Source organism: Bos taurus, chromosome 7, assembly GCF_002263795.3.
Source record: "Bos taurus isolate L1 Dominette 01449 registration number 42190680 breed Hereford chromosome 7, ARS-UCD2.0, whole genome shotgun sequence".
NCBI lineage: Eukaryota > Metazoa > Chordata > Mammalia > Artiodactyla > Bovidae > Bos > Bos taurus.
Genome location: NC_037334.1, coordinates 20,862,551 through 20,932,438, shown reverse-complemented (window position 1 = coordinate 20,932,438; position 69,888 = coordinate 20,862,551). Strand labels below are relative to the sequence as shown.

General features: G+C 50.4%; 3 protein-coding genes across 10 annotated transcripts; 2 read left to right on the top strand and 1 right to left on the bottom strand.

Annotated features, from left to right (window-relative positions):
- Window positions 1-14,845: 14,845 nt before the first annotated feature.
- Window positions 14,846-29,346, bottom strand: SGTA (small glutamine rich tetratricopeptide repeat co-chaperone alpha). Of its 6 annotated transcripts, none has more exons than XM_024993921.2 (13): window positions 29,162-29,346; window positions 28,191-28,362; window positions 22,388-22,525; window positions 21,696-21,802; window positions 21,460-21,544; window positions 20,454-20,553; window positions 20,037-20,141; window positions 19,126-19,264; window positions 18,397-18,459; window positions 17,230-17,267; window positions 16,379-16,468; window positions 16,068-16,189; window positions 14,846-15,987 (listed from the first exon to the last, which is right to left on the bottom strand). In XM_024993921.2, the coding sequence occupies exons 3-12, from the start codon at window positions 22,485-22,487 to the stop codon at window positions 16,075-16,077; spliced, it is 942 nt and encodes a 313-aa protein (XP_024849689.1). In that variant the 5' UTR covers window positions 22,488-22,525; window positions 28,191-28,362; window positions 29,162-29,346; the 3' UTR covers window positions 14,846-15,987; window positions 16,068-16,074.
- Window positions 29,347-31,373: 2,027 nt separating this feature from the next.
- THOP1 (thimet oligopeptidase 1) lies at window positions 31,374-45,243 on the top strand. The gene is given in 13 exon segments (NM_001033991.3): window positions 31,374-31,519; window positions 33,646-33,858; window positions 36,208-36,356; window positions 37,237-37,344; window positions 37,751-37,853; window positions 39,879-40,039; window positions 40,628-40,763; window positions 40,952-41,318; window positions 41,418-41,619; window positions 43,400-43,586; window positions 43,717-43,845; window positions 44,477-44,613; window positions 44,765-45,243. Coding segments are annotated over 13 exon segments (2,064 nt in total). The 5' UTR covers window positions 31,374-31,503; the 3' UTR covers window positions 44,921-45,243.
- Window positions 45,244-51,295: 6,052 nt separating this feature from the next.
- ZNF554 (zinc finger protein 554) lies at window positions 51,296-63,303 on the top strand. 3 transcript variants are annotated; one of them, XM_010807009.4, is made up of 6 exons: window positions 51,296-51,522; window positions 51,852-51,969; window positions 58,686-58,763; window positions 59,218-59,344; window positions 59,802-59,990; window positions 61,799-63,303. In XM_010807009.4, the coding sequence occupies exons 1-6, from the start codon at window positions 51,311-51,313 to the stop codon at window positions 62,980-62,982; spliced, it is 1,908 nt and encodes a 635-aa protein (XP_010805311.3). In that variant the 5' UTR covers window positions 51,296-51,310; the 3' UTR covers window positions 62,983-63,303. The 3 variants fall into 3 exon arrangements, with proteins under 3 accessions (XP_010805311.3, XP_010805312.2, NP_001098507.1); XM_010807010.3 differs by having other exon boundaries at window positions 59,799-59,990; NM_001105037.1 differs by lacking the exon at window positions 51,852-51,969 and having other exon boundaries at window positions 51,498-51,522; window positions 59,799-59,990; window positions 61,799-63,265.
- The last annotated feature ends 6,585 nt before the right edge of the window (window positions 63,304-69,888 follow it).

Genomic DNA, 69,888 nt, shown 5'->3' with positions numbered 1-69,888 from the left:
CTTCTTCATATTCTTTTCCATTATGGTTTATCACATGATATTGAATATAGTTCCCTGTGCTATACAGTAGGACCTTGTAGTTTATCCATTCTGTGTGTAATAGTTTGCATCTGCTAATCCCCAGCCCCCAGTCAGCCTCTCCTTGCCACCCTCCCCCATGGCAACCACAAGTCTATTCTATATGTCTGTGAGTCTGTTTTTCCTTAATAGGTAAGTTTATTTCTGTCATATTTTAGATTCCAGGTCTAAGTGATGTTATACAGTATTTGTCTTTCTCTTTCTGACTGACTTAGTATGTTGATCTCCATCCATGTTGCTGCAAATGGCATTATTTTGCATTTTTTAATGGCTGAATAGTATTCATTGTATATCTGTGGGGTGTGCGTGCGTGCTCAGTCGCTCAGTTGTGTCTGACTCTTTGTGACCCTATGGACTACAGCCCACCAGGCTCATCTGTCCATGGTGGGTTATCATTTCCTACTCTTGGGGGTCTTTCCCACCCAGGGATCAAATCTGACTCTCTTGCATCTCCTGCATCGGCAGGAGGATTCTTACCACTGTGCCACCTGGGAAGCCAATATACGTGTCGTAGCTATTTTTACCATTGGACACACAGTGACTTGACTCTTTTTCTGTTTTTCCATAATTCACAACAACAAGAAAGATCATTCATAACTACAGCACACTAGGTAACTGCCCACAGGACCCCCTCCTATACGAGAATTCATAAAGGGCAATGTGTGTGTTATTCACTCAGTCGTGTCTGACTCTTGGCGACCCCGTGGACTGTAGCCCACCAGGCTCCTCCATGGGATTCTCCACGCAAGAATACTGGAGTGGGTTGCCATTTCCTCCTCCAATAATGTGAAATATTTTTTCATAAATGTTTAGAGGAGGAGGCTGCTCAGAGAAGGAACTGCATAGCTTCAAGCTTTTATTAGTTCCAGACATATTTTTGAAAGCTTCCTAGACTCCAGGACCTATATAAATAGAGCAGGTATCTTCAGACTACAATAGAAAAAAATATTGACAAATTTGACTGCATTGAGTACTTGAAAAATCTCCCATCATGAAAGATTCTGAATGAGCTCAAAAGATAAGTGACAGGCCAGGAAGAAATGTTGAAAATAGATGAAATAGAGCTCTTGATAGCAAGCAAACGTCCCAAAATAAAAATGGGAAGGGAAATGAACAGACAATTCTTAGGAGAACAAACACAAGAGGAGAATAAATACAGGAAAAGATACTCAAGCTGTGCAGATAATCATGGAAATAGGAAATAAAACCAGCTGAACAGGAATTCCCTATAGGTCCAGAGGGTAGGGCTCCTTGCTTCCACTGTAGGGGGGCAGTCCCCCTGGTTGGGGAACTAAGATCCCACATGTTACGTGGCATGGCCCCTCCAAAAATACCCACCAAAAATACCCATCTGAAAAGCTTTACTGAGGTGTAAATGATGTACAATAAACTACACATATTCTAAGTATACAGTTTGATAAGTGTTGACATATGTACACACCTGAGAAACCATCCTCACAATCAACATAGTGAACATAAACTGCACCCACTGAAAAAAATGACCTCCTGCCCCTCCCCACCACTGATCCCCAAACAGCTGCCATTCTGTCATGGTTGTTCAACTATGGTTGAACATGGGTAGTTTTCAGTATTGGCTTTGCTAAAGGCACTGCCCCCATTATTCCTCTGCATGACACTGGGTGGCAATTCATGAAGGTTGCTGTTGGGCATACATTCCCAGGGCGGTGGGGGGGGGTGGTGGTGAGGGGGAGCATGGCTTGGGTGAAATTGTATATCCAGAGGTTTTAGGGTATCTAGATGCTTAGCTCTAGAATGTCGATGTCAGGACTGGTGGTCAGCCACTGGACCTGGTGGTCCAGTGGCTAACACTCCACCTTCCAATGGACGTTGTGGGTTCAACCCCTGGTCAGGGAACTAGATCCCACATGCAGCAATAAGAGCTCGAATGTTGCAGCTAATAGATACTGCATGCAAAAAATAAGACCTGGAGCAGTCAAATAAATAATAAATAAATAAATTTTTTTTTAATTCATTGAGCTGTTTGCTTATAATGTATGCACGTATGCTACACTCAGATAAAAAGTTTAAGAAGCACAGTGATGAGAAGGAGAAAGAGATTTCCGACCTCCTCCCCAGGTCCGCGAGAGCTTACAAAGACGGTGGGAACAGCCCTAAGCTGAGATAATTCGTGGTCTGCACCCTCCAACCTCACCACGGCAGGGACCCACATTCTGTGACCGAGAATCACATCAGGCAATCAAGGTGGTGTTTGTTCCCACCACAGCACAGAGCTTCACAGAACGTCCCTGTTGAGGATGACTTAAAATTCTGAAACGAGAATTGGCTGTAAACGTGCAACTCCCAAACTCTAGGACGCAGGCCGTTTCTAGGCTCAAGTCCGGATGGTTTCAGGGTCAGACGCGACGGTGTTCTTTGTGGTCCTGATGCTCACGGATGCAGGCGGCGCCTGCGCGCCCTCTGGTGGCCTCAGCTTCTAACATACGGGGGCCAAGTCCAGAGGGTTCAATGTGTGTTCTGATCATTGATTCAAATAATTCATTTTGAAAGGCTGGGGTCGATTTTGGGGAGGGGTCAGATCGGGCGTGGAAGCCAACTCAGTTTGGGGTTTTCAGGTTACCTAGGTTGGGATGAAATCTTTACTGCAAAGATAACAGGAGCATTCTAGAGCCAGTGAACAAGTTAATTAAAAAACATTTTTTTTTTTTTTGGCCCTGCTAAGCTGTTTGACTGTATAGAGCTTCTCCATCTTTGGCTGCAAAGAATATAATCAATCTGATTTCGGTGTTGACCATCTGGTGATGTTCATGTGTAGAGTCTTCTCTTGTGTTGTTGGAAGAGGGTGTTTGCTATGACCAGTGCGTTCTCTTGGCAAAACTCTATTAGCCTTTGCCCTGCTTCATTCTGTACTCCAAGGCCAAATTTGCCTGTTACTCCAGGTGTTTCTTGACTTCCTACTTTTGCATTCCAGTCCCCTATAATGAAAAGGACATCTTTTTGGGGTGTTAGTTCTAAAAGGTCTTGTAGGTCTTCATAGAACCGTTCAACTTCAGCTTCTTCACCGTTACTGGTTGGGCTTGGATTGCCGTGATATTGAATGGTTTGCCTTGGAAACGAACAGAGATCATTCTGTCGTTTTTGAGACTGCATCCGTTTTTGAGATTGCATCCAAGTACTGCATTTCTGACTCTTTTGTTGACCATGATGGCTAAGGGATTCCTGCCCACAATAGTAGATATAATGGTCATCTGAGTTAAATTCACCCATTCCAGTCCATTTTAGTTCACTGATTCCTAGAATGTCGACATCTCTTGCCATCTCCTGTTTGACCACTTCCAATTTGCCTTGATTCATGGATCTGACATTGCAGGTTCCTATGCAATATTGCTCTTTACAGCATCGGACCTTGCTTCTATCACCAGTCACATCCACAAGTGGGTATTGTTTTTGCTTTGGCTCCATCCCTTCATTCTTTCTGGAGTTATTTCTCCACTGATCTCCAGTAGCATATTGAGCACTTACCGACCTGGGGAGCTCCTCTTTCAATATCCTATCATTTTGCCTTTTCATACTGTTCATGGGGTTCTCAAGGCAAGAATACTGAAGTGCTTTGCCATTCCCTTCTCCAGTGGACCACATTCCGTCAGACCTCTCCACCATGACCTGTCTGTCTTGGGTGGCCCCACATGGCATGGCTTAGTTTCATTGAGTTAGACAAGGCTGTGGTTACTCCTTGGAAGGAAAGTTATGACCAACCTAGATGGCATATTCAAAAGCAGAGACATTACTTTGCCAACAAAGGTCCGTCTAGTCAAGGCTATGGTTTTTCCAGTGGTCATGTATGGATGTGAGAGTTGGACTGTGAAGAAAGCTGAGCGCTGAAGAATTGATGCTTTTGAACTGTGGTGCTGGAGAAGACTCTTGAGAGTCCCTTGCACTTCAAGGAGATCCAACCAGTCCATCCTAAAGGAGATCAGTCCTGGGTGTTCATTGGAAGGACTGATGCTGAAGCTGAAACTCCAATACTTTGGCCACCTCATGCGAAGAGTTGACTCATTGGAAAAGACCCTGATACTGGGAGGGATTGGGGGCAGAAGGAGAAGGGGACAACAGAGGATGAGATGGCTGGATGGCATCACTGACTCGATGGACGTGAGTATCAGTGAACTCCAGGAGATGGTGATGGACAGGGAGGCCTGGTGTGCTGCGATTCATGGGGTCGCAAGGAGTCGGACATGACTGAGTGACTGAATTGAACTGAACTGAACTAAAGCTTCTTGAGGGATCTTGGATCCCCCACCAGGGACTGAACCTGGGCCCTTGGCAGTGAAAGCATGGAGTCTCAACCACTGAATCACCAGGGAATTCTCCTGAACAAATTATGTTTTGCTGCTGGCAAAATGGTTTGGTATATTTGTTTCTCTGACATGTTTATCAAGGGTCTACTGTGTGCTGTAGGGCAGGGCTTCTCAGCCTTGGCCCTGCTGATATTCAAGACAGGATGAGCGACTGAACTGAACTGAACTAAACTGAGCACTGGGGGGTGTGGAGCAGCATCCCTGGTCCCCAGGGTGATAAGCACAGATGTCTGTCTCCCAGACATCACCTGGTGTCTCTAGGAGCCAGAACTGCTCCCAGGTGAGTCCTCTTGCTTATGCAAAAGAGAGACACATCTTGTTTCCACCTCATTGCTCCACTGGACTTAATCCGGGTGGGATTTGCCATCTAGCTCCTAGGATTTATGCACCAAGGGTGTGGGGATGCAGAACAGTTTTCCTCACCCCATGGACTGTAGCAGCAGCTGCCTTAAGTCTCAAGACTCAACCCACTCCTGGAAGCTTTCTCCAAGGCACAACTTATGCTAAATCTATGTTTAATTGCCTTTTTTTTTTTTTCCTTTACTCAATACACTTCTGACAGTAATATTCAGAAATATCCTATGGGCGACAGACGATTCGATGGTTGGTTGGCATCACTGACTCAATGGACATGAATGTGGACAAACTCTGGGAGATAGTGAAGGACAGGGAAGTCTGGTGTGCTGCAGTCCATGGGGGTCACAGAGAGTAAGAACCACTTAGGGACTGAACAACAGCACTCGTGTGGGATCAAGCAGCGAGTCTCCAGGATACACATCTCATCGGGTTACCTAGAAAAGCCACTGGATTCTGGGATGAGATGCTGACAGTGACCCCATTTTTTTTTTTTAATCCATTTCCCTCTTCCCCACGCTTCCAGTGGTTCCAAAACAGAATGTTTCTGGATCTTTCCTGTACACTTAGACTGGGTGTGGGGTCAGTTCGGAAGAGGCTGTGCAGGGCCTCCCTGAGATGGGCACATGGGATGGGAGGAAAGGAACCCAGACCATCTAAGAAGACCTATGGGCCATGTTAGATGCTCCTGGAAAACACAACTCCTATTCCTGTGCCAACGCTGATGCTCAGCATGAGCTTCTCCAAACAGGTCTGTCCCAATCCCCTGAGATGCTTGCTTAACACACAGAACCTGGTGGACTTTCCTGGTGGTCCTGTAGCTAAGACTCTGTGTTTCTAAGGCAGGGGGGCTGGGTTCAATCCCCGGGCAGGGAACTAGATTCTGCATGCTGAAGCTTAGAGTCTGTATGCTGCAACAATAGCAAGAACAAAAAAAGACTGCATTTGCCACAGCTGAGACCCAGCATAGCCAAATAAATAAGTAAAAATAAAATGCAGAACTGGTAGCACATGCATGCTCAGTTGCTCGGTTGTGTCCTACTCTTTGGGACCCCACGTACTGTAGCCCACCAGACTCCTCTGTCCACGGGATTCTCCAGGTAAGAATACTGGAGTGGGTTACCATTTCCTCCTCCAGAAGATCTCCCCAACCCAGGGATTGAACCTGCATCTCTTCTGTCTCCTGCATTGGCAGGTGAGTTCTTAACCACTGATCCATCTGAGAAGCCCTCAGAACCAGTAGAGGGCTCACTAAATAAATTCAGGAGAATGCCTGGACTTGACCAATATTTCTCAAATCCTTTGGTGTGTGGAGCAGCAACCCTGGTCCCTACCCACTCGATGCCAGGAGCATCCTTCAGTGCCAACATCCAAAAATATCTCCAGATATCACCTATCGCCCCCTGATGGGGGCAAGGTTTCCTCTATTGACAACTACCAACCCAGGTGAATTTTCAGAGTTTATGGGGGGGTGGGAGGAAGGTATCAGGGATAAAGACCCTCAGATGACTTCAACAGCAGCCCAGATGGGGAGCACTTCATCCTCCTCGCTGAGCTGAGGGCCACCAGCCCATCCTTGCTCATCGCAGACAAGGAGGGAACAGGTTTAACCGGCACCATGGAGCATTAAGACTTTGCTAAGGGACTTCCCTGGTGGTCCGGTGGTTAACACTCCGTGCTTTCACTGTAGGGGGCGCGAGTTCCGTCCCTGGTCAGGGGACTAAGATCCTGCATGCTATGCAGCCAAAAAAATAATTTTGCCAAAAGCACATTCCAGAAGGTTGGTAAGTCTTAAATTTTTCTCTCTGAAGAATTCTTGCTCAAATGGATTGGCATAAACTGAGACCTATGTAGAGGTGAGCTGGGGGAAGAGTGGAGGTGGCAGGAGGGTCCGTAAAGACCCGAGATGCTAAGACTCCTGCCAGACCTGGAATCTGATGATTCATTTTTGAACATGCCTGCACTTCACAGAGGCTGCACAATCAGAGCCCTCTGGTTGGCTGGGAGACTTCACTGAACTCAAGCCTGTGGTGGACAGATCCTAAGGCACTCCAAAATCCCACATCCTAGAGGTCACGCCCTGTGTAATCCCCTCCTGTCGGTGTGTGGCTAGATCAGAGACTCCTAACCAATAGAATAGATGGTGACCATCATTCCTGAGACTCAGCCACGTTGCCTAAGTTTCCAACCTGGGAGCTGAAGCCAGCCAGACTTCCTCTCTCCTGCTGCTTGGGTGAAGCAAGTGCTGACAGCAATATCTGGGGAATTGTGGAACGCTAGCTATTGACCCCCAGAGGTGTCCACGTCCGAATCCCCAGAACCCATGAGTATGGTTCCTTACATGGCAAAAGGGACTTTGCAGGTGGGATTATGAAGGACCTTGAGACAAGAGATGATCCTGGATCACCCAAGGAGGAGGATGTCCTGTGTTGTCATGAGGAGGCAGAGCGCGCTTTGACACAGACAGCAGGGGTGAGGCTTCTGTGTGAAGAGAGAGGCAGAGACTACGGTGATGTGGTCACAAGCCAAGGACACCGAGGCTCGGAAGCTGGAAGAGGCAGGAAGGACTCTACCCTGGAACCCCTGAAGCGGCAGGGCCCTGGCAGACACCTTGCTTTTGGACGGACCAACTGATTCCATGCTCCTGCTTCTAGAACTAAGAGGCTCAATGTGTGTTGGTTTAAGCCCCTGAGTCTGTGGTATTGAGAGAGTTATTTCCTAGGCAGGTTGATAGGGAGTCTAGGGTTCCCCAAGGAGAGAAGGGTCTGGAATTCCCAAGGAGGAAGAAAGGACAAACTTTTCTTTCTCCACATTCCTTAGGATTATATACCAATAATGTATCCTGCCTAAGGACAGTCTTTGGATTCAACCTTCTGTTATCTTAAAATGTTAATTATGGGAGTAGACCTGGTCTTTACAAGGACGTATCTTGCCTGAGGACAGTGTTATCTTAAAATGTAAATTATGGGAGTGGGTCTGATGAGGTCTTTACAACCTCCAGACATTCTTTGGATTATATAACCTCATTGTTAACACTAGCAAGGGGGTACTCTTTCTGCCCCCTTCTGATGCCTATGTCAGAAGCTTTCTCTATCTCCTTTATACTTTAATAAAACTTTATTACACAAAAGCTCTGAGCGATCAAGCCTCGTCTCTGGCCCCGGATTGAATTCTTCTCCTCCGGGGGCCAAGAATCCTGGTGTATTCGCGTGATTCAACAACAACCTTTCATCTTGGGGGCTCGTCCGGGATCCTTCAGGACAAGGTAAGGATGCTTGGAGCTTTAGTTCTTTGTTCTCTTAGCGAACACGTTTTCTGCTGTGCTTTACTAACTCTACCGTGTGCTTGTGTGAATGAATGGCATGCCCTGCGTGAAACAAGTAAGGAGCTCTGCTCTGCGGTTCCAGGGTGATCTCATAGGGCTTATGGCAGAAACCTGTTGGGGCGTTATACCGACCTGCCAATGCCAAGAGGCACCCAATGTCTCCTTCGGGAACCGACCAGAAATGGGCAAAGCGTGTGGACCGAACTCTCCTTTCTTGGTCAAACTTTTTGGTCTCTTCGACCATTTCATAACTCCTTGGGAATTAGAAGTACTAACCTAATCTATCGGATCATAGACTTTCAAGGGACTTGTGATCTATACTGTTATTGTATACTGTGGCTTAGGTCCCAAACTTGGATTCGTAGTCAAGAAAGTGTCTAAAAAAAAAAAAAAGAAAGAAAGAAAGTGTCTAGCCTCGCTAGGAATCGAAAGTTCGGAAGCTAGATGGAGCTCTAGCTCCCAGAACATCTCTGAGGTTAAAGGTTACTCAGATTGGGACTGCGATGGGTTTTTTTCCTTTGGTAATGCCAGCTCTTAGTGGATCAGAGGAGGCTGTTATACTGGTGTGGTGATGCTTGGAAAGAACATCTCAGTTTTATGTTCGCGTCGGTCTTATTGTGGTCAGGAAATACTCAGGGTCGTGCACAGGCACTCAGGTGACGAATGTTTCCTACAGCGGTCTTAGCTTGGGAGGCATTCCGGAAGGTTACTCTGGTTCACCCCGGGTGACATCAGAGGCAAGCAAGGTTAAGGGTGAAGAGCTGGACGTCAAGTAGGGATGCTGTCAAGTCTACCCCTGGTACATCCCCACCCCATCTCGGTGGTAGAACCGGGAGGGACGAGTACGGCGCCTGCGTCGGTAAGGGACAGACTAAGTCCGACCAGGAAGGAAAAGCTTTTGGTGTAACGTCTGTCTACACCCCCATCTAGAGCAGGGAGGGACGCCTCCGGTAGAAAAATGGCCTTGGTCGCTTTTTTCTCTCTTACAGATGGGAGCTAACAATTCCAGCCTCACTCCTTTGAACTGTATCCTGAAAAACTGGGATAGATTTGATCCCCAGGGCTTAAAGAAGACACACCTGGTCTTCCTATGTGATACTGCATGGCCACGGTATCCATTGGAGGACGGCGAACGGTGGCCAGTTGGAGGGTCTCTTAAGTATAATACTGTTCTACAATTAGACCGGTTCTGTAAGGAACAAGGGAAATGGGTAGAAGTAGCATATGTGTTGCCCTTTTTCTCTCTGCAAAATATGCCAGACTTATGTCCTAAGGGTATAGATTTGGGTGTGAAACCTTCAGCTCCCTCCTGTCCTCTTACTTTGCCCCCGTACCTGGGACTCCAAACTGGGATTCAAACTGCCCACATGGAGGTCCAAACAACTCCTGTCTCAGTACGACCTCAGACTACTCTGGTTTCAGTAGAAACTCAGACCATCGAAGTAAGAGATGAGATGGAGGACAGGAGACAAAGAGAAGAGGAGAAACAGGTTTCTCCAATCTATCCCTGGGATCATATGCGCAGAGCAGCCAGAGAGACTGAGGAACAGCCACACAAGCTGTTGCCTCTTTATGAAACACCCACCGGGAGAAATAATCAGTCTGTGAGAGTTAATAAGCCTTTTTCTTATCAAGAAATACAAAGAATCAAGGAGGATCTGGGAGACTATTTAGAGGACCCAGAAAAATATATCAGAGCTTTTAAAGGTGTTACTCTGCTTTATGACCTCACTTGGAAGGATGTGATGTATATCTTGGGACAAACGCTGACTCCTGAGTCAAAGACTCGAGTTTTGGGAAAAGCGGTTGCTTATGGAGATGAGTGGCTTGGTAATGAATCAGTAGGGAAGAGGGAGAACGAGATAGCGGCCCTCCCCACTGGGACTCAGGCGGTCCCAACTATAGAACCAGACTGGGACTACAACACAGCTAAAGGAAGATGGGATCAGAGTCATTTTGTTAGATGTATTCTTGAAGGACTTAGGCAGGCGCGTTCTAAGCCTTTAAACTATGGCAAATTGGCAGATATAGAACAGGAGGAGAAAGAAGCTCCTGGTAAATTCCTAGATAGACTGAGAGAAGGCCTTCGCAGATTCACTGAGATTGATCCCGAAAGTGAAGAGGGAAAAGTGATCTTAAAAGATAGATTTCTCACTCAGTCGGCTCCAGATATCCGCCGTAAGCTATTAAAACAGGCGTATGGACCAAATCAGTCTTTAGATACTCTGTTACAACTGGCTCAGACAGTCTATTATGGTAGGGAATATGAGGAAAAGAAAGAAAGGCAAAAAAAGACAAAGGAAAAGGCGGAAGCCTTCGCCAGGGCTATGAAAAACGTTCTTAAACAGCCTGAGAAAAATGCCCAGAGGGGCCCAGGTGAAAAGGGATGGGCTTGCTACTGCTGTGGAAAGGAGGGGCACCTCAAGCGGGATTGCCCTCAGGCATCTAAGCCGCCCCCGGCTCCACGTCCGGTCTGCAAAGGACCACACTGGAAGAGAGACTGCCCCCAGAGGCGTAGGTCTCCGGGGTCGGACTCTCAAGACAATCAGGCCTGAAGGTGCCCGGGGGTCCCCACACAAGCTCCCGTCCTAATTACACCTGAGGAACCCCGGGTATTAATAGTTGTGGGGGGCCAATCCGTCGATTTCCTTTTAGATACTGGGGCAACTTATTCTGTGCTTACTGAAGCCCCTGGCCCACTTTCTTCCCGATCCGCTTCCGTAATGGGACTGTCTGGACGAGCCAAAAGGTATTATTTCAGTTATTCTTTATCTTGCAACTGGGATTCTGTGCTGTTTTCACACGAGTTTCTGATTGTGCCAGAATCTCCCTCATCCCTTTTGGGAAGGGATATACTGAGCAAGGTCCATGCCTCTGTTTTCATGAATAGGGAGCCCTCCCTTTCTCTCCCTTTAGTTGAACAAAATGTAAATCCTAGAGTATGGGCTGATGGAAAATCTGTGGGTCGAGCACAAAATGCTATTCCTGTAGTTGTTAAGCTCAAAGACCCACACATATTTCCACATAAGAAGCAGTATCCACTGAAACCTGAAGTTAAGGAAGGGTTAAAAACCCATCATCGAAAATTTAAAAGAGCAGGGACTATTAATTCCCTGTAACAGTCCTTGCAACACTCCTATTTTGGGTATAAAGAAATCCAATGGTAAATGGAGACTAGTTCAAGACTTACAAATAATAAATGAGGCTGTAGTTCCTTTACACCCCGTGGTGCCTAATCCTTATACTCTATTGTCTGAAATTCCTGAATGGGCCAAATATTTCTCAGTAATTGATTTAAAGGATGCCTTCTATTCAGTGCCTTTGGCAGAAGAAAGTCAATTCCTATTTGCCTTTGAAGACCCTACGCAGCCAGCTTCTCAGTTAACCTGGACAGTTTTGCCCCAGGGATTTTGTGACAGTCCTCACTTATTCGGACAAAGTTTGTCACGGGATCTACAAAACTTTAATAGCTCTGAAGCAGTGGTGTTACAATATGTAGATGATATTTTGCTCTGTGCTGAGACAGAGGAAGCTTGTTCGCGAGCCTCAGAAGATTTCTTAAACTTTCTGGCAGACTGTGGTTACAAGGCATCAAGAGAAAAGGCTCAGCTTTGTCAACAATCAGTTAGATATCTGGGCCTAATCATATCAGAAGGGACTAGGGCCATAGGCCCTGAGAGAATTAAACCTATACTAAATCACCCCCTACCTATGACTTTAAGACAATTGAGAGGATTTTTGGGAATCACAGGTTACTGTCGCATTTGGATTCCGGGTTATGGGGAACTTGCCCGGCCTTTATATAAACTTATAGCTGAAACTCAGCAGGCCCAAACCGACAAACTGGTTTGGTCTCCAGAAACTCAAAAGGCTTTTAAGGTTCTTCAGACTGCTCTCCTGCAAGCTCCAGCTGTGAGCTTGCCCACAGGGTCAGAATTTAATTTGTCACTGAAAGAAAAGGTGTGGCATTGGGAGTTTTGACACAACCCCGAGGGCCTCACCAGCAACCTATTGCTTATCTAAGCAGAGAATTAGATGTAGTTTTATGTGGGTGGCCCCACTGCCTAAAAGTAATTGGGGCAGCGGCTTTATTAGCACCTGAAGCTTTAAAAATAATTAATGGATGAAACCTTACTGTACTGACTTCTCATGATGTGAGTGGAATCTTAAATTCTAAGGTTAATATTTGGATGACAGACAGTAGGCTTCTTAAGCATCAGTCATTGTTGTTAGAGGGACCAGTAACTAAGCTTAAAGTTTGTGGAAATTTAAATCCTGCCACTTTCCTTCCTGAGAAGGAAAATGAAACACCTGATCATGATTGTTCTCAATTCCTAACTTTAAACTATGCAGCTCGGGAGGATCTAAAGGATATCCCATTAGACAATCCTGACACGGAAATATTTACAGATGGCATTTCTTTTGTTCAGGATGGAAACCGTAAAGCAGGTTACGCCGTGGTGACTGCTGAACAGGTTTTGGAAGCAAAATCTCTCCCCCAGGAAACCAGTGCTCAGTTAGCAGAGCTTGTGGCCCTGACCCGAGCTCTAGAATTAAGCAAAGGGCAGCGGATGGGCCTGATAATCTATGTGAGTCTACTTTTGCTGACTCCAAATATCCTCAGTCTGCCATTGGATCTTCAAGACAATGTCTTCTTGTCCTGGGCTCACTCCTATGCTACATTCCACAATCGGTCTAACTGCTGGGTCTGCGGAGCACTCCCCTCTTCGTCAGTGGAAGGCTTCCCGTGGTGGACATGCCCACTTCAAGGAAAAGACTTTCTCCAAGTCTGTGAATACCTTCGACAACAATCACATGCGATGCCTCTTCTTCATCTGATGACATCTACCAACCCTAAAATGGACTGGTGCAACACTTTGCACTTTAACTATGGACATAATGTGACTTTTAATTTTGATTCTAAATGTTTTGTTTTTACTGTTTGCTCCCTACATCTGTAATTATATAACTGGATTTGTTTCTAGCCGCATGAAGCTTTTAAGTTACAAATGGTTGCTCAAACTCCTGCTACTGCTGTAGCTTCCTCCAGCTACTATTTGGGGCCCCTGGATCAGATAGCCTCAATATGAGGATTAGGAGAATATGTTGCCTCACCAATTTAGGGACAACGCCCCTTGTCAGCTCGGAAGTAGTTATGGAATGAGAACGACGCCCCCTTTCCCTAGGCAACATAATTCTCCTAAAAGAAAAGGGGGGGATGAGAGAGTTATTTCCTAGGCAGGTTGATAGGGAGTCTAGGGTCCCCAAGGAGAGAAGGGTCTGGAATTCCCAAGGAGGAAGAAAGGACAAACTTTTCTTTCTCCACATTCCTTAGGATTATATAACAATAATGTATCCTGCCTAAGGACAGTCTTTGGATTCAACCTTCTGATATCTTAAAATGTTAATTATGGGAGTAGACCTGGTCTTTACAAGGATGTATCTTGCCTGAGGACAGTGTTATCTTAAAATGTAAATTATGGGAGTGGGTCTGATGAGGTCTTTACAACCTCCAGACATTCTTTGGATTATATAACCTCATTGTTAACACTAGCAAGGGGGTACTCTTTCTGCCCCCTTCTGATGCCTATGTCAGAAGCTTTCTCTATCTCCTTTATACTTTAATAAAACTTTATTACACAAAAGCTCTGAGCGATCAAGCCTCGTCTCTGGCCCCGGATTGAATTCTTCTCCGGGGGCCAAGAATCCTGGTGTATTCGCGTGATTCAACAACAACCTTTCAGTATGAGGACAACCCCAGGAAATGAATACAGGAAGCCCTGGGGGCACAGAGCTAAGGGAGGTTAGGCCTTGACTTACCACACCATAAAGACTAAACTGCAGACGGTCTATGGGCAGATAAGAATGAGGCCTTGGCTGAGACCCTGAACAGAGGCCCCAGCTGAGCCTCACTGGTTTCTGACCCACAGACACTGGGAAGGAACCAGTTCTGAACCACTGAGTTTGTGCCAACTTCTGCTTTTGGTGGCACTTCATGGCTTGCTGGATCTTAGTTCCCAGAGCAGGGATCGAACCCAGGCCCTCAGCAGTGAGTGGGTAGTCTTAAGCACTGGACCACTAGGGAAGTCTATTATCTCAGTTTTTAAAGAGGGACCACTTCCTCAGGCAGGTAGCTGGAGCGACGTAAATGCCAGTCCACCCTTCCGTGGGACACGGCCAGGACTTGCCTCTCCTTTGCTCTGATAGAGCTCTCATGCCCACAGTAGCATGGGGGATGGACTCCTCTTCTCCCTGAACTTCGTGACTTACCAGCCACCATCCAAGTGGCAGGGAACATGGGGAGGTCACCTCAGCAGGACACAGCAGCTCAAGGTCACTAGAGGCTATGAGGACACCCACTGGAAGCCAGAGGTCACAGCCAAAGAAAGTGGCATGGCCCAAAAGCATTTCCACAGCCCAGCGACCCGGGGGAGTCGAGTGCAGGCCTGACACCCCCTGCACCTACACACGTGTCAGCCGCTGGACAGGGAGTGAGCCAGACCCATCAACACATGGATTTAGCCCAAGGGGGTTCCCAGTCTGACTTCTGGCCTCCAGGATGGAAATACTGTGTGTGGTTAAAGGCCACTAAATTTGTGAGATTGTCTCCAAGGTGACAGGGAAGGCACACACAACCTGGGTCAATGGTTCAGGGTGACCCATGCAGGGTCCACGCTGGGGGTTCCCGGAAGCTCTGGGAGGTGAGGGGGTGGGGGCAGAGCGGCACTGAGAGGTCCACACAGAGGCCAGCAGAGGTCACGATGTCTATTTATTCCCCACACGTTACCTTGTCACCATGGTAGCACTCATGAGTTAGGATGCCTTGCGGGATGTGTGTGGGGCTGTCTCTCTCTGAGTTACCTACACACACAGTACTGGTACGGTGTCGCCTCCCACACGACCTGACACCACCAGGGAGCCTCCAGCAATCCCATCGCAACATTGTGGCATGAGCCACAGTGCCAGGGACCCTCTCCACCCTGCCCTGGGCTGCAGGGACATCCACGGTGGCTGCCTGGTGATCTCAGGCCCAGGCAGGTGGCCATCAGGGACCCCCGTAGCCCCGACCCCCAAGTGGGAGGAGAGCCCGCTGAGGATGCAGGCAAGCCAGGCCAGCAGGACCACCTGTGGACAGAGGACAGTGGCTGGGATACACAGCCAGGCTGGGACAGGCTCAGGAGCCAGCTCAAAGGTCGAGAGGGCCCCTCGAAGTCTGTCGGTTTTAAGTACTGAGAAAAGCATGGCGATCAGACCCGAGTCCATCCGAGCACTGGACTGGAATTCAAGTCCCAGAAATGGGTCGTGTGCATCCAAGACGTCTGCTTCAGCCCCCGCTGGACGCAGAAACTGCCTCCGGGGCACTTGCAACTGGAGTTCCTTGTGTGAAAACACGGGTCTGCTGGGCCAGGCTGGCTGGCAGTGAGCTCGTTCGAGCAGGGGTGGCCAGGGAGGCCATAGTCAACTCAGAAAGCGGCTTCTTGGGGGCTGGGAGGCCCTGCAGACAGACTGGGGGGGCAGGCAGGGGCTGAAGAAGGGGCTTCGGGGCCACGGCACCCCATGGGCCACTTCTTGGAGAGCGGTGAGAAGACCACCCCCACCTCAGAATGTTCTAGAAAATACTTTAGTGACCAGGTCTTCAGGGCAGGGGGCCAGGAGGGAGACGGGTGCTGGTCTGCACTCACAGCTTGCTGGCTCTGTTTCAAGAAGGATCTGGGGGCCGTGAGAGAGTACAAAAAGGGAGGGAGGGGAGGAGGTAAAAGTAAACATCATAAAAATCTGGCTTAACATGCAGGTCCAAGTTCTTTTTCTCTCGTGGGCGATCCAATGGGAAGAGACGGAAAAGGTCAAGAAGGCTTCCTGTTGGCCGGGAAGGACCCGATGGCGCTGGGCAGGCTGGAGGGAGAAACATCTGAGTGGGACCACCTGGCAAGAGACCTGAGGGCCCAAGGTGCCCCCCAGCCCCGGGGACTCACGGGGCGGCTACTCCTGCTGGTCGTCGTTGCTGGCACTGGGAGTCCGACTCCTGATCTGACTGCGGAGCTGCTCTATCAACTCTGGGTTCTGTTGCTGCATTTGCTGAGCAAACTGCTGGCCCCTGCAGGTGGGGGCAGGGGAGGCATGCCTGGGCTCAGCCAGGTCCAAGGCACCTACCCAGCCACCTCTCCCCACCTGACATGCCCCTGGAGGGCAGGGGGACCACTCCCTGGAGAATGAGGCCCCACAGAGCACCCGGGGACCCTGGACCCTACCCCACCCGGGAACCCTGCCTGGCAGGTCCACTCACGCCTGGATGAGACTGGCCAGGTCATTCTGCGAGGGGCTGGTGCCGGGAGTCCCCAGGGGGTTGTGGCCGCCCGAAATCATGCCAGACATGCTGCAAAGAGAGTCCTGGACTTGAAAACGGCTCAGTCCCCTTTTCCCCCTGCGGCCCTGCTCAACCCTTCCCCTCTGCTGGCAAGAGATGTCCCCTGGGACCCAACTCCCCCTGAGCCCACCCTTCTGACTGCAACCTGTCAGTTTCACCAACTTTCCCAGGAACATCCATTTTTTACTCAAAAACAGTGATTCTCAGTGGGGCAGTGCTGCCCTCCAGGGACACTAGGCCATGCCAGTGACACAAAAGACCATAGAATGTCTGAGTCCACTGATGTGAAACACTGTCAGGCCGATCAACAGACGGGTGACTGGTAGTCAGGAGCTGGGAGACCACACTCATGGGGTGGGGCTTCATTTTGGGGTGATGGACGTTCTGGAATTAGATTGTAGTGACCAGCTACAGGACATTATAAGCGTACTTAATGCCATGGAACTATAGACCTTAAGATGGCTAAAATAGGAAACTGTATGCATCTTTTACCACAATAATTTTTAACCACAAGGTCCAAAGAAGAAAGGACTTCCCTAGTGGTCCAGGAGCTAAGAATTTGCCTTGCAATCCAGGAGATGCAGGTTCAATCCCTGCTGAGGAAGTAAGATCCCACATGCCAGGGAGCAACTGAGCTCACGTGCTGCAACTACTGAGCTCGCGTGGAACTGAGAGTCCACACACTGTGATGCAGATCCCGAGTGCTGCAACTAAAACCACAGCCAAAGAAATATTTCAGAAAGACCCAAAGGAGAACAGTGGTCACTTACAGCTGCTGAACCTGGGGATTGTTCATCAGGTTTGATGCCTGAAGAAGAGAACAGACCTGTCAGATGGGGCAGGCTCCCCAACACATCCTGCCACTGACAAGGTTACCCTGTGAGCACCATGGGCCTCCAGTCTAGCACCCGAAGCGCCTGCCTGCCTCTTCCCCAGGCCTCACCACCCATAATGCGCTGCAACCCTCCCCCGCTTCCCTACTTTCATCCTGTCTGGACTCTCATCTTAGGAGATTCCAGGCACCTCGTCACCACCCCAGATGGGGACGCCCCAGAAGAGTTGGTCCCAGTTCTCCTCTGTGGATAAACGATGACACCTGTTATCTCCCCTGCACTGATCCCCTCCCCTGCCAAGTTGGGACGATCTCCTCTGGGCCAATTTTAAGACAAACATGAGCAGAGGTCAGGGAGGTGACTTCCAGGTTGTGGCTCTTTCCAAAAAGGGCAAGATAGCGCTACCACCTGGCCGTGGACCGTCCACCGCCCTTTGTGGCTGTCTCAGGTCACAGTCGTGCGAGCACCAGGCATGGCTGGGTACTAACAGCACTGCACAAAGCCTCGGGGGGCTGTGACCATTGACCCCAATGGACGAGGCCAAAGGAGTGGCCACTGCTAGCTGCGTTCCCTGGCTGGGTGTCCTCCTGCCTTGTGGCCATCTGTCCCTGGATGAGAGCAGAGGCCCAGCTACAACATGGGAGGCCAGACATGTCTCATCAGGACAGACATTTCTCTGGCAGCTGGGGCTCCTCTTCCTGATGGTCTGAGACCCTGGGGCCCCTGGAGCCAGCAGTGAGCCCTGAGGACCAGCAAGACCACCTGGAACTGCACAGGCGTGTGGACACGCCAGGCGCCTGCTCCCGGGGAACACCCTGTGCAGAACACGCACCTCTGCACAGAAGGTGGCCTTTCTCTGGGGCCCCCACGCCCTGCCGAGTCTCATCTGCACCTCAGGGAGCAGGTGTAGCCATCTGTAATAATCGTGTTCACACTGAGAAGGGGCTCAGCATGGGGTGCAGGGCTGGGAGAGGTGGGCTCAGTCTGCTCCCTGTGCTTGACATTGAGGAGTCTGACAGAGGGTGCTGCAGGTACCCCCTCCCTGGGACGTCTGTGGCTGTTCTGACAGTAGGCAGGGGCAGCGGGGGCAAGTGAGGCCATTACCATGCTCATGAAGCTCGGGTTGTTCAGGAGGCCTGCGATGTCAAAGCTGCCAACACCTCCCGTCTGCGGATGAGAAAAACCCTGCTCAGTGGTGCCGGGACACAGGACCTCGAAGGCTAGTCCCCAGGAAGTGAGGGGTAAAGTTTCCCATGGGGGGCGTGCTGGAATCCTGGGCATCCCTGCAGCTCAGGCGGTCCAGGCCTGCAGCCAGAGGGAGCTTTGTAGAAGGAAGCACCACGTGTGGGTCACCCAGGAGGAGCTCAGCATGTTAACCTCAGCTTTTACTTTGAAGCTGCCTGAGAAAGGACAGTGTCCTCCGAGAGTGGCAAGTCCTTAGAGACAGTAACCAACTCGTCCATGACTGCACCTTTCACTTGCACACCTCCCAGCACAGGCCAACATGACCCCTCCTTCACAGGGCCCCCACAGGTGGAGCCACAGTCCCCACCCTGGTCACCTCAGATCACTCACACTAGGTACCCCGAGCCTGCTGGCCCTGAGGGCTGACTCCTGCCCAGGGAACCACTGATAGGCTCTGGTCCCCACCCCGAGGGGTGGCTTCCCTGGGTGACACGCCCCCTTCTGTTTCCGGGATCAGCCCCTTCTCTCAGGACAGGACCCCGCTGAACAGAGGACCAGCCCCCAGCACCAGAGGGTCTCCACACCCAGCTCTGGCCTTGCCCTCCAACCCAGCTGCCCCACCCCCAATCGCTGTCCCACGGGACTCACGGGACTGGGTGCCTCTCTCAGCCGCAGCTCAGCCACCTTGAGGTTGGACTTGTAGGTCTCATTGTCTGGATCCAGCTCCAGGGCCTTTCTGTAGTAGGCCACGGCCTCCGTGTGCTTGTTCAGGCTGGATAGTGCCAGGCTGCAGATGGAGGGACGGAGGGCATGGGGGAGGGTCCAGGAGGCAGCCCCAGTTCTCGTGGTGGGGGGTCAGAACCCTACCTCCCTGCTTGGCAGAGCTGGTCTCAGGTGCATCCCGGGACTACCCGGGAGTTCATGCCAAGGAGGCGCCTCAGGATGGGCTGCAGGCCAGGACACCAGCCAGCCACCCCCAACATCCACAGAGGGAAGTGCTAGAGACAGTTATAAAACCCACCTCCACTGATGACCCCCCCGAGTGCCAGGTGGGGTGCACCCTGAACCCCATGGGGAGAGATGCTCTGCCTGGGACCCTCCCCAGCCTCGCCCTCCATGTCTCTGCATCTGCTGTCCATCTGTTTCTTCACAAAAAGCTGATTAAGCTAAATGACACAGGAATTTCCTGATAGTCTAGTGGCTGAGATGGTGAACTCTCAATGCAAAGGACCTGGGTTTGATCCCTAGTCCAGGAACTAGATCCCACATGCCCCAACTGAGAATTCACAACTAAAAGACCCTATGTGCCACAACTAAGACCCATTACAGCCAAAGAGATATTAAAAAAAGAAAAATCACCTAAATGACATGTCCTCCTGACTTTTGTGAGCCTCATGGGGAATCGCTGAGCCCAGGGAGGGGTCATAAGAACTGTGACTTACGCCAGGGGGTCAGAAGCTCAGGTGTCAGCCTGGACTTGGGATGGTGTGGGGCTCTGTCCCTAACACAAGCACCCCGGGCAGACGGTGTCCGCCGGGTGGATGGGCAGGCACACTCACCCCATTCTGCCATAGGCCTTGCTGTAGGACGGGTCTATGCAGATGGCCCGCTCGCAGTCCTGCACTGCCCCTGCATAGTTCCCCAGTTTGCTGTAGGCTGCGGCTCTGGGGGAGGACAAGCAGAAAGGTCGGGGAGCCAGCTCCTCCTCGCAGCCCCTCGCCCGGTCTCCCTGGCTACCTGGTGGGGCAGAGGCAGGGTCGCCGAGAGTGGGAGGCCCTGGCAAGCTGAGTGCCCATGCTTGGTACCTGTTCATGCTCACTCACGCCTGGCTACCCACCCAGCCAGGTGTGTCATTTAGGATGGCAGCTGAGGCATCGTCATCCCAGCCTTGGGTGTGACCACTCTCCCCATTCTCTCCCACAGCCTGCCCAGGCCCCTGCCAGCAACTCCCTCCTCCCCTATACTCCAGGTTGCACCTGTTACAGAAGTAGACGGCATTGGCAGGGTTCAGCTCGATGGCTTTCCCATAGAAGTGCACAGCGGCCTCGAAGTTCTCTACTTTCATCTGCTCATTTCCTAAAGAAAAAGGAAAGGATACATCCATCCTGGGGTCGGAGGCAGCCTTCTTGGCTCTCTTGGCTTCCCTGTGAGGGGATGGGGTTTTAGGGCCCAGGACGTGACACTCAAACACAGGTCAGGCTGGTGCCAACTGTCGTGGCCCTGGCTGTGCCATTTGGGAAGCTAAGCCTCAAATGCCATCACTCTTGCTCGTTCCTTCAGAAACAGCCCAGTTTTAATGAGATGGAATTCATATACCACAATCCTACCCTTTAAAACTATATAATTCTGCAGTTTTTAGTATGTGCAGAGTGGCCCAATCATCACCACTAACTCCAGTACATTCCATCGGCTGAACATAAGCACCAATAGCTGTTACCACTCCCCAGTCCCTGACAACCAGGAACCTACTCTCTGTGTCTGCGGATCGGCCTGCTCTGCACATTTCCCATCAGTGGAAACACACCCTTTGTGTCCTTCCGTGTCTGCTTCTCTCACTGAGCATCGTGTCCTCAGGGTCTGTCCACATGGTAGCGAGTGTCAGTGCTTCACCGCTTTCTGGGACTAAGTGACATTCCCGAGTGTGGAGAGACCACATGTGTGCATCCACTCATTGGCTGATAGGCAATGGTTTCCGCTATGAGCACAAGTGCACAAGCACCTTTGTGGATGTGTTTGCACACCTTCTGGGCATACCCCTGGGAGGACCCACTGGGTCATGTGGTCACTCTAACCACTTGGGAAGGTCCACAGTGGCCTTGCCATTTACATCCCTCCCACTGAGGGTCTGACTTCTCTATGTCTCCACATCCATGCAGAAGCCCCTGACCCCGACTCCAAGGCTGGCTTGCCATCTACTCTGACGGACCGGCTGGCTTCTACTTCCTGCAGCATCTGGAGACCAGGTTGTGGGGCGCTCCTCACCTTCAGTTTTGAGGCGTTCTGCCTCGGCCGAGTCCTCCTCCGAAGGCGGGGTTTCCTGGGGGCTCCTCAGATCTGGCGGCAGCTCCTGTCCCCAAAGCGAAATTGAGTTGCTGGAGAGGCAGTAGGAAACCACCGTCCCCCTGCCCCACCCAGCTCAGCACCCTTCATGCCTCTGGGGGTGACTCAGGCCCTTGTTCTGCGACCGACCCATGGTCCCGTGGGACCTGAAGGCTCACCTTGCCCGCGGCAGCTGCTTCAAATATTTCCGGAAGAGTCTGGGGGAGCGCGAGGTCACTGTCCTCCACCGTCACCCCAAAAGCGGTCTCCAGGCACTGGATGGCAACTGCCAGGGGAATGGAGGTACACTCTGCTGACCCCAGCCCCGAGACTGCAATCTTGGCAGGCAAGATTCGAGCTTCCCTTCTAGGGCCAGCTTGCCAAGGCCTCGGAATGCATCGGTTGTGGTTCTGATTCCTCGGGGAAGTGGAAGACGGACCTACCCCTCGAGCCATGAGGCTGGGAGGAGAGGGGACAGTGCTATCCCTGCCTAGCAGGGAGCAGATGGTGACCTCAGGGCTGTCTGTGGGGTCACAATGCTGGGGCCGCCCAGGTGGTCTGACTGCTGGGTCTGGCCTGGGGTCCTCAGCCTCATTTCCATCTTTGGTGGATAGGGACACACATTCAGGGGGAGGGATTCAGAACCCTAGGGGGCTGTGCCTGACTGTAAGAGCAAGTGACAGAAAACCAGCAGGGGGCCCAGCGTCCCTCCCTGTGAAAGAGGACGGGGACCGGCCCATCACACTCACCCCACAAAGCTCCTGGGCACTGATGGGGGAAGGAAGGAGGAGGATGGGGGAAAGTAGCTGGCAGCAGGGGGCAGAGGACCCAAGCTCCAAGGAGGAAGGGAGACCAGTGACCCCCCACATACCTTCCAGGCTTTCCTGGGCATCAGACGAGAGCTCCCCATGCCGGAGCTGGTCGTGCAGGAAGCGGATGATGGCGTAGGCCAGACGCTTCTTGTTGTCCATCGTGAGGTGGGAGGACACACGCCTGGGAGCTTCAGGACCTGCAGACATAGAAGGAGACAGGCCTGGGGGCTTCAGGATCTGCGGACATGGTTCAGGGCATGAGGACAGGGTGGCAGGGACAGCCAGGCCTTTCCCCCTCTGCCCCCACATTCACCATCATGCACCTCTTGCCCCAGACCATCCAGGCCCCAACACACCCCACCCTGCAGGAGCCACTTGAACTCACTGGCTAGCTGTATCTGCTCAATGAGAGAGGCAGGAAAGTTAATTCTCCTCATTTCACATAGGGGACACTGAGGCCACCCAGAGCCCCTGGCAGTCCTGCCTGATTCCTGCCTCAGGGTGACATGGCCCTGGGCCCAGTGGTCGTCACTCCTCACCAGCTGGATGGGATACACAGGGCTCCCCAGGGACACAGAGGGTGGGCCACAACCCTACCTGCTGCTTCTCTACACTCAGGACAAGAAAACATTCTGACATTCCAAGTCCCAAACATTGGGGGAACAAGCACTGTCCATGAGGGTCAGACAGGACCAACTGGTGGGCCTGAGCAGACCAAAGGCCCAGAGGGCACTGACTGCCTCCCTTCCAGGCCGCCCAAGGGCCTCCTCTGGGTTCCAGCACACCCTGCTGTATTCCTAGGCTTTGTGTGACCATTCCCGGGACACCCTGGTGACACTTATGGTTGTCATGGCTGGGAAGGCAGGCCCCCACAGTGCCATGATGTGCCAGGTACTTCACATCCCTGCAGCTTTGCCCCCTGCAGGGGACCACCTCCCAGTCAGAGAGTAAACAGGCTCAGAGAGGGCAGCCCATGTTTGCCAGGGCTGCAGAGGGCTGACCTGGCAGCTGGGATGTGCAGTGTGAAATATCCTGGTTCCCCTAACATGCTCCCATGGGGTGAAGAGCCTGCGTGGCCTAGAAATCGAGGGGCAGCCTCCCGGCCGACTTATCACTAACCCATCACTGGTCAGTGACAGGTAAATCAAACTAGAGCAAGTCCTAAGCCCCAGGGTTTGCACACTGGCTGAGAGCAGGCGGGTGCTATCCACCCTCGGCCCTCAGGTTCAAGACATGTGACCCTGGAGGCACTTAGGGCCCTGTTTCCGGTTTGCAGAAAACTACATCACTGACAGTTTAAAGAAAGGAGAGAAGGCAGACACAAAAGGCCACACAATGTACGATTCCACTGATGGGAAATGTCCAGAACAGGCAAATCCACAGACACAGAGAGTGGGTCCCCGGTTGTCAGCGACTGGGGCTTCTTTCGGAATGTTCTGGAAGTAGAGGTGACAGCTGCACAGCACTGTGAATGTACTGAAGTCTACTCAATTTTATAGGATGTGAATATCTCAATTTCTAAAAAGTGAACTTGAAGAAGCGGTGTTTTATGCAGCTGGACAGGGCATCTTGGCCACCATCCCACTCCCCAAAGCTCTTCAGGGTGGGGGAAGTGGAATGACTTTCCTCCCCCATTTCTGGACACAATGAGCCTTTACCAAGCAAGTGCCTTTGGCTCAAGCGTATCCCTGGAACCAGGAGGTCTAAGGTCAGGATGGGCCAGGGCACAGAGGGCAGATGGCCAGCACTGCAGCCACAGGATCTTAGGAACAACACAGAGGGGCCATGGAGACCAACCCACACAGCTCACGTGCTCAGAGGACAGTGAAGCCCCCAACACTGAGTCATATTCCCCAGCTGAACCAGCAAGCTGCCACCCAAAATGTCAACTACGTTCTGGTTTTTCAGTTCAGTTGCTCAGTCGTGTCCTACTCTTTGCGACTCCATGGATTGCAGCACACCAGGCTTCCCTGTCTTCCCAATCTTCACCACCTGGTTTTCACAGGTATTTGTTTTGCAAACAGCAGCTTCATTCACCACAGCCAAAAGGCGGACACAACCCAATGTCAGTGGATGGACGATGGGTCAATAAATGTGGTCCATCCACATAGTGGAAGATTACTCAGCCTTAAAAAGAAAGGAGGTTCTGACACCTGCTACAACCTGGACAGACCTTGAAGATATGATGCTCAGTGAGAGAAGCAGACACAGAAGAACAAATACTGTTTTGCTCTACTCATAGGAGGTCCCTGGAGGAGTCAGATCCATAGAGACAGGAAGTAGATAGTGGGGCCAGGGGCTAGGGGAGTGGAGTCAGTGTTTAATGAGGTCAGAGGTTCAGTTCAGGAAGATGAGAAAGTTCTGGAGATAAGGGTGGGGATGGTTGCATGACAATGTTGAATGTGCTTAATGCCACTGAACTGTGCACTTTGAAATAGTTAGGATGGTGAATTTTACATTATGTGTATTCTACTGTAATTAGAAAAAAACTTGTTTTCAAAGCTCAAAGTGGTCCTCTTAGGATGCAGACCTCTGAGACCCCAGGACCCTAGTCCTTTTGTATATTCTGCTCTAAATCAAGGGTCAAGGGCCACACCTGGCAGCCATCCATTTAGCTGAAAATGTCTTTTGCATTCATATGCTACAGAAGTGCCTCCATAATATGCTTGGTTTTCCTCACTGCCCCCAAACCCCAGAGAATTTACCACCTGGCCTTCATGTTTACCAGCTCACCCCCGACCCCTCTGATGACTTCTCACTGAACTGGATGGAAGGGTGTCAGGGTCTCCCAGAGGGGGATCACATGTCAAGGTGACACGGTAATGTCACAGGACTGGGTAGCTGGGGCTCCCCCATGTGTTCCAGGCAGCACTTTGGGGCATGGTCCCCCGTCATACCCATGGGAGGCAGCACTAGGTCACTGAGATTCATGCTGGGCTGGGAGGGTACGGGGCAGGGGGTCTGCTTTCCCTCCCAGGGAATAAATGTGGCCTCTGTGACAACAGGCATTTACTTAAGAAAATAAAGGGCAACCTGATGTCTATGTGAGCAAGCTGTAAGGATGGAGGGAGTGACTCTGAGGGGTTGCTGGGGGTCCAGGGAATTCAGAGACAAAGTCACATGTGTTCCCTGCACACTCTCAGTTCTTCCAGCCCCACCCCCCACCATACCCCAGGACCTTCACATGTGCTGCTAACAGCCCTCTCCCCTGACAGATGCCTCCCTTGAGGCCACTGATGCCTGGTTTCCCACTTCCAGGGCTTCTTCTGGTCTATGACAGGACCTTCTCCCAAGGTTTGGCCCCCAATCTGACGTACTGAGCGCCAAGACCAGGGCCCTGGAGCCCACCCAGGGATGATGCTAGGCCCTACAATCTTAATGCCTCAGGCCCAGCAGTCTCCATCTGAGGCCAGCTCCTCGTCACCCGCTGCCTCAGGGCTGAGATGCTCTGCGCTCCATCTGAAGGGCGCCCAGTGGATGTTCTCACTCTCTCCTATAAAACAGGGTAATGGAGGCTGCAGGGAGATTCCAGCACCTCATGCAGGTGTCTCCCCCAGGCTCTACAGACATGGGGGGCTGGGGAGAATGTGCACTGAAGGGTGTTTAATAGCACCCTCTGCATCCATCTTCTGGGAGAGGGGGTGGGGTGGGATGGGATGCGACAAGACTGGGTTCCATCACCATGTGACCTTTGAGGTCCTGGGACCCTGATAATACTTAAATACACACCTGAGTGGAAGGGCGGGGAGGTGACCCACTGTGGGGAGGTGACACTGGGGCCCTCCTGTTCATACTGTCTGACCGTCGGGAATTTATTGTGGTGTCCAGTGTGAGCAGGCATCAAACTCAGTATTTTTCTCAAATGTGAGTGCAGGGGCCTTCCCCTGCGGCATAGCTGACAAGGGGTCAGGTCACTGTGCAGGGGGCATCCTGGGAGCTGGGATGGGGCAGCATCCCTCTCCCTCACACCCTCGATCCCAGGAAAATCCCCCCACCCTACCCAGGGTGTTGCCAATCACAAAAGTCTCTAGATGTCACCAAACCCCCAGCTGAAAGTCAATGATACACACCAAGTGGGAAAAATAAAGGGCAGATTTTCTGGCCAAATGACTCGGCTGTGAACTTTCAGCAAACCCTGCATTCGCCAAGTATTTTGGGTTACACGGGGCTTCCCAGGTGGCTCAAATGGTAAAGAACACACCTGCCAATGCAGGAGACAGAAGAGATGCAGGTTCAATCCCTGGGTCGGGAAGATCCCCTGGAGGAGGGCACAGCAACCCATGCCAGTATTCTTGCCTGGAGAGCCCCATGGACAGAGAAGCCTAGAGAGCTACAGTCCACAGGGTTGCAAAGAATCAGACACGACTGAAGCAACTCAGCACACATGCACGCTGGGTTTCAGGACTGCAGACAAGAGACTGCGAGTCTGCAGTGGGACTGGCACCTGTTGGACACAGGCAGTCCATGCGAGTGGCCACTCTCCTCCCTCTGGATGGCCCACATCACCTTCCTGCTCCCAGCAAAGTGAGTACAGAAACGCTGGCACATGCTCTTCCTCAGCTGCTACTGGGCACCAGGGGCTCGGGAACAATTCCGGCTTGTCAGGCTTTGGCTGGGGAACAGAATCCTCAGCAGGACCGTTCTCTCTCACAAGAACAGCAAGGGCTTTGTGAGGCCCAGAAGGCTGCAGGGGCACTGGCTGCAGGCATGGGGTGCAAGCAGGAGACTGGCCGGGAATGGACAATGGCCCTGGGGTGTGGCTGAGGCCAGGGACCCAGTGCCAGTTCCTCCCAGTGCCTTCAGAAGCCCTGCTGGCTCTCCATCCACCTTTCCATTTTCTCACTAAAAACACCCCAGTCTCAGGAATGCCCTGGGTGTCCAGTGGTTAAGAATCTACCTGCCAATGCAGGGGACATGGGTTCGATCCCTGGTCGGGGAAGATACCACATGTGGCTGGGCAGCTAAGCCCAAGCACCGTAACAACTGCGCCTGTGAACGGCAACTACTGAAGCCCAGGTGCCCTAGAGCCCTGGCTCTGCAACAAGGGAAGCCACCACAATGAGAAGCCCACACACCACAACTAGAGAGAACTCCCGCTATCTGCAACTAGAGAAAGTGCATGCATAGCAACAAAGACTCAGTGCAGCCAAAAATAAACACACAATAACAAAAATGTATAGAAAAGACTATAGCTCTCAATACAGGGCAGTGCTTAACCCGATTTAGGGCCACTTACCCTTCCAGGAAGACTTAATTATAAAGCCCTGAATGAAATCCTTGGAGTGCCCAGCACTTACAAACCTGAGCTGTATACTCTACCCACACTTGCTTATTTCAAGGGTCAGCAAACATCTTCTGAAAAGGGCCAGGCTGAGGACGTTCAGCTTCCCAGGCGCCAGGTAACATGTGTGTGATCCAGTGGGCTCTATCCCACAAAACCTCATTCACAACAGGCTGCAGGGACTTCCCTGTGGTCCAGTGGCTAAGCCTCCATGTTCCCAATGCAGGGGGTCCTGGTTCGATCCCTGGTCAGGGAACTAGATCCCTCCCCGCCAAAAGAGGCTGCAGTGGGATTTGGCCCCCTGGTCACCGTTTGTTTAATCAAACTCCCACTGTACAGCATAAAAAACTGAGGCCCAGAGGGATGGGAGCAACCTCCAAGGTCATCCAGGGAAGATGCATATCTGCAGCTTTGAACCTGCGCAACCTGATTCCTAGAGCTCCAAACTCCAAAATACCCTTTCCTCACCCACAAATATGGACACCCACACCAAACCTTGCATGTGATTTCTTGGGGGTTCACACCCTTCACCCCTTCTGGACAGCACGGGTGAAAAACCACTAGTCTGAGGTAGGACGTACTTTAGCACTGTGGACATTGAGGGCCAGACTGTTCTCCGTGGGGCCATCCTGTGGATTGTGGAGCAGCATCCCTGGTCACCACCCCCTTGATACCAGGAGCGCCCCTGGTTGTGACAGCCATAGACGTCCCCAGACATGGCCCCGTGTTCCCTTTGAGGACAGAATGCCTGGCCTAGGAAGAGGAAAAGCAGACAAAACAAATAACCAGAGAGAGAAACAAAAGAAAATGGGAAATGTTGCTGGGCGGAGATGCAGAGTGCTCACGCATTTCCTGGCATCTGATAACAAAACCATCTGTCCTCTAGGAAGCTCTAGACAAGTAGCAAACCCTAATGAAAGAGGGTTCCACGTGTACTTAACCTCATAAAGACCCTAAGAGACATACTTCTACAGCCCCTATTCGTGGCAGGAAAGGGTCGTGGAGGGGGCAAGCGACTTGCCCAAGCTCACAGAGCCAGCGAGAGGTGGACGAGCCGGTCCTTAGCGCCAGATTTCGCCCCCGTCTCCGGCACAACAGGCAGAGGTCGTCCTCGTGAAATTGGACTAACCGCTGCTGATCTCTTGGAGCTGTCACTTCGCGCTGGGGGCCCTGCGGCTTTAGTCCTCTCGGGAAGTCCCCCTACCCCATGCAGGGACTGTGACGACGCCCGTTATCTGGAGGGGGAAACAGGCTCCGAGAAGCCAAGAGGCTGGTCAAGGTCACCCAGGTGGACAGTGGAGGAGCCGGGTCAGGGAGCCCCGACTTGAACCCCAAGGACCGGGGCCCCGATTCAAAAAGACCATGTTTCCGGGACACAGCGGACACCCAGCAAGTGCTCACTGCGTGCGGGGCGCTATGCCTCCCGCTATCCACCCCCGGGCCTCCTAATCCGCATTTCATAGGCCTTGAGTCCAGAGGAAGGAAACCTGGGCAGCCAAGGGCTTGCCCGACGCGGTCTGGCCTCAGTTTCCCCTCCGCGCCGCCCACTCACAGCACTCCGCAAATCATGGCGACCCCGGTCCCGGACCGACGTCTTCCTACGGGCACAGGAGCCCCAGAAGCCCCAGACGCCCCGAACTGCGGACCTCAGGCCCATTCGGACCTGCGCCGAACCCCCCGACTCACCTCTCACGCAGCCGAACCCGGGACCCACCGACGGCTGCGCCTGCGCACCACGGCGCCTCCCGGTCCCGCCCCCCCCCCCAACTGAGACGCCTGCGCAGACGGCCTGGCTTTCATTCTGCGCAGGCGCGCCAATTATCAAGGCTGGCATAAGGGGAAGTGACGCACTTTAGAGGCTGGGACAAGCTAGTCGTTAGGGCAACCAACCACTGCGAGCGAATGGAGGCCGGAAATCAGGACTGACTTGTCCTCTACAGCGGGAATGGAGTGGTGCATCATGGGACGGTGGAGGATTCTTGTGGGTTGGCTGAGTCTTCACGTGGTGCCGAGTGGGCCACGTGGTGCAGCTGCGTTTGGGTATCTGGCGCCTGGAGCATCATAGACTATCTTTGAATTCGAGCAACTGTTATTTATTTTCTTTACTCATCCATCCTCCAACAAGTGAATTATTTTATTCATTCAGTCCATCAGAGTAAAGTATAATTCACAGATTTTTGTTCACAGCAGGTGCCTAGTAGTCAACGAATATGCACGCCAACTATAAAGGGAAATGTTTGCTCTCATTACCTTGTATTGCGGTACACTGTAAACTAGTGAGTGAGTGAAGTCGCTCAGTCGTGTCCGACTCTTTGTGACCCCATGAACTGTAGCCTACCAGGCTCCTCTGTCCATGGGATTCTCCAGGCAAGAATACTGGAGTGGGTTGCCGTTTCCTTCTCCAGGGGATCTTCCTGACCCAGGGATCGAACGCGGGTCTCCCGCATTGCAGGCAGACGCTTTACCCTCTGAGCCACAAACTAGTATATAAATGAACAGATTTTACTCAATGGCAAGCACTATGAAGAAAACGTGGTGTGTTGTGTTTGGCGGGTAAATTGGCTGGGATGATTAGGGAGGGTCTCTCTCCCACAGGTGAATTTGAAGAACAGGAGAAAAGCACTCCAGCTATAGGAAACAGCGAAAATGAAGACTAACATAGAATTAAACTTGACGGTCTCAAGAGAGAAAAAAATCGAGGGTGGGTAATGGGAAATTCCCTACTAAGTGACCGTCATTAGGGTGAAAGTTGCCAGAAATGTTCTCCCAATTCATTTTTATCCTACTTAAAACGCACACTTAACATCCCAGGGTATTTTCATTTCTTTTGCAGAAATGAAGGATAAATAAAGGAGGTGGGTTTGGGGGCATATTTAATTCTCGTGAGTTTCTGGGTGACTCAGGTGGTTCAAGGTTGATATTTTGGGGTTTTTTTTGCGCACTGCGCTTAGTTTCCTATGCATACGTGCATGCTCAGTCGTGTCCGACTCTTTGGGGCCCTACGGAGAAGGAATCAAACCTGCGCCCCCTTCAGTGAAAGTTCAGTTCAGTTCAGTCGCTCAGTCCTGTCCGACTCTTTGCAACCCCATGAACAGCAGCACGCCAGGCCTCCCTGTCCAACACCAACGTTAAAGAGTGGAGTCCTAACCTCTGGACCGCCTCAAGATTCTGTTTTAACCAATAATCCCTAGGTCAGGCAACTTCACTGTTTAAAAACACCTGTTGTTTGAAGTCCTGGATCCGTTTTCTGAAGCTTTCTCAACAACTTACTTTGCTTACACACATTTTTGTTTTTTAAGTAAATGTGTGTTTAATTTTATTGACCAACTGGTTTCAGCTAATGTATGTGGCGCACCTTCTTTATTCATCAGATACTCGAATGGGATAAGCGCCTGAGACAAGGTAAGCGATCACGGATGACCTTACTTAAGGGAGAAAAGTTGTAAAGCTACACAAATACACAACTAATGTAGAAAGAAGGCTAATATAAATTAATACAGGAGCTGGAAGCCCAAGCCAACTACTGCCAGAAAGAGCCCAGATAAAAAGCTCGGAGGCGCCAGCTGTGCGGGTTTCCACGGAAACGCCTGTTCCTCGCCTCCCCGAAAGCTCCACCCTCTCACAACCGAGAACAAATGACGGACGGGGGTGGTCCCGGCGCAGGCGCAGAGTGAGTCAGCCATCTGGAGCACCGCCACGGGCTTTGGGCGGAGCTAGGGCGCGCAAGCGCCCTGCTCTCCAGCGCACGAGTCTCCCAGCATTCAGTGAGCGCGCGTGCGGCGGGCGCCTCGGTGTGGACATTTGCGTTCTCTGAGTGGGCGGAAGGAGGCTGCTGGCCGCTGTGCGGACACGGACCAGGTGGAAGCAGGGGCCGCCGGTGCACACCCGCCAGCTATGAAGCCTCCTGCAGGTACAGGCCGTTTCTTGGTGTGGCCCCGCTCGTCGGACCCGGGAGCCCTATGCCCCTCCCCCGGGGTCGCCCCTGGGGCCTTAGAACGGAGCCAGTGACCCTCGAGTGACCTCGGCCCAGGCTGGGTATGGGGGTCGGTGAGCTTGGAACCCCGCCCCCTCGGTTGCCGAATGAATGATTCAGGTTTTTCAGCGCTTCACTCATTCGGCAAACTCCGTTACTTCTCCTGAGGATGGGTCTGCCCTGAGGTGAACTCCAAGGGAGTTCTAGACTTAGGTCCACAGCCGGACGTTCGACAGGCAAAAAGCAAGCGGGGGCTTTAGACAGTGATCGGTGCCATGGCTGGTGGTGCTTCTTTGGGGGGGGGGGCGGTCCTGGAGGGCTTCTCGGAGGAGGTGGCATTTCATTCAGCTTGGATTTGGTGGGGAGAAGCAGCTGTCCCAGGTGGTGGGAATCGCGAGGGAGGCAAGCACACCAGTAAGACGTTTGGGGAGCAATAAGTCATTTTGGCTAAAGCACAGCTGCAGGTCCCTTTTATGTGAAGCACAATGGGGCACCACAGAAGGGTTTTCCTTTAGGGGAGCAATGTCACCTGCATACCAACCGTGTTTTAGGAAGTCACCCAGGATGTTGAGTAGGGCCACCTCGAATTTTGTCTTGCCAAACCTATCCTCTGCAGCCTATATTGATGATAATCATAATTACCGTTATTCAGGCCGCAGTAAGGCAGGAATGTAGTCTGCTTTCTTTGGTTCAGGATTGTTAGAGACCTGGCACGTAGGTGACAGTGAATGTTTACAAACATGCCTGCTCAAAGTTTTCAAACCCTGCTGCTGCTACTGCTGCTAAGTCGCTTCAGTCATGTCCGACTCTGTGCGACCCCATAGACAGCAGCCCACTAGGCTCCTCTGTCCCTGGGATTCTCCAGGCAAGAGTACTGGAGTGGGGTGCCATTGCCTTCTCTATAGCCGTTGCCAACCTACAGATGCTACAGGAACGCCATCAGGGCCCTCTCTGAGAAAGGGATGTGAAAAGGAGAACTGATATGGTAGGGCTCTGGGCAGAGGGGACAACTGTAAGAAGGCTCAGGAAACTTCTCGAAGAAAAAGCCTGTGTGTCCAGGCACAGAGAAATTGACCAAACCAGCTGGCCAAACCTGCTGTGCTGGACCCAGTAGAGTCTGGACCAAGTAGAGCAGGGGTCAGTGAACCTGTCTGTGTAGGGCCAAGTGGTTTAGACTTGGCAGGCAGGCCACACAACTTCTTGGTCACAGCAGAATCACCTTTAGCTCAGGGGCTAGACAGAAACAGTTGCGACAGTGTTTGGCAACTGCAGGTGTAGACTCTGATAAAGGATTTGAACTTTAATCCTGAGTGGAGCCCTGAAAAGGGGACAGGACCCGACAACCACAGGGTGTGCAGATTTCCAAAGATGGGGTGAGCGCCATCTGCTAGTTCAAGGCATGGGAGGAGAAGTAGGCTGCTTGACTTTCAACCATCCTTATCGCTTGCTGGCTATGGGATCAGGCTATCTCAGGGTTCCCATCTGTGACATGGGGCAACCTAGGGTGCGGAGGACAGAACTGTCTTGGAACCCAGTGAGGCAAGTACACTGCAGAATACTGCCCAAAGATTTTTAAGTGACAGCTGTCAGTGGAGACCAGACTCTCATCCAGAAAACTCTTGGTGGGGGCGGGGGGAGGGGGTGGAGGTGTGGGGGCTAGGGAAGTCTTAATTGTCAGGGCTTCCCCCTCTTTTAGAAAAATAACACAGTACACATGTCACATTCAGGGAACTCGGGGTTCCACCCTGCAGGCAGGTGTTCTTTCAGTGAAACGCAGGTGTGTGCTCAGCACTGATGACTTTGGGGGCTGAGTCTTCCTGCGAGGGCTGTCCTGGGCACTTTGGGGTGTTGAGCAGCATGCCTGACCCCAATGATGCAGTGGTATCACTCCCTGATTGTGACAACCACAGTGTTCCCTGGGGGCAGGATCCCCTTAAGTTTGAGGACCAATTGTGCCACACGTCCACACACAGCCCTGGGGTCTCCCCCAACCCTGTTACTCTGACCCTGATTGCGGGCCTGACACTGACCTGCTGGGTGTGGGGTCTGTCTCCCGGGTCCAGCCTGCACAGGGGATGCCCTGGACGTGGTGGCGCCGTGCTCAGCCGTGAACCACCTCCGGTGGGACCTGAGTGCCCAGCAGATCGCCGAGCTTACCACCGAACTCATCGAGCAGACCAAGCGCGTGTATGACCGCGTGGGCGCCCAGGAGCCCCAGGATGTGTCCTACGAGAACACGCTCAAGGCGCTGGCTGACGTGGAGGTGTCCTACACAGGTGAGCCATGCCCAGACCTGGCAACGCCACCTCCTTCCCAGGGACCCAGTGGAGAGAGGCGCTGGCTGGGAAAGGCCCCTGGTGGGCCTTGGTCAACGGGAGACAGCCAGGCCTGGCTGGCTTGCACTATCCCCCAGGGCCATGTCATCAGACCAGCTCACCTGCCAGCCTTGAAACTGGAGTCCCAGGGGTTGTTTGTTTCCTCCGAGCGGCTGAACTTGGTCCCCTTTGGTTTTCTGACCCCAGCCACCACCTTGTGCTCTGAGTAACCTGATCCCCTGGGGCGCCCTTCTTGTCACTCTGGAGTTCCTTCCCTCCTCTTATCTATGGGGGTCTGTCCTACAACTTTGTGTGGTCAGACAGATCCCCAGTCCGCCTCCCAAGCCCCCTCTGCAGAGGCTGATGAGGCAGAGAACACTGAGCCAGGGAAACCCCTGTCTCTGCATCTCTGGGAAAGCTGTTCTCTGAGAACCGTCTAGAATCCCTGAACTCCGGCTGCAGGAGCCTCACGTGTCCCTGATGCTGCATGGCGCTGGGTGTGTCGGGCCCGGCTGCATGCTCAGACTCCAGAGGGGCCACCCCATGGAGGCCAGTGTGCCATGGGCTCAGAGGTGGGGGCCATGGTGCAGGCAGTGGATCAAGAGCCCATAGGACAGTTTTGCCCGCCAGTCACCTGCTGGGGTGGGGCAGACCTGTCTCCCCTCTCATCTCCAGCAGGAGGCTCTGGAGGCTGGTTGGTGCAAATTCCCACCTGGGGCGTAACCCTGCCAGACAAGATCTGGTCTCTCAACCCCCACTCCTGTGGCCTTTCCATCTCTCCTCAGTAGACCAAATTATATTATTTTTTTACTTTTTTTTTTTTTTTGGGCTGTGCCATGCAGCACGTGGGATCTAGTTCCTAGACCAGGGATTGAACCTGTGCCCCCTGCATTGGGAGTTTGGAGTCTTAGCCACTGGACCACCCGGGAAGCCCCTCCCCCTGCTTTGCTGGGTGTTGGGCTGTCTGAGTACAGGCTGAGCCCTGCCTGGTGCCCCTTCCCGCGCCCCCTCGGCCCAACCAGCCGCCCGGACTAATCCCACACTCTGCTGTTCTGTTGTCCGCTCAGTGCCGTCACAGCGTTCAAATCCCACATGCACAGAGGCCGCTTCTGTCCTTTGCATGGCTCGCTATCGGGCAGCTGGTGTCAGGGCCCCCTCAGACCCTGCCATGTTTGGTCCAATCAGCTGAGCAGATCACCACCTCTGGAGGGTCTACTGTGCAGCTGACCCACCAGCCCTGGGACATTCTCAGTGGCCTGGGGCCATGGAAGCCACCAAACCGTGATGGTACTTCAGGCCCCTCTCCCCCCTGAAAAGTATACACTTTTAAAAAAATTGCTCTGTTGAAGGGGGCTTCCCTAATGGTCTGATGGTTAGGACTCCACACTTCCACTGCTGGGGGCGCAGGTTCAATCCCTGGTTGGGCAACTAAGTTCCTGTATACCACTCGGTGGTATAAAAGAACTGTTGAGATACATTTCACATACCATGTAATCTGCCCACATAAAGCCTAGATTTCATTGGTTTTTAGTGTATTTAGCATATACAGCCATCACCAGTATCTAATTCTAGAACTTTTCATCACCCCAAAGAGGTCCCCCATCTCCATTAGCAGTCACTTCCTGACAATGTGAACCCAGTCTCTGTGTCTGTGGATCAGCCTGCTCTGCACGTTTCCCATCAGTGGAGTCACACCCTGTGTGTCCTTCTGTGTCTGCTTCTCTCACTGAGCATCATGTTCTCAGGGTCTGTCCCTGTGGTAGCGAGTGTCAGGGCTTCTCTTCTTTTCATTTCTGAGTGATGCTCCCATGTGCAGAGGCGCATGTGTGTCTAGTCGTCTGCCGACAGATACCTGGGTTGTGTCCACGGTTGGTCACTATGGATCACGCTGCTATGATGATGTGTGGACAGTTTTTTGGGTGGACAGTGTTCTGCTCCTCTTGGGTGTCCACCTGGGAGTGGGGCTGTGGGTCACATGGTGACGCAGCGGAAGCGTGTGTTCTCACAGTTGCCACACATCCCCTATCTCACGCACGTGGTGCGCCTTGAAGTATAAAATTGTTGGTGCCCTGCAGCATGGCCATGGGCCGCCGGGGCCCTTTCTGGCGCTGAGTCCCTTCAGCCTCTCCTGGTCTCATACTGTTCCTGTTCCCGTCCTTCTCAGCTTGAGGTGTCCAGAACTGAGTGCCATCCCATCTGGACCATGAGTCCCTGAGGACAGGGTTAACCACGCTCGTCTCTCGCCCAGGGCTTCACCTGCCCATTTCAATGCAAGGCCGTTCTCTCACCTGTACTGTCTCCCCGTTTCAGTTCAGAGGAACATCCTTGACTTCCCCCAGCACGTCTCTCCCTCCAAGGACATCCGCACAGCAAGCACAGAGGCGGACAAGAAGCTGTCGGAATTCGATGTGGAAATGAGCATGAGGCAGGACGTGTACCAGAGGATTGTCTGGCTGCAGGTGAGCGAGAGCCAGGCCAGAGTGTGGACCTCCTGCCCCCCGGCTTCATGAGGTGGACAGAGCCCTGCAGGGGGCAGTGGGGCCGTTTTACCACAACAGACAATGTTAGAGACGTGACAGAGACAAGCGGGAGGAGGAAAGGCGTGCAAGGCCTTCCCACATGCACGTCATCTCACATCCCTGACCTTGCTGGGGTCACCTCAAGGGGACATCCCATCTCCCACGTGAGGTGAAGGGACTAGTGACAGGTGTGTGCATTTCCTGCCTCCCTGGCAGTGCCGGCCGAGCACTGCTGCCCGCGTCAGGGGGCTGCAGGTGCTCCTCGCATGGCTGGTGGGTGGTTTTTAGAACCTGCCAGACATGTCCGCCTTGGGACCAGGAAGGCCCTGGGGTACTTTGTGCAGACTCGGGGGCGGGGGCCTCAGAAAGCACAGGCGGTGTTAACTGAAGTGTTTATTGAGACCATTGTAGGTTCACATGTAGTTGGAAGAAATGATTCAGAGAGGTCCCAGTTGAGCTTTGCCTGCTTGTCCCTGAAGTCACATTTTGTGACAAGTCAGTGTCACAGCAGGGTCCTAACATTGACACAGCTGCCCCATCACCCATTGCCCTGGGGCAGCCCCCAGCAGCTTTGGTTTGGGGCTGTCCCTAGTCACGCAAGGTCCTATGTGGACTTGAATCTGGTTCCCTGGGTCAGTGCTCGGGCCTGCAGTGCTGAGTCCTGCGATAGCTGCTTTGTTAGGAAGTTTCGCTTTTCAGGAAACCTGTAAACTCCCTTCCAGCACGACTGCACCATCCTACATTCCTTCCAGTGATGACGTCCTGCTTCTCCATGGCCTCGCAGGCATTCGGCAATGTCTCTTTGGTTTTCTTGTTCCAGGAGAAGGTCCAGAAGGACTCACTGAGACCCGAGGCATCAAGGTACCTGGAGCGATTAATCAAACTAGGCCGGAGGAACGGGCTGCACCTGCCAGAGGAGACACAGGAGGTGAGAGCCTAGCCTGTGATGACCCTCATGCCTAGGCCCAGGCCCAGCCCCCACCCTGGCTCAGGGCCCAGGGCCCAGGGGAGCCGGCTCTTTCCTCAGCTCCCCTTCTCCTTGTTCCTGAACCCAGGCTGGTCAGTTTCTGTTTCTGAAAACCAGATGGACTCTGAATGAACAGTTTAGGTCCCTTAAGATGGCCAAAGCTTAGATTCCCCAGGGCTGTGAGAGTGGTGGTCTCTATGGGGCACCCCTGCTTCCAGGTCCTTCACTGATCACTGGGAAGCAAGAACAGGGGGTCAGGGTCTAGGCTTCAGATACCTAAGCTCAGCACAACCCCTGGTGGGCCCCAAATCTAGAACCCCCACTCTTTCCATTTCCCTGGACTCTCACAACAGTCTTCTTCCATCAGAAAATCAAGAGTATCAAGAAGAAGCTGAGTCTCCTGTGCATCGACTTCAACAAGAACCTGAACGAGGACACGACCTTCCTACCGTTCACACGCGAAGAGCTGGGTGCGTGAGGGTGCACAGGGTGATGGGCGGTGGAGGAGAGCATTCCCTGGGAGGGCCTTCACCACGGGCACTCCAGGAGTTTGGAGCCCAAGGTCCTGGATCCTTCCTTGGAGAGGGCCGGGGTCTGTCTGCCGAGATTCTGTCCTACCCTTTCTGTGAGGTATGATCCTTTAACCTCATGGTGTCCTCCCAATCTGGCTGTGTATGGGGGCTTGAAGGCCTGGGGCCTGGGAGGTTTTCTCAGCTTCTACCTTCTTCCCCAGATGCCTTATTTTGAAAATTTGGTGCCTGTGGGAAAGTGGCGAGAATAGTACCAGGGAGACCCCATGCATGCCCCGGGCCTGGCCTCCCTGTATGTGTGCAACTCCTGTGCTGGGGCCTCCAGACCCATCAACAGGGATGGTGCCTCCTGTGTCCCTAGGTACAGGCCCTCTCGGGATGGGGTCCCCACCCATCCTGATGACTGGCTTTTCATTTCTGGCCCCAATCAGCTCAAGTTAAGCCTCATGTTCCATTCTAATCTCTCCAGATGCCTTCCCTGTTGACAGATTTGCTTCCGTTTTACCCACACTGACAATTTTGCAGAATCCAGGCAGGTGGGCAATAGCCTGTGAGCCCTGCCCGGGAGTCCGAGGGTGCTGTCACATACGCTGTGATACTGCCTGGGTCTCTGGTCAGTAGGGACTCAGGGACACAGATGTGCTCTGTCCTGAGCAGGAGCTTCAGGTCCATCACGCTGACCTCTGCCACTCTGACTTTTTGTCCCTACTGTTGTGTCCCAGGAAGCAAGGCCCATGTGGCTCCAAAGGTTCTCAGGCCAAAGGGCCATCCCAGGCCTCTGGAGTCCACTGTCCTATGGGGCTGCTTTTCTGCCCACTGTCCAGCCCAGGGCCCGGCTAGTTCGGCCTGGCCTCCTGGGCAGGAATGTGAACCCCCAGCACGTGGAACAGCCACTCAGAGCCCGGTGACCAGTCTCACGGGGCTGGGATGGCAGTTGGACATGTGTGGCCGCCTGGCAGGGTTTCAGTCCCTGCTGAGCAGGAGCCATGCCGGGTCATTTCTCTGGGTTGCGAAAGGCTTTGGAGAGTCATTTTACAGGAACGTAGGTAGGGTGTTGTGTCTCTGTTTTCTTCCCCACCCCAGCCTCTAGAGAGAGTCGTGTATACATGTATGAAACCCTGTCTTCTTTTTCTAAGTCCCCATCGTGGGGCCTTCCACCGGTGGAAGTTCTAGGACTTCCACCCGGCATCGCCTCTGTAGTGTCGGCTGTTTTCCCCTCATGATCAGTGATTTCTCCTAAGAATCCTGACGGCTCCAGCTCCTCGCACTGTCACCGGCTCGTGTCCTGTCCCTGTCTTAGTGGGTGTCCTCCCACGTGTCAGAACTAGCCCCCCACAGCCCCGGCCGTGTCCTCGCATCCACGGGCTTCCGGGCCCTGGTCTGTCCACTGGGGGTGTCCTTGCTGTCCTCACTTTCTTAGATGCTCATTGTCCCAGTTTGGCCCCTTCAAATGGACGCGTCCCTGTAGTTCTTGAAGCACCTCCTGTTGCACATGGACTGAGCTGGGCTCGCTGTGTCCTCTCCCTGGCGTGGCCCCAGCGGGGTGGTCAGAACTGAGGTCTGGCTGCCAGGGAGCTGTTGCTCCCGGGTCCCTCAGTCACCCGGAGCTGGGAAACCCACCTGGCAGGTTCCACCTCCTGCTGTGGCCTCTCACCCAGGAAGGACATGGGAGGAGGCGGCAGTCCACGCCGTCCCAGGGTGGCGCCTGTTGTGGGGTGCAGGCTGACCTGGGGTGACAGGACACAGCTCCACCTCCCCCCTCCCTGAGGGCATCCTGAGGGAGCAGAGCTTTGAGGTGGGAGAGCCCTCAACATTGCTCCTCTGGGTGCAGACCCTTGCAGAGGGCATGGGGAAGCCCAGCCTGCCATCGCATTCCTCACCTCCCATCCGCGGGGGCTTCCACCCCTCCCACCTCAGCTGGGCAGCCTGCCAGTCCCCTCAGAGCCCCCAATTTGGCCCCCACAGGAGGGCTCCCTGAAGACTTTCTAAATTCACTGGAGAAGACCGAGGATGAGAAACTGAAGGTCACGCTCAAGTACCCGCACTACTTTCCCCTCCTGAAGAAATGCCACGTGCCCGAGACCCGGAGGAAAGTGGAGGAGGCCTTCAACTGCCGGTGCAAGGAGGCAAGGAGCCACCCATTGCACAGTGCCCAGCGGGGCTCGATCTCGGCCTCTCCTCTCAGCGCCCCTGGGTCTGGCTCAGCCCCAAGGGCTGTTGAGTCTGCCAGTCCCAGGGCTGGCCTGGATGGGAGGGGTTGGCACTTCCCTCTCCTGGCCATGGACTTGACTGGGGCAATCCTGGGTTAGGGCCTTGGTGCCGTGGAGACGGCACTGCTGGCCACCAGCTCCCGGCCCCTCATCTTCTGGACGTTCTCTAACAGCTTCTGGGTGTAGTTAGGTTTCCTGTTGTGAACAGGCCTATTTCTCCTTGTAAATGAACCCAGTCAATGTTGCTCTGTGTCTGTCCCACAAGCTGGGGGCGCTGAGTGAAGCCCTCAGGTGCCGGCAGAGCCCTGAGCCCAGGGAGGCCCCGTGGATTATAAAGACCGTGTGTTATGACAGGAGCAAGTGCAGAGAAATCTGGGCAGTGGGGGTTGCGGGGGTGGATCGTGGGGGCACTAGCCATGGCTGCCAGGAACCTGAGAGCCCTCTTGCGGACACCTGACCTATGGCTCCAGTGCTACCGTCTATCTGTCCATCTGTGGGCTCTAGGAGAACTGCGCCATTCTCAGGGAACTGGTGAGGCTGCGGGCTCAGAAGTCCCGTCTGCTGGGGTTCAGCACACACGCCGACTATGTGCTAGAGATGAACATGGCCAAGACCAGCCAGGTGGTGGCCACTTTCCTAGGTAACCCCGCCCCCTTGCCCCAGGTGCCTGGGGGGAGGTGTGAGGGCTGAGGTCCACCTCAACTGGACGAGGTGCTGCCTGCGAGCCCCACTCTGTCCACCCTTGGGGGTCCCGTGTTGGGTGAGTGGTGGGGGCTAGGGGTGGCCCAGGGAGGTAGCTGAGCCTCACACAACCCCCATCGCCCACAGATGAGCTGGCGCAGAAGCTGAAGCCACTCGGGGAGCAGGAGCGGGCGGTGATCCTGGAGCTGAAGAGGGCGGAGTGCGAGCAGCGCGGCCTGGCTTTTGACGGGCGCATCAACGCCTGGGACATGCGCTACTATATGAACCAGGTGGAGGAGACGCGCTACCGTGTGGACCAGAATCTGCTCAAGGAGTACTTTCCCATGCAGGTGGTGACCCGCGGGCTGCTGGGCATCTACCAGGAGCTCCTGGGCCTCAGCTTCCAGCTGGAGGAGGGCGCCGCCGTGTGGCACGAGGACGTGGCGCTCTATGCCGTGCGGGATGCGGCCTCCGGCAAGCTCATCGGCAAGTTCTACCTGGACCTCTACCCTCGGTGTGTGCACGGGGGACCCGTCAGCCAGGCTGGGCTGGGCACCCTCTCCGCCCACCCCCAGTGGCCAAGACTGACCCCACGTCCCTGGTCCCCACCCAGGGAAGGCAAGTATGGGCACGCGGCCTGCTTTGGCCTGCAGCCAGGCTGCCTACGGAAGGACGGGAGCCGCCAGATTGCCATCGCTGCCATGGTGGCCAACTTCACCAAGCCCACACCCGATGCGCCCTCCCTGCTACAGCACGACGAGGTGGAGACCTACTTCCACGAGTTCGGCCACGTGATGCACCAGCTCTGCTCCCAGGTGGGTGTGGGGGAGTGGAGGGCAGGGCGTGGTGGTCTACAGGAAGGTTGGTACTGGCTTCCGTCCCTGACCCCCATACCCGGGATATGTGAACAACAGCAAGGGATGTCCTCATGGCTCCGGAAGCTGGGAGCCCTGGGTAAAGGCATAAGCGGAGCCGGTTCCCTATGTGTTAAGTCCCAGGGACTTTCCTCATCGGGCCCCCCAGATGAGCGTCCATCCCTGGGACCTGGCTGCACATGTGCTTGTGCTCGGCCCTCTTGCAGTCAGCCCTCAGCCTGAGAGCCATGCTCACACAAGCTGCCCCGGAGCGTGAGGGGACAGTTCAGAACAGCTCACCAAGCCGTGTGGCCATCCCAGTGCCCTGTTCTGGGAATTTTCCATCACCCCAAAAATGTCCCTCACACACCTTAGCTATCACTACCCACAACCCCTCCCCCCCAGCCCCTGACCACCAGGAGCCCACTGTCTGTCTGTGGATTGGCCTGCTCTGCACGTTTCCCATCAGTGGAGTCACACCCTGTGTGTCCTTCTGTGTCTGCTCCTCTCACTGAGCGTCGTGTCCTCGGTCCGTCCACGTGGTTGTGAGTGTCAGGGCTTCTCTCCTTTTCATGGCTGAGGGATGCTTTCGGGTGTGGAGGGACCTCTGCTGCTGTATTTCTGAGCAGAATGTTTTGACTTTTAAGTTGTTAAATGTTTTCTCGCATGTTTTGCAAATTCTTCTCTAACTCAAGGCACAAAGAGTTTCTTCTAAATTTTTTTCCTGTAAGTTTAGTAGTTGAGCTCTTCATTTTGGTGTTACTGTCTGTGGTGTGAGGGTGGGGGTCTCCCAGCCCTCGCCCCCACCACCTTTAGCCCCCTTCACGCCCCTCTCCTTGTGCAGCTTCCTCGAGATCCACTCAGGGATGACTTGCTGTCCCTGAACCACTCCTCTGCCAGTGACCCTCATGGCTCCCTCGCAGCCGTCATGTCTTTCTCAGTAGAGCTGATTCTCAGTGTTAAGGCAGTTCTGTGCTATAAAGTCGCTGTGAATGTGGAGGGAGCGGTTACTGAGCCACCACCCCTGCAGACTGTGCAGAGCCAGCCTCCCGTGAGTCTTTGTCACCCTGTTTTCAGGATGATCCTCACTCAGCTTCATGTGCTCTGGGTTTCTATTTAATAACACCTGGTCTGATACCAGCTGTTGGTTCAGTCATGCTGAGCCCCTGGCTGGCAGGGCTGTGACCCTCACCTGGACAAAGCTCATCTGACACACGCACTATCTCCGTGAGCACCTCATTGCCTTCTCGCTCCCCAGACGCTGGATAGCACTTCAGCCCTACGCTGGGGGGCCATCTAGAACAGAGAAATCACCCCCAGAAACATGAGAATGCACACATGGGGCAGTCAGTAGACTGTGAGAAGGACGCTTGTTTGCAGTTGGTGCTGGAACCCAAAGGCAGGGGTCCAGTGACCCAGGAGCCAGTGACATCTGACTGCCTCCTTGGGTCCCAGGAAGAACATGCCAGGTCACTCAGCCCACCTGGCCCTGTGTCTGCCAGGCCTGGGTTCCAGCCACACTGCCATCAGGTACTTTGTCTTCAGAAAGAACGTCAAGATGCAGGAAAGAGGAGAAAGGAGCTCCTACTGTTGCCGGCCACCTAGATCCACTGCATCTAGGGCTCTGTGGGTGGAGAGGGGCGCTGTGGCCTGCTGGATGGCAGGCTCTCTGCCTCCCTGTGTGCCGGGTTGGTTGGGGTCTGGGTCCTCCTACAGTTCCCCGCTCGCCCGCCCCCCACAGGCCGAGTTTGCCATGTTCAGCGGGACGCATGTGGAGCGGGACTTTGTGGAGGCCCCGTCACAGATGCTGGAGAACTGGGTGTGGGAGGCAGAGCCACTGCTCCGGATGTCCCAGCACTACCGCACGGGCAGCTCCATCCCCCAGGAGCTGCTGGACAAGCTCATCAAGTCCCGCCAGGCCAATACAGGTGCAGTGGGGAGGAAGGAGCCGCCCAGACACCAAACACCCAGCGCCCCACTGCCTTCTCCCCTCCCCCCGGGGGAAGTGGCCCGGACACACACCCAGCGCCCCATCTCCCCACCCCCACCTCCCCCCAGGTCTCTTCAACCTGCGCCAGATCGTCCTGGCCAAGGTAGACCAGGCCTTGCACACGCAGACAGCCGCAGACCCGGCCAAGGAGTACGCCCGCCTGTGCCAGGAGATCCTCGGGGTCCCCGCCACGCCAGGTAGCCGTGCTCCAGCTGGGTGCCTTAGGGGTCGGGGTGGTGGCCACTGCCCAGGTGGGGAAGGTCATCTAGTGATGTATGAAGTGGGGACTGTTTGACAGGCTTCAGCCAAGGCCCAGGAGGAGCCGCTGGCCTCTGGGCTCATCCTACCACAAGCCTTGGGCCTGTTGCTCCAGCTGTGGCGCGTGGGGGCCACGGTGGGCTGGCGGCTCTGCACGTGCTTTGTGAGAAGCCCAGGGGGTCAGGAAAGGGTTTGTACCCGGATGTATGAGTAGTGGAGGTTTGATCATGCGTGTGTTGGTATATACACGACGTTCACTCCTCTGTGGGCCTCTTAAGACATCCTTCAGGGAGTGCGGTGACCAGCGCAGGTGAGCCCTGACTCATCAGAGCCTGAACAGCCAATCTTGTAAGGTGCTCTGGGTGAACCCTTGTGAGCTTGAGCAGAAAGTGGGCAAAGACTTATTTCCCTCTGTGAGTTGCCCACGAGACCCCCATTTTCTAGAAGTGTTAGACCAGTTCCCCTCCTGTGGCATGGGCCTCAGACGGGGCTGCTTCGAGGCCCTTTTCTTGGGAAAAATCCTGAGGGGGCCCAGGGGCCATGACCAGAGCCTCTCCGCATCCATCCTAGGGACCAACATGCCTGCAACCTTTGGCCACCTGGCAGGTGGCTATGACGCCCAGTACTATGGCTACCTATGGAGTGAGGTATACTCTGCTGACATGTTCCACACGCGCTTCAAGCAGGAGGGCGTCCTGAGTGGCAAGGTGAGAGGCCGGCCTGGGCCCCTTTACCCTGAGGGCTCCTGCCCCCCACGCCCCCAGACGCTGGGTGTCCTTCCTCCCTGGTGATGCCGAGGGCCCTTCAGAGCCAGGGAGGGGTGCGCGACCCTCCTCAAGCCCCGTGCCCTCTTGGCAGGTCGGCATGGACTACAGAAGCTGCATCCTGAGGCCGGGCGGCTCCGAGGACGCCAGTGTCATGTTGAAGCTCTTCCTGGGTCGTGACCCCAAGCAGGACGCCTTCCTCCTGAGCAAAGGGCTGCAGGTGGAGGGCTGTGAGCCGCCAGCCTGCTGATGGCACGGGGCTCTGGCCCCAACCTTGGTGGGCCTGGCCGTGCACTACCTGCCCAGGTGCCTTAGTGCCCAGTCGGGGCAGGTGGGGGACTCCAGCCCAGGGACAGGGCAGGGGAGGGGCTGCGTGTCCCTCCCCCTCTCCCCCTCGTCCAGTCCCTGTGTCCCCATCGGCCTACGTGGGCTGAAAGGTCTCCATCTGGAGGTGTTTGGAAAGTCTCCTGTCTGGTCAAGACTCCTCTTTGTTGCACTAATGCAGCCCTTTCCTGGGAGTTTCCCTAGTTAAAAAACAGTTCTTTGAAATGCAGCCATTAAAAAAAAAAAGACTCAGTCCTGATCTCTGCCTGCCTCCCTCCCACCGCAGGAGCAGTGCTGTGGCCTATTTGTTGTTTTTTGTTTGGAGTTTTTTGGCCTCACCTTATGGCATGCGGGATCCTAGTTCCCCGACCAGGGATCGAACACATACCCCCTACGTTTGAAGCACAGAGTATTAACCTCTGGACTGCCAGGGAAGGCCCCGATCCAGTATAGACAGGCAACACAGGGAGTGGGTCCAGCCTGGGCTGGGTAGTGGAGCTCTGGGTTCAAGCCTCAGGGTTAGGCTGTCGGGTGAGTGGGGCCTCCTGGGAGACCCACCTCAGCTGGGTTGAGCAGAAGTGGCCACTGGCCAGTGCACTGCTCTCATCTGCACATCCTGAACTGCCCGTGGGTGTCCCCACCCTTGGGGACCTCTCCATGCCAGAGGGAGTTGGGGGCCCCAGGTTAAAGCAGGTCATGTGGGTCATCTCCCCAGCCACAGGGTTCAGCCCAGACATCGACAGGTAGTCCAGTTGAGGCTGGTGCTGTCAGGCCCATGATTTTTGCTGAAGCAGTTTGGGGAAAGAAATTCTGTTTTCTCCCCAAACTTGGAGAGTATGAGCTGTCAGGCAGACAGAGCTGTCCTTAGATAGAGGCCACTCAGCACAAAGGAGCCCATGCCATGAGGGCAGGCCTCCCCAGGACCCCATTGCCACCGCACACTTGGCACTTTGAGCCACTGGATCCCCTCTCCTGCTTAAGTCACCTTGGGCAGACATTTGTCACTTGCTAGCCAGAGTGCGTCCTTGACCACATCTCAGAGACCCCACCTGAGATGTGGCACAGCCAAGGCTGAGCCTGGCAGAACGCCCCACCTTGTAGGAGCCTCCAAGGACCTACCCAGGTCCCTGCCTACTTGGCTCAGGGCTATGGCAGAAATATGGGGAGGAGAGGTGGTTCTGGTCCAGGGGGACACAGGGCAGGGACTGCCCAGGCTCCTGGCCTCTGTTGAGTCTCAGAACAAACACCACGTTTGGAAGGGTGTGTATGTTAAAAGTACATCACATGTCTGCTCATTCAGTGTCATGGTAGCAGGAAACAGGGTTAGCTCAAGGCCTGGACGGGCAGGGGGTAAGGGGATGAGTAGCCTTGGCTGCCACCTTTCTGGGATTCAGGTTTGAGTGTGCTCAGATGCTCAGTCACATCTGACTCTTTGTGACCCCATGGACTGTAACCTGCCAGGCTCCTCTATCTGTGGAAATTCTCCAGGCAAGAATACTGGAGTGGGTTGCTATGCCTTCCTCCAGGCTCCTCAGCCATTAGTTGTGGCTGCAGAGGCTGTCTGACGCCAGCAGGAAAGTGAAGAGGGAAGGGTTTGGAGATACCCCAGGGCCTTTCCACCTGCTTCTGTCTCCATGCCCCCTCCCTCCCTCCCTCCCTTCATGCCCCTACTCCAGTGTCTCTCCATGTCCTGTTAAGGGAGATGAAAAATTTCCTCCTTAAAAGGGTAGTTTGAGTTGGTTATTTTGTTACTCATAGCTAGAAATTACAACCAAGCACTTTTGAATATTTTATTGATTCAGAAAATGAAGATCATGGCATCTGGTCCCATCATTTCATGGGAAGTAGATGGGGAAACAGTGGAAACAGTGTCAGACTTTATTTTGGGGGGCTCCAAAATCACTGCAGATGGTGACTGCAGCCATGAAATTAAAAGACACTTACTCCTTGGAAGAAAAGTTATGACCAGCCTAGATAGCATATTCAAAAGCAGAGACATTACTTTGCCAACAAAGATCCATCTAGTCAAGGCTATGGTTTTTCCAGTGGTGATATGTGGATGTGAGAGTTGGACTATGAAGAAAGCTGGGCGCCGAAGAATTGATGCTTTTGAACTGTGGTGTTGGAGAAGACTCTTGAGAGTCCCTTGGACTGCAAGGAAATCCCACCAGTCCATTCTGAAGGAGATCAGCCCTGGGTGTTCTTTGGAGGGAATGATGCTAAAGCTGAAGCTCCAGTACTTTGGCCACCTCATGCGAAGAGTTGACTCATTGGAAAAGACTCTGATGCTGGGAGGGATTGGGGGCAGGAGGAAAAGGGGACGACAGAGGATGAGATGGCTGGATGGACGTGATGTTCATCACTGACTTGATGGACGTGAGTTTGAGTGAACTCCAGGAGTTGGTGATGGACAGGGAGGCCTGGTGTGCTGCGATTCGTGGGGCTGCAGAGAGTTGGACATGACTGAGCGACTGAACTGAACTGAAAGGAATTGACCCAGAGTTATGCATCCAAAGAGGGTCAGAAGTCAGGTTTGATAAAAGCTGCTCCAAACCTTGTATATCTGCTGAGTGAAAGGTAAAGAATGAAAAGACAATTGACATGGTCATTACCAAAATGATAAATTTCGTAGGCAGAGGGCATTAGATCTCCTTCAGTGAATCTCTGCACATAACTTTGATTTAAAAATTCAATGTATTTGATTATATGTAATTTATATATATATATATATATATATATATATATATATATATATATAATTCTTTTTGGCTGTACCATGTGGCATACAGGATCTTAGTTCCCTGGCCAGGGATCGACCCATGCACCCTGCATTGGAAGCAGAATCTTAACCACTGAACCACCAGGGAAGTCCTCCCTAACAGTTTTCTGATGGACTCAATATCCATTTAGAACATAGGTACATTTTGTTGTTGTTATTTAGTCCCTAAGTCATGTTCAACTCTTTGGTGACCCCACAAACTGTAGCCCACCAGGGTCCTCTGTCCATTGGATTTCCCAGGCAAGAATACTGGAGTGGATTGCTGTTTCTTCCCCCAGGGGATCTTTCCAACCCAGGGGTCGAACCCAAGTCTCCTGCTTCACAGGCGGATTCTTTACCACTGAGCCACCAGGAAAGCCCAGATGTATTTTACTACAGGGTAGAACAATTCTTGGAGTTTCCTGGTGGCATTAGTGGTAAAGAACCCGCCTGCCTATTCAGGAGATAGAAGAGATGGGTTCGATTCCTGAGTCGGGAAGATCCTCTGAAGGAGGGCATGGCAACCTACTCCAGCATTCTTGCCTGGAGAATCCCTTGGACAGAGGAGCCTGTGGGCTACAGTCCATGGGGTCACAAGAGTCGGGCATGACAAGCGATTTAGAAAGCACGCCTGCAAAACAGTTTTTAATGGACACCCTGTCTCATTCTGTATCATGTTTCAGCACTTGGACAGCTCCCAGGTCATTGCTGCACTTCCTGTGTCTGTTCCTGTCTGAGAGTTTTGGCTTCTTAAGTCAAGCTGATTGCATTCATGTTCCATGACATTTCAGAAATAGGGAATTCCTGATTAGGGATTAGGTAGGGTTAGCTAGGCAGTGGTGAGAACATTCCAAACAGAAAGGAGATCCTAATAATTATAATAATGGGTTGGCAGGAAGTCTTTTTACTGAGCGAATAAAAGAACAATCAGTATAAGATTAAAGGAATATATATGACACTGCAAGTCCAAGACATTTTATTGGATGGTTGGGGAAGGTTTGGGGTGGTTAGAGACAATGTTTCTGCAGGTGCCTACCTGTTTGATTGGAAATCCCCCTATGTGGACGACTGATGTAGTTGAAACAGCAGACGAGTTTCCCTAACTGAGGGGTCTTCATGAACCCAGAACCTCAGCTCTAGCTGCACACAGAGTGGGGAATCAGAGAAAGAAGTTTTGTCAATAAATATGCCTTATTAGCAGCAGATGAAGTATCTATGGATTACAGGGATAATGATAGTGGCTCTTAATCTTTGTATTTAGAATGATATATGTTTTTTAATATTTATTTGGCTGCACGAGGTCTTATTGCAGCATGCGGGATCTTTTTGTTGCAGCATACAGGCTTAGTTGCCCCGTGGCATGTGGGCTTTTAATTCCCCAACCAGGAATTGAACCTTCATTCCCTGCATTGGAAGACAAACTCTCCCCCACTGGCCTACCAAGGAAGTCCCTATTATTTTTAACTAAGCAAGGCTTCCCTTGTGGGTCAACTGGCAAAGAATCCGCCTGCAATGTAGGAGACCTGGGTTCGATCCCTGGGTTGGGAAGATTCCCTGAAGAAGGGAAAGGCTACCCACTCCAGTATTCTGGCCTGGAGAATTCCATAGACTGTATAGTCCATGGGGTCGCAAAGAGACACGACTGAGCAACTTTCACTTCACATTGGTCATCAGCATTCCAGCTGCAGGAAGAATAGGACCTTCAATCCTGAAGGAGGAATCCAGGCAGCACACCTTCCATGTCATGGGCTAAGCCTGGAAAAGTCAGTTTGAAAAAGGGGCTGAAAAATCGTCCAGCACATTGTCTGAGATCATTCAGGACCCTATAACAAATGACCATGGACTTGGTTTCACCAACAATGTGCTTTTCACCATTCTGGAGGTTGCAAGTTTTAAGAATATATTACCAACTTATATTAATATATTAACCGTGGTAGTTTTATTATTTAATAGAATACTACTGACATAAATCTAGGGAATTCCCTGGTAGCACAGTCGGTAAAAAATCTCTCTGCAGTGCAGGAAACCTGGGTTTGATTCTTGGCTCAGGAAGATCCCCTGGAGAAGGAAATGGCAACTCCAGTATTCTTGCCTGGAAAACCCTATGGACAAAAGAGCCTGGCAGACTACAGTCCATGCGGCCACAAGAGTTAGACACAACTTAGTGATTAAATCACCACCACCACAACATAAATCAATATATTAATATTACTAATAAACTATCATTAAAACAATAAGTTTACTATATAGTGGCCTATAGATTTGCTAGTGTGTTAATAAATAATAGCTAATAATGTTATTACTGTTTTATTGGCAAATCTATGTCTCAGGCATCAGATCAGATCAGATCAGTTGCTCAGTCGTGTCCGACTCTTTGCGACCCCATGAATTGCAGCACGCCAGGCCTCCCTGTCCATCACCAACTCCCGGAGTTCACCCAGACTCACGTCCATCGAATCAGTGATGCCATCCAGCCATCTCATCCTCTGCCATCCCCTTCTCCTCCTGCCCCCAATCCCTCCCAGCATCAGAGTCTTTTCCAATGAGTCAACTCTTCACATGAGGTGGCCAAAGTACTGGAGTTTCAGCTTTAACATCATTCCTTCCAAAGAAATCCCAGAGCTGATCTCCTTCAGAATGGACTGGTTGGATCTCCTTGCAGTCCAAGGGACTCTGAAGAGTCTTCTCCAACATCACAGTTCAAAAGCATCAATTCTTCGGCGCTCAGCCTTCTTCACAGTCCAACTCTCACATCTATACATGACCACAGGAAAAACCATAGCCTTGACTAGACGAACCTTTGTTGGCAAAGTAATGTCTCTGCTTTTGAACATGCTATCTAGGTTGGTCATAATTTTCCTTCCAAGGAGTAAGCGTCTTTTAATTTCATGGCTGCAGTCACCAACTGTAGTGATTTGGGAGCCCAGAAAAATTAAGTCTGACACTGTTTCCAGTGTTTCCCCATCTATTTCCCATGAAGTGGTGGGACCGGATGCCATGATCTTCGTTTTCTGAATGTTGAGCTTTAAGCCAACTTTTTGACTCTCCACTTTCACTTTCATCAAGAGGCTTTTGAGTTCCTCTTCACTTTCTGCCATAAGGGTGGTGTCATCTGCATATCTGAGGTTATTGATATTTCTCCCAGCAATCTTGATTCCAGTTTGTGTTTCTTCCAGTCCAGCGTTTCTCATGATGTACTCTGCATATAAGTTAACCAAACAGGGTGACAATATACAGCCTTGACAGACTCCTTTTCCTATTTGGAACCAGTCTGTTGTTCCATGTCCAGTTCTAACTGTTGCTTCCTGACCTGCATACAAATTTCTCAAGAGGCAGATCAGGTGGTCATAGTGCTGAATATACTGAATTTTCGCCCTTATTTTTTTTTAGGCCATGCCACGCGGCATGTGGGCCCCAGTCCCCCGACCAGGAGTCGAACCTGTGCCCCCTGCAGTGGCAGCGGGGAGTCCACTACACCACCATTCGATTTTCTCCTTTAGTGAAGAAATTTGTGCATGCGCCTGAGTTGCTCCAAGAGCAGGCGTGTGCGACTGGAATATGAGGACGTCCTCTGAGGCAGGAGGTATCTCAATCCTGAAGAGACACCGCCCGCCCATAGAGGGCGCTGTGACTCAACTCGGCTGCCTCCAGGGGACAGAGACGCAGGATCGCGCCCGGAGCCTTCTGGGACTTGTAGTTCATGGCCTCGTGGTGCGCAAGCGCACTGCCGAATCCATCGTGAGCGCGCGTCCCCGGGCGACAACGGCGGTGTGAGTTAACTGGGGTCGCCGATGGGGTGCGCGGGCAGGCCGGGTGCTGACGGGTCCCCGGGTCACGCTGCACTGAGCGCCTCCTCCGCGGCGGGACTCGGGTAGACTAGGCTTGCGCTGTGGGTTATCTTCGCCCACACCTGGGACCGCAGCACCCATGCATCTTCCATCCGGGCCGCGCAGACAGGATGTGGCCCCCGAGCCTGGCCCCCGCGCCTGTGCGGGTAGTTAGGCTATCAGGGGTCGGGATGGGGTCTGGGGAGGGGTCCCTAGCGGGAGGGATGGCCTGGACTGTTACCCTTGGGTTTGCTCCACCTGTCACACTGCAGGCGCAAAGAAGAGTCAGAGAAGTCGGGCAGCTTGCACCTGCCCTGTGAAACAGTCCAGCACCTACTCTGTGAAAATACCCCTGCACGACAGGTCCGTGGGGGCAAACTGTGCTGTGAGGTAAATGGAGCTCTCAGAGGCCTAATGTTACAGTACAAGGATATGGAGTAAACCGAACGTGCAGACTCCTGCATGTAGACTCATTGGGCGCTTGGGCAAACCCAGGGAGGAGGTCTGACCTTGGGTGGTTCTGTCCCCTTGGACGGGTGATACTGGGCAGTGTCTGAGGCCGTCTGTGATTGTCAGGACCTGGGGGTTCCTGGCATGGAGGGGATGAAACCAGGGATGCTGCTCCACACCCCACAATGCCCAGGACGCCCCTCAGAGAACGATCCAGCCCCAGTGTAGGTGTCAAGGAGGAAAGACCCTGGCTTAGCCTTAGCATTGTGATTCCAGTGAGACGCTATCAAGGGTCTACTCCACTGGTACCCAGACACCCCTGCTCAGGAATGAGGCCGCAGCAGAACATTCTGCCAATGCCTCCTGTTCCCTAGGGTGGATTGCATTTTTCCCTGCCAGGAAGCCCTCATCAGCCCTTTCTTGTGGAGAAAGGACAGAGTTTCAGTGGTTTGAACCCTGAAAGGGAAGACCCTGAGGCAGGTGCCAGAGGCCTAGGTAAATGAGGGCCAAACGGGGTCACTGACATCAACCACAAGGGAGGGGGAATCCCTTGAACCACGGAAGGGTGGGAGTGGATTGGTTGAAAGAGCTTGAAAGGGATAGGGGGTCCTGAACTCATTACCATCAGATGCAATTTAAAGTCCCAAGAGCAGATAGATCAAGATGTCACAGGGCTCTGGTCCCCCTGAAGCCTCCAGGGGACGGTCCTTTCTGCCTCTTCCAGCCTCCTGTGGTGGCCGTCAGTCCTTGGTGTCTCTTAGCTTGTGGCTGCATCACTCCAGTCTCTGCCTCTTTTGTCCCATGGCCTTCTCCCTGTGTGTTTCTCTTTAAAAATTTTTTTTTAAATTTTTCTGGCTGTACTAGGTCTTAATTGAAGCATTCAATATCTTTAATTGCACATGTGGGATCTAGTTCCCTGACTTGGGATCAAACCCAGGCCCCCTGCATTGGAAGTGTGGAGTCTTAGACACTGGATCACCAGGGAAGTCACATGTCTATTTTTTCCCCATTAAAAATTTTTATTTATTTATTTTTGTCTGAGCTGGGTCTTCATTGCTATGTATGGGCTTTCTCTAGTTGTGGTGAGTGGTGGTATGCAGGCTTCTTATTGTGGTGACTTCTCTTGTGAAGCATGGGCTCTAGGGTGAGTGGGCTTCAGCAGTTGTGGCACACAGGCGCAGTTGCTCTGAGGCATGTGGGATCCTCCTGGACTGGGGATGGAACCTATGTTCCCTGCATTGGCAGGCAGACTTCCAACCACTGGACCACCAGGGAAGTTTCAGCATTTAAACTCTCAGTTGTGGCATGTGGGATCTAGTTCCCTGACCAGGGATTGAACCTGGACCCCTGCATTGGGAGCACAGAGTCTTAATCACCCGACCACTGGGAAGTCTGTGTGTCTTTTTTAAAGACACCAGTCATATTGCATTAGGACACTCTCTACCCCAGTATGACCTCAGTTCAGTGCAGTTCAGTTGTTCAGTCGTGTCCAACTCTTTGTGACCCCATGGACTGCAGCATGCCAGGCCTCCCTGTCCATCACCAGCTCCTGGAGCTGACTCAAACTCATGTTCATTGAGTCAGTGATGCCATCCAACCATCTCATCCTCTGTTGTCCCATTCTCCTTTCACCTTCAATCATTCCCAGCATCAAGGTCTTTTCAAATGAGTCAGTTCTTTGCACCAGGTGGCCAAAGGATTGGAGTTTCAGCTTCAGCATCAGTCCTTCCAATGAGTATTCAGGACTGATTTCCTTTAGGATGGACTGATTGGTTCTCCTTCCTGTCCAAGGGATTCTCAAGAGTCTTCTCCAGCACCACAGTTCAAAAGCATCAATTCTTTGGCACTCAGCTTTCTTTATAGTCCAACTCTCACATCCATACATGACTACTGGAAAAACCAAAGCTTTGACTAGATGGACCTTTGTTGGCAAAATAATGTCTCTGCTTTTTAATATGCCGTCTAAATTGATCATAACTTTTCTTCCAAGAAACAAGCATCTTTTAATTTCATGGCTGTAGTCACCATCTACAGTGATTTTTGCTAAGTCACTTCAGTCGTGTCCGACTCTGTGCGACCCCATAGATGGCAGCCCACCAGGCTCCCCCGTCCCTGGGATTATCCAGGCAAGGACACTGGAGTAGGCTGCCATTTCCTTCTCCAATGCATGAAAGTGAAAAGTGAAAGGGAAGTCACTCAGTCGTGTCTGACTCTTCGTGACCCCTGGACTGCAGCCTACCAGGCTCCTCCGTCCGTGGGATTTTCCAGGCAAGAGTACTGGAGTGGGGTGCCATCGCCTTCTCCACAGTGATTTTGGAGCCCCCCAAAATAAAGTCTGTCACTGTTTCCATTGTTTACCCATCTATTTGCCATGAAGTGATAGGATCTGATGCCATGATCTTAGTTTTCTGAATGTTGAGCTTTAAGCAACTTTTTCACTCTCCTCTTTCACTTTCGTCAAGAGGCTCTTATTTCTTCTTCGCTTTCAGCCATAAGGGTGGTGTCATCTGCATATCTGAAGTTATTGGAATGTCTCCAAGCAATCTTGATTCCAGTTTGTGCTTCATCCAGCCCAGCATTTCTCGTGATGTACTCTGCATAAAAGTTAAATATGTAGGGTGACAATATACAGCCTTGATATACTCCTTTCTGAATTTGGAACCAGTCTGTTGTTTTATGTCCAGTTCTAACTGTTGCTTCTTGACCTGCATACAGATTTCTCAGGAGTCAGGTCAGGTGGTCTTGTTTTCCCATCTCTTTCAGAATTTTCCACAGTTTGTTGTGATCCACACAGTCAAAGGCTTTGGCATAGTTAATGAAGCAGAAGTAGATGTTTTTCTGGAACTTACTTTTTTGATGATCCAGCGGATGTTGGAAATTTGATCTCTGGTTCCTCTGCCTTTTCTAAGTCCAACTTGAACATCTGGAAGTTCATGGTTCATGTACTGTTGAAGCCTGGCTTGGAGAATTTTGAGCATTACTTTGCTAGCGTGTGCTGCTGCTAAGTCGCTTCAGTCGTGTCCGACTCTGTGCGACCCCATAGATGGCAGCCCACCAGGCTCCCCCATCCCTGGGATTCTCCAGACAAGAATATTGGAGTGGGTTGCCATTTTCTTCCCCAATGCATGAAAGTGAAAAGTGAAAGTGAAGTCGCTCGGTCGTGTCCGACTCTTAGTGACCCCATGGACTGCAGCCTACCAGGCTCCTCCATCCATGGGATTTTCCAGGCAAGAGTACTGGAATGGGGTGTCATTGCTAGCATGTGAGATCAGTGCAATTTTGCGGTAGTTTGAGCATTCTCTGGGATTGGAATGAAAACTGATCTTTTCCAGTCCTGTGACCACTGTTGAGTTTTCCAAATTTGCTGGCATATTGAGTGCAGCACTTTCACAGCATCATCTTTTAGAATTTGAAATAGCTCAACTGGGATTCCATCACCTCCACTAGCTTTGTTCATAGTGACGCTTCCTAAGGCCCACTTGACTTTGCATTCTAGGATGTCTGGCTTTAGGTGGGTGATCACACCACTGGTTATCTGGGTCATGAAGATCTTTTTTGTATAGTTTTTCTGTGTATTGTTGCCACCTCTTTTTAGTATCTTCTGCTTCTGTTAGGTCCATACCATGTCTGTCCTTTATTGTGCCCATCTTTGTATGAAATGTTCCCTTGGTATCTCTGATTTTCTTGGAGAGATCTATAGTCTTTGCTATTCTCTTGTTTTCCTCTATTTCTTTGCACTGATCACTGAGGAAGGCTTTCTTATCTCTCCTTGCTATTCTTTGGAACTCTGCATTCAAATGGGTATCTCTTTCCTTTTCTCCTTTGCCTTTTACTTCCCTTTTTTCAACAGCTACTTGTAAGGCCTTCTCAGACAGCCATTTTGCCTTTTTGCATTTCTTTTTCTTGGGGATGGTCTTGATCCTTGCCTCCTGTACAATGTCACGAACCTCCGTCCATAGTTCTTCAGGCACTCTATCTATCAGATCGAATCCCTTGAATCTATTTGTCACTTCCACTGTAAAATCGTAAGGGATTTGATTTAGGTCATACCTGAATGGTCTAGTGGTTTTCTCTACTTTCTTCAATTTAAGTCTGAATTTGGCAATAAGGAGTTCATGATCAGAGCCACAGTCAGCCTGCAGTCTTGTTTTTGCTGACTGTATAGAGCTTCTCCATCTTTGGCTGCAAAGAATATAATCAATCTGATTTCGGTATATGACCTCATCTTAACTAATCACCTCTGCAAAGATGCTATCTATAGATAAGGTCGCATTCACAGCTACTGGGGGTCAAGACTTAGAGGACATGATTCAGCCCACGCCAGTCTTATCATGAGCAGGTGTTTCCCCAGGTTAAGTATTGTGTGTCCCAGGGGGCACCCATCAGCAGATGTTTCCCCAGGGTAAAGTATCATGTGTCCCATCACCTGACACAACCATGAGGCGTGGCTCAGCATGGCATCCTGCACCCATAGCTCCCACCCCCCACGTGCAGGGGGTCAGAGCCAGCTCTCAGGAAAAGAATTTGCATCACATCCCCTCTGGTCCCTAATGGATCTTGTGAAAGCTGCCACAATTTTTAGATTTTTAAACTTTTCTATTTTTAAAACTTGTACTGATTTACTTACTTATTTGGGCTGTGGCGAGTCTTCATTGCTGTATGCGGGCTGTCTCTAGTTGTGGCGCACAGGCTTTTCATTGCGGTGGCTTCTCTTGTTGTGGCGCGTGGGCTGTGGAGCACGGGCCTCAGTAGTTGTGGTAGTTGTTTTTCACAGTGGCTACACCATTTTCTATTCCCAGTAGCAATGTGTGAGAGTCTCCCATCCTTGGCGATACTCATTACTATCTTTTTAAATTTATTTTTTAATTGGAGTATGTGTATGCATGCTAAGTCACTTCAGTCCTGTCTGACTTTTTGTGACCCTATGGATCATAGCTCGCCAGGCTCCTCTGCCCCTGGGATTCTCCAGGCAAGAAGAAATGGGTTACCATGCCTTCCTCCAGGGGATTTTTCCGACCCAGGTATGGAAACCATGTCTCTTACATCTCTTGCAGGAAGGAAGGACCCTCACTTGGAGCCTTTGTGGGGGATGGGTCCTGCCATACCTAAATCTCAGACTTCTCACCTCCCTGGAAGAAAATAAATTTGTGCTGTTTTAAGCATCCCAATTGTGTAGTCATTTGTCATGGCACCCTGGGACGCTAGTACAGAGTGTTTCACAGTAGAACTTGTGTGCCTCTAAGACCTGGTATCTTCTGGTATCTTCATCCAGAAAATGGAGCCACTGAGACTTCCCTGGTGGTCCAGTGGTTAGGATTCTGAGTTTTCACTGCAGGGGGCAGGGTTTTGATCCCTGGTCAGGGAACTCGGATCCCACACACTGTGTGCCACACAGCATGGCCAAGAAAACAAATAAAACCCACAGAAAATGGAGCCATTAAGACCCCTGGCTTGTCCTGGTGAAACTGATTGGTGTCATTTCAGGGGGGCTCTGTAGAACTCCGGTACCACTGAAAGATAACGTTTCAGTGCAGAGAAGAACTCAGCAAGAGCAAAGTGATAGATAAGTGATTTATTAGAATAGGTTGCTTATGAGGCTTACAAGTAGGCACATGAGAAATGCTGTGAGAACTTAGTGGGCTTCAGTTTTAAAATGGGGAGGGGAAGAAGACTTTCTTTGTCTTTCTTGAGTAGACATCATGCTTCCATCATCAGCATCTATTCCTCCAGGTTGAGCAGGGGAGTTTTCTTGTCCCTGTGTGGTCAAGCTAGGTCCACAAATGATTGTTTTTCCATGTGTGCAGAGAGCATGTTGTAGGGATCATTAATTTACTGAGCTCACTGGGCAGAATGTGGGGCTCATGCCACCATTGTTTTATCGTTTGGGGGTATGTCTCATGCTTCTGGTTACATGGTTTTGTTGTCAAGAAGGCCTACTTGGTTTAGTAGCTAAACTGAAAAGTTGTTGCTGAACCATGTAAAGACACCGGGATCCCTGGCCTCCAGAGGAGAAGAATTCAATCCAGGGCCAGAGGCGAGGCTTGATTGTTCAGAGCTTTTGTGTAATACAGTTTTATTAAAGTATAAAGAAGATAGAGAAAGCTTCTGACATAGACATCAGAAGGGGGTAGAAAGAGTACCCGCTTGCTAGTGTTAGCAATGGAGTTATATACTCTCCAATGAATCCAAAGAATGTCTGGAGGTTGTAAATACCTCACCAGACCTACTCCCATAATTTACATTTTAAGATAACAGAATTAGCCAGAAGGTTTAATCCAGAGACTGTCCTCAGGCAGGATACATAATCCTAAGGAATGTAGAGGAAAAAAAGTTTGTCCTTTCTTCCTCCTTGAGAATTCCAGACCCCTCCTTGGGGACTCCTAGACTTCTTATCAACCTGCCTAGGAAATGACTCTCTCAAAACAAACCTGCTTTCTTGAGTAATCACTAACCTACAGGGGTCTTCCATGTTTTTGTACTTCCAATCCCCTAGTGGGATTAATATTTGATCACCTACTTTGTCCCTTCATTCTGTTCACATCACTGGCTTCCATGACTCTCCTCTGTGTTGTATGTGTGACCTCAAGTGGTGGAGAGGACTCTGGGGTCTGGGACAGGCCAGATCCAGTCTTCACTCTGCATTTTTCCTCTCCCAGCCCTGCCTGCCCAGGAACCTGCTTTTGCCCAGGAGGGAGGACAGAATGGCTGCTGAGTGCCTGCTCCCCTGGCCCCAGGTGAGTGGGACTTCCTCTCCCCTGAAAGGCACCCAGCGTGTCCAGAGGGACACACCTGTCAGACATGGAGCGCCCTTGCCTTTTGGGAAAGGAGGAGAATTTGTCATGAGTGTCTGGGTGTAGGCATTCAGGTGGCTCTTATGTATGAGGAGGAGGTCCCTTATCCCTTCAGGAGGACTGTGCCTCCTTCCTGGGCTCCAAGCATCTCTGAAGACCCCGAAGTTTCTCCCATAGAGCAGGGAGGGGTGCCCCAAGGCGCCATCCTCTTTAAAATGCACACATATGTATTTTTTTAAATTGTGGTGAAATAGGGCAGGGAAGCCTGGCATGCTGCAGTCCATGGAATGGCAAAGAGTCGGACATGACTGAGCAACTAACACCTTCACTTTACTTTCTCTGGACATTGGTTGGTGGTGGTGGGGCGTTCTTGAGCTGATCCATCGTGATATTTTAGGAGGTGGTGACCTTCAAGGATGTGGCCGTGGACTTCTCCATGGAGGAGTGGGAGCTGCTGGACCCTGGTCAGAGGAAGCTCTACAGAGATGTGATGCTAGAGACCTGTGGGAACCTGGCCTCTGTGGGTAAGACCAGCTGGTCCTTCTGTGTCCGTCAAGTCATGTTTGTTTAGCATCTACTGCACGTCAAGAACTATGCTAGGAAGTAGGGATTTACTGGTAAATGAGACATGCATGGTTCCTGCGCTTGTGATGTCTCCTGTAGGGCAAATGGTCTGATTCTTTCAGTATATGGCAGCCCGTGCCACTGTAGAAATGTAGTTGAGGTGTTGATAACATCTCTTGTTTCACTAGTGCCACCTGGAAAGCCCTTAAAAATTTTATGGACATTTTAATAGGTATAAAGTGGTATCCACTGTGGTTTTGATTTGTGTTTTCCTAATGACTAGTGATATTGAGTATCTCTTCATGTGTTTACTGGGCCATTTGTATCTCTGAAGAAGTGTATGATCATTTTTTAAATTAGGAAAATACAATCTTTAGCTTGGTCTTTGTGTTACCTCTCCCATGTCTCTTTCAGAAGCCTTGAGGAACCAGAGAACCAATTCAGGCTTTGAGGATGGCACCATATGCCTAGCATCAGCCTCTCAAGTTACCACTTTTTCTCTGTGGACGGCATATTCACTCTTTCAACCAGTGGTATCTTTCCACCTGGAGCAAGGAGAAGCCATGTGGATGGCAGGGAAAGGAACTCTGCGAGCTTCATATTCAGGTGCGAAGCAGGCAGATATGGCCCACTGGGATGGGGACAGTGTCTGGGGGCTCCTGGTCATAGGTCCCTCCACAGAGACCCTAATTGTCTAAGGAGAAGGCTGAGGTGCTTGGCTGTTTCTTCCCATTGTGCCTTTAGTTTATCCCCCAGCAACCTTCTGCCATGAACCAGCTTCCACTAACCCTCTAGGTGCAGAGAAAAACATCCCTTTTCCTTCTGGAAGCAATTCTACCTGTGTTTCCTGTTTCATCTCTTCCCTCTCTGCTTTATTGATAATTTTTTCCCTCTTCCATTCTTTTTTTTCTCCTCACTCTTATTTTTTTAAAAATTATTGGAGTCTAGTTTATGTATAATATTTTGTGTTAGCTTCAGGTGTACAGCAAAGTATTTCAGTTATACATATACATGTATCTATTCTTTTTCAGATTCATTTCCCATATAGGTTATTATAGAATATTGAGTAGTGTTCCCTGTGCTATACAGTAGGTCTTTGTTAGTTATCTATTTTATATGTAGTATTGTATATATGTCAATCCCAATCTCCCAATTTATCCTCCTCCACCCCTTTTCCCCCATAACCATAAGTTTGTTGTTTACATCTGTGACTCTATTTCTGTTTTGTAAATAATTTCATTTCTACCACTTTTTTTTAGATTTCACATAAGAGCAATATCATATTTTTGTCCTTCTCTGACTTACTTCACTCAGTATGACAATCTTCAGGTTCATCTACATGGCTACAAATGGCATTATTTCATCCATTTTTATGGCTGAGTGATATTCCAGTGTATATATGTACAGCATCTTTATCTATTCATCTGTCAATGAACAATTTAGGTTGTTTGTATGTCTTGGCTATTGTGAATAGTGCTGCTGTGAATATTGGGGTGCATGTATCTTTTCAAACTATGGTTTTCTCCAGGTGTATGCCCAGGAGTGGGATTGCTGGGTCATATGGTAGCTCTATTTTCAGTTGTTTAAGGAACCTCCTTACTGTTCTCCATAGTGAAGTGAAGTGAAGTCGCTCGGTTGTGTCTGACTCTTTGCGACCCCATGGACTGTAGCTTACAAGGCTCCTCTGTCCATGGAATTTTCCAGGCAAGAGTACTGGAGTGGGTTGCCATTTCCTTCTCCAGGGGATCTTCCCGACCCAGGGATCGAACCTGGGTCTCCCGCATTGCAGGCAGACACTTTACTGTCTGAGCCACCAGGGAAGCCCTGTTTTCCATAGTAGATGCACCGGTTTACATTCCCACCAACAGTGCAGGAGGGTTCCCATTTCTTCACACCCTCTCCAGCATTTATTATCTGTAGATTTTTGATGATGGCCATTCTGACTGAGCTTGTATCTCATCATAGTTTTGATTTGCATTTCTCTAATAATTAGTGATGTTGAGCATAATTTTTTTGGGGAGGGTACATGCTGCACAACTTGCAAGATCTTAGTTCCCTGACTAGAGACTGTACCCAGGCCTTTGGCAGTGACAGCATTAAGTCCCAACCATTGAACTGCCAGAGAATTCACAATGTTGAGCATCTTTTCATGTGCTTTTTGCCATATGTCTGTCTTATTTCCTCTGCAATCTTATTCTCTCCCCTTTCTTTCCACATTTACTTTTTGCTCCACCAGTATTCTGATCCATCTTTCCTTCACCTTGCCTTCCTCCATGTTAAAAGCTGATGTTTGAACATGAATCCACAGGTCCTTTGTATATGTTGGAAATGCTTTTTTTGTTGTTGTTGAAAATAATTTTGTCCTGCTTTTCTTTCTTCCCCCTGCCCCCCACCCAACCTTCAATTTATTTCAGATTGGGAGACTAAACTGAGAAGCCAACAGTCAGTTTACAAGAAGGTGGTTTTGGAGGAAGAACCACTTGGGGGTATGAATATTACAAAGCTCCCCAGAGAGGACTGGGGTTATACTGAATCTGAGGGGAACTGTGAAGACTTCCAGAGGCTTTTGAGGCAAATGGGGTACCCCCAGATAGTAGCATTTTCTCAAGAGAAGCCTATTGACTGGTATGAATTTGGGGAAAACTGTAACCTGAGTTCAGAACTTGTTTTATCACGAGATTCTATAGGAAGACATTTTTATGACTATGACTTAGCTATTGCGAGTTTGGTATCTGATCCATTCTTAAACCATCATCAGATGGGATATCCAGACCAGAGACCTTGTGAAAGTATTAAATGTGGAAAAGATCTCAGCCAAAACATTCACCTTATTCCACATGAAAGAACTCAAATGGGAGAGAGAATTTCTGCATATGCAGAAAGTGGGAAATCATTTAATCATGGTATGGCAATTACCATACAAAACAGAATCAATACAGTGGAGAAACCCTATGAATGTCACCAGTGTGGGAAAGTATTTAACCGGAGGCATTCCCTGAGTGAGCATCAGAGAATCCACACAGGAGAGAGACCATTTGAGTGTCAGGAATGTGGGAGAGCCTTTACACACAGCTCAACCCTCACTCGGCATTTGAGAACTCATACTGGAGAAAAGCCTTATGCATGCCATGAATGTGGGAAAGCCTTCAACAGGATTTCATCTCTTACCCAACATCAGAGGATCCACACAGGGGAAAAGCCCTATCAATGTGAAGACTGTGGGAAATCCTTCTGCCAGAGTTCTTACCTGATCCTGCACAAGAGAACGCACACAGGCGAGAAGCCCTATGAGTGTAATAAATGTGGAAAAGCCTTCAGTGACCGTTCATCTCTCAACCAACATGAACGGACTCACACTGGCAAGAACCCCTATGAGTGTAATCAGTGTGGAAGGGCCTTCAGCCAGAGGTCTTCCCTGGTTCGGCATGAGAGAACCCACACTGGAGAGAAGCCATATCTCTGTAGTGAATGTGGGAAAGCCTTCAGCCAGAGCTCCTCCCTTATCACACACCAGAAAACTCACAATAGTCAGAAAACCTATAAAATAATTGATTGTGGGAAAGCTTTCTACCAGAGCTGCCACCTTGTTGGATTTTAGAGCTTGCTTGCTGCCTTGTGATGTACTGTTTAGCACTCTACCCTGTGGGTATGTTCAGACTTTGCCCCTCTTAGGTACTGTTTCTGAAGTAGACTTAGTCCTCATTCTTGAATTAAAGCACTGAAGTCCAGATCTGAGAAGGGACCTTATAAGAGGGAGAAATTGCCATTGAACTATGTCCAACAAGTGCCACCCTCTTGGAAAAGATCAGTAAATGGATTGGGAATTTGCTGAGAATTACCATATTGATTTAGTTGTTCAAACAAGGGATATTCTGTTTCAACTTTTTGTTTCAATAATCTGTTTTAATATTTTGCTTAATCATTTTGCCTTTCTTGGTCACTTAGCTAGGTCCTGACTTGTCTCACACACTACTATAGCAATGCAGAGTGTATGTTAAGATAGAAAATGCTACCATAATTGAAAAGGACACGTGTACCTCAATGTTCATTGCAGCACTATTTACAATAACTAAGACATGGAACTCACCTAGATGTCCATCAACAGATGAATGGATAAAGAAGTTGTGCTACATATACACAATGGAATATTACTCAGCCATAAAAAGGAACACATTTGACTCAGTTCTAATAAGGTGGATCAACCTAGGGCCTATTATACAGAGTGAAGTAAGTCAGAAAAACAAATATCATATATTAATACATATATATGCAATCTAGAAAAATGGTACTGATGAACCTATCTTCAGGACAACAATAGAGACACAGACATAGAAACAGACTTTGGACATATGAGTGGAAGGAGAGGGTGGGACGAATTGAGAGAGTAGCATTGAAACATACATTACCATATGTAAAATTAGATAGTCAGCGGGAATTTACTATATGATGTAGGGAGCTCAAATCCAGTGCTCTATGACAACCTAGAGGGGTGGGATGGGGTGGGGGGTGGGGGGTGGGAAGAAGGTTCAAGAGGGAGGGGACATATGTACACATATGGGTGATCCATATTGATATGAGGCAGAAGCCAACAATAATGTAAAGCAATTATCCTCCAATTTAAAATAAATTTAAATAAAAATTAATATTCAAGTAAAAAGAAAATACTTTGGTTGTAAGGTGAAAGGAAAGAATGCAAAGTAGTATGTGTAATTCTATCCAGTGAAGTCAAAATGTTACATACAAGGGAAAAGGGTAGACAGTGACTGGAGAAAAGAATTGAGTTTTATTTGTTAGGGTCGTCTGATTATGTGTGATTTCCTGCCTTTGCCATTTCATTTTGTATTGCTAGCATCATTTTGACAATAAGAAAAAAACAAACGACTCCAAGGGTTACTGAGTTTCAGTGATCAGTTGGAGGGGGACTATGGATACCAAGATGTCGAGGATACAATGAAGTAGGTCTTGGGACATGGAGGTGAAGTGACCTTTGCTGGCCTGGGGGGAAACTGTGAGATCTAGTTGCCAGAGTGTGGATATGCATCACCCTCATCATTAACATTTATTGGGTCCTTACTATATTCCCAGCACCACTCGGACTCCTGTATGTGTTCTCTCATTTTATCTTCTCAAAAACAGCATGAGAGTAACTTTTCATATCTTCATATTAAAAAAGGAGAAACAAAAATAAGGTACCCTACCCAAACTCACCCAACTAGCAAGTAGTGGGATCTGGATTTGAACTTGAGCTGGCTATACTAGGCCAGTGTCATATTTGAAAGAAGGAACACAAGGGAGCTATCTTTTCCCAAATTGTCCCTTAAAAAAAAAAAAATCACTGAAATGTCATGTGACTCTTCCCCTTTCCCTGGAACTAGCAAGGGAGGCTATGAAGGAGATCTCCAGTCAACTCTTCTCCCACCTAAGTTGGACCTGATCATGTGAATATTATTGCCTATCCCTGCAAGGAGAGATAAGAAAGCCTTCCTCAGCGATCAATGCAAAGAAATAGAGGAAAACAACAGAATGGGAAAGACTAGAGATGTCTTCAAGAAAATTAGAGATACCAAGGGAACATTTCATGCAAAGATGGGCTCGATAAAGGACAGAAATGGTATGGACCTAACAAAAGCAGAAGACAGTAAGAAGAGGTGACAAGAATACACAGAAGAACTGTACAAAAAGATCTTGATTCCAGCTTGTGCTTCTTCCAGCCCAGCGTTTCTCATGATGTACTCTGCATATAAATTACAAAAGCAGGGTGACAATATACAGCCTTGACATTCTCCTTTTCCTATTTGGAATCAATCTGTTGTTTAATGTCCAGGTCTAACCGTTGCTTCCTGACCTGCATACAGATTTCTCAGGAGGCAGGTCAGGTGGTCTTGTATTCACATCTCTTTCAGAATTTTCCACAGTTTGTTGTGATCCACACAGTCAAAGGCTTTGGCATAGTCAATAAAGCAGAAGTAGATGTTTTTCTGGAACTCTCTTGCTTTTTTGATGATCCAGCGGATGTTGGCAATTTGATCTCTGGTTCCTCTGCTTTTTCTAAAACCAGCTTGAACATCTGGAAGTTCACAGTTCACGTATTACTGAAGCCTGGCTTGGAGAATTTTGAGCATTACTTTACTAGCGTGTGAGATGAGTGCAATTGTATGGTAGTTTGAGCATTCTTTGGCATTGCCTTTCTTTGGGATTGGAATGAAAACTGATCTTTTCCAGTCCTGTGGCCACTGCTGTTTTCCAAATTTGCTGGCATGTTGAGTGCAGCACTTTCACAGCATCATCTTTTAGGATTTGAAATAGCTCAACTGGAATTCCATCACCTCCGTAATGCTTCCTAAGACCCACTTGACTTCACATTCCAGGATGTCTGGCTCTAGGTGAGTGATCATACCATCATGATTATCTGGGTTGTGAAGATCTTTTTTATTTTTTTGGACAGTTCTTCTGTGTATTCTTGCCACCTCTTCTTAATATCTTCTGCTTCTATTAGGTCCATACCATGTCTGTCCTTTATTGTGCCCATCTTTGCATGAAATATTCCCTTGGTATCTCTAATTTTCTTGAAGAGATCTATAGTCTTTCCCATTCTATTGTTTTCCTCTATTTCTTTGCACTGATCACTGAGGAAGGCTTTCTTATCTCTCCTTGCTATTTGGAACTCTGCATTCAAATGGGTATGTCTTTCCTTTTCTCCTTTGCTTTTCACTTTTCTTCTTTTCACAGCTATTTGTAAGGCCTCCTCAGACCGCCATTTTGCTTTTTTGCATTTCTTTTTCTTGGGTATGGTCTTGATCCCTGTCTCCTGTACAATGTCACGAACCTCTGTCCATAGTTCATCAGGCACTCTGTCTATCAGATCCAGTCCCTTACATCTATTTGTCACTTCCACTGTATAATCATATAGGATTTGATTTAGGTCATACCTGAATTGTGTAGTGGTTTTCCCTACTTTCTTCAATTTAAGTCTGAATTTGGCAATAAGGAGCTCATAATCTGAGCCACAGTCAGCTCCCGGTCTTGTTTTTGCTGACTGTATAGAGCTTCTCCATCTTTGGCTGAAAAGAATATAATCAATCTGATTTAAATGTTGGTCATCTGGTGATGCCCATGTATAGAGTCTTCTCTTGTGTTGTTGGAAGAGGGTGTTTAATATGACCAGTGCATTCTCTTGGCAAAATTCTATTAACATTTGCCCTGCTTCATTCTGTACTCCAAGGCCAACTTTGCCTGTTACCCTAGGTGTTTCTTGACTTCCTACTTTTGCATTCCAGTCCCCTATAATGACAAGGACATCTTTTTGGGGTGTTAGTTCTAAAAGGTCTTGTAGGTCTTCATAGAACCGTTCAACTTCAGCTTCTTTAGCGTTACTGGTCAGGGCATAGACTTGGATTACCGTGATATTGAATGCTTTGCCTTGGAAATGAACAGAGATCATTCTGCCTTTTTGAGATTGCATCCAAGTACTGCATTTCGGACTCTTTTGTTGACTGTGATGGCTACTCCATTTCTTCTATGGGATTCTTGCTCACAGTGGTAGATATAATGGTCGTCTGAGTTAAATTCACCCATTCCAGTCCATTTTAATTCGCTGATTCCTAAAATGTCAACGTTCACTCTTGCCATCTCTTGTTTTACCACTGTGAATTTGCCTTGATTCATGGATTCCAGGTTCCTATGCATATTGCTGTTTACAACATTGAACCTTGCTTCTATCACCAGTCACATCCACAACTGGGTGTTGTTTTTGCTTTGGCTCCCTCTCTTCATTCTTTCTGGAGTTATTTCTCCACTGCTCTCCAGTAGCATATTGGGCACCTATTAACATGGGGAGTTCATCTTTCAGCATCCTATCTTTTTCCCTGTTCATACCGTTCAGCAAGAATACTGAAGTGGTTTGCCATTCCCTTCTCCAGTGGACCACATTTTGTCAGAACTCTCCACCATGACCCATCCATCTCGGGTGGCCCTACAGGGCATGGCTTAGTTTCATTGAGTTAGACAAGGCTGTGGTCTATGTGATTAGATTGGTTAGTTTTCTGTGATTGTGGTTTCAGTCTGTCTGCCCTCTGATGCCCTCTCTTAGCGCCTACCCTCTTACTGGGGTTTTTCTTACCTGGGACGTGGGTTATCTCTTCATGCTGCTCCAGCAAAGCGCAGCCACTGCTCCTTGCCTTGGATGTGGGGTATCTCCTCACGGCCACCACTACTGACCTTGGACGTGGGGTATCTCCTCTCAGCTGCTTGCTGCTCCAGCACTGCGCAGCTACTGCTTGCCGCTCCATATATATGTAGGTATACATATATCCCCTCATTCTTGAACATCCCTCCCACTCCCAATGCCCCTCTCCCCATGTCTACTCCTTTGAATTTCCAAAACTTATTGAGGCATGCTGTGTGCCTTACTATGTGGCCAACTTGTAGAAGTATTTAATAGATCTTGAGGAGCTATATTCAGTTTTTATTATTTGGATCCTGGCATCTTTATTACATCAACCTTGTTAATCAATGTTTCTCAAATTTCCTGTCAGGAGGTTCAGATTTAATAAGTGATAGTTGGAGCCCAGTAATGTGTATTTTTAACTAGCACACCAGTTGGTTTCACTGATGCTCCTTCTTTTTTAGAGACACTTAGAGAAATACTGCTTATCCTTAATTATCCTCAGATTGTTGATTCAAAGATCAGGAGCTCAAGATAATTAACTTACTGTGACCTATTGCTATTGTGCTTAATTTCCCTCGGTATTTATTTTCTGTTGTTTTTCTTTTCATCTTGTTTTTTGATTTTTTGTTTGTTTGTTTGTTTTCTTTTACTTGGGGTAAATAATTCATGACACGTCTTCACTGTGAATTATACCCTTTATCATGTTGAAGTGATCTCTTTGCTTTAATCAATAGCACCCCCACCCCCGCTTTTTAGACAAAATTAATGTTAATTTTTCACTTCCTTTAATTTCCACTTTTAAAATACCATGTCCTTCAATTTTAGCATAAAATTGTAATTTGTTCTAAAATTCTTCTCTTAGTGGATATATTTATGCCAATCATTGCTATAATAGATGTTTTTGGCTTTAATTCTCCTAATATGTTTTGTCATTTCCCTTATTCTGACACTTTTTTTTTTCCTTTCTTTTACTCTGTTGTCTGTAACTGCTGGATTTCTTTCTTTTCTGATCATTTATTATAATTGCTTTCATTTCTTTTGGCACTTTAAAAAATTGAACTAAACATTATAACTCATATATTATAATTTATCAACATGAAGCAGTTTTTGAGAAGAATGTAAAGTCAAGTTGCAGCATATGTATAATATAATGACTTTTAAAAAAGTATTTGGCTGCACTGGGTTTTAATTGCAGCATGAGGGATCTCTGATCTTCATTGTGACATACAGGCTCTTTAGCTGTGGCATGTGAACTCTTATTTGCAGCCTGTGGAACTGTAGTTCCCCAACCAGGAATTGAACCCAGGCCTCCTCAATTGGGAGTGCAGAGTCTTAGCCACTGGACCACCAAAGAAGTTCAGTATAATGGTATTTTAATGAAATTTGAAAATGTTATATATAGTGAATGGATCTATGTGTATGGCATGGCAATAATAAACACCAAATTTGTGATGATGATTTTTCCTGGGAAGAATCAGAGTGTAATTGGGTCTAGGAGGTAATACACAGGGCATCTGAACTCTATCTGCAATGTTTTCTTTCTTTCAAGAAAGCTGATAGAAGGAGTTCCCTGGGGGTCCAGTGGTTAGAACTCTGTGCTTTCACTGCCAAGGGCTGGGATTCAGTCCCTAGTCAGAGAACTAATATCTTGCAAGTTACAGGGTTTGGCAAAAAAAAAAAAAAAAATCTAATAGAATATGTGGTAAGTGTGTAGGATTTAATAGAGCTTAACAGGAGATACATAAGCATTCAAAACATTATTCCCTGCCTATTCTGTATGATTCCATGCTCAATTGTGTCTGACTCTTTGCGACCCCATGGACTATGGCCCACCAGGCTCCTCTGTCCATGGGATTCTTCAGGCAAGAATACTGGAGTGGGTTGCCACTTCCTTCTCCACTGTATTACTGAAATTTTTCAGAATAGCTTTTAAATGCTCCCCCTTCCCCCTATGTTGTAGTTATTATTAATATGTGCCTTCATGAGGAAGGCAGAAATCAACTATGGATACTTACGGTTTGGGATAAAATTTCTAGTCAGAACATCATCTCTGCAAAAAGTGCTACATTTCAAAAACAAATATGCAAAGATGTTCTCTGCACACTGGTCCCATGACTCAGAGGTACTGTCACGTTAGCAGAGCCACGTTGAAGGAGCACATGGAAGGTTCAAAAATACCTCAGGAAAGATAAACTTGGAAGAGGAGTTATTTGTGCCACTTACTAAGCTACTGTCTCTCCTTCAGACCCATGCTATGACTTACTTGTTGCTGCTGTAACAAATTACCACATAGTTAGTGACTTAAAACAGCCAGTTTATTCTTATCACAGTTCTGGA

Excerpts from the sequence above, each read along its gene's own strand:
- SGTA (XM_024993921.2), bottom strand. The coding sequence starts at position 22,487 with ATGGACAACAAGAAGCGTCTGGCCTACGCCATCATCCGCTTCCTGCAC. Across the intron at positions 16,469-17,229 it reads AATCCCCAGGTTCAGCAGCT|CATGTCTGGCATGATTTCGG; the intron begins GTAAGTGACCAC and ends CTCTCTTTGCAG. Across the intron at positions 16,190-16,378 it reads CTGGCCAGTCTCATCCAGGC|GGGCCAGCAGTTTGCTCAGC; the intron begins GTGAGTGGACCT and ends CCCCACCTGCAG.
- ZNF554 (XM_010807010.3), top strand. The coding sequence starts at position 51,311 with ATGAGGACGTCCTCTGAGGCAGGAGGTATCTCAATCCTGAAGAGACAC. Across the intron at positions 51,523-51,851 it reads CCCCGGGCGACAACGGCGGT|GCGCAAAGAAGAGTCAGAGA; the intron begins GTGAGTTAACTG and ends GTCACACTGCAG. Across the intron at positions 58,764-59,217 it reads GCCTGCTCCCCTGGCCCCAG|GAGGTGGTGACCTTCAAGGA; the intron begins GTGAGTGGGACT and ends GTGATATTTTAG.